Consider the following 68790-nt stretch of genomic DNA (forward strand, 5'->3'; position numbering starts at 1 on the left):
CTAAACATCCATCCCACCCCCACCCCATCCCTGCATATACAGTAATAATAATGACAATAATAACAATAATAAAGAAATAAAAAGGAAAAGGAAAATTTTAAAACATTTTAAAAAGAACTCTGCACCCCTCCGGATCCCCCTGGGCCGCAGCAGCAGTGACAGCAATCGTCCCTGTCAGGCCCCGCCCCAGGCCAGATGGTGAGTGGCAGGAAGGAGCAGGGCCCTCAGACACCCACGCAGGAGAGTCCTCCTGGGCAGCAGAGCACAGCAGTCCTTATGGGGCTTCAGGCCCCGCCCCAGGCCAGATGGTGAGTGGCAGGAAGGAGCAGGGCCCTCAGACACCCACACAGGAGAATCCTCCTGGGCAGCAGAGCACAGCAGTCCTTATGGGGCTTCAGGCCCCGCCCCAGGCCAGATGGTGAGTGGCAGGAAGGAGCAGGGCCCTCAGACACCCACGCAGGAGAGTCCTCCTGGGCAGCAGAGCACAGCAGTCCTTATGGGGCTTCAGGCCCCGCCCCAGGCCAGATGGTGAGTGGCAGGAAGGAGCAGGGCCCTCAGACACCCACACAGGAGAATCCTCCTGGGCAGCAGAGCACAGCAGTCCTTATGGGGCTTCAGGCCCCGCCCCAGGCCAGATGGTGAGTGGCAGGAAGGAGCAGGGCCCTCAGACACCCACACAGGAGAATCCTCCTGGGCAGCAGAGCACAGCAGTCCTTATGGGGCTTCAGGCCCCGCCCCAGGCCAGATGGTGAGTGGCAGGAAGGAGCAGGGCCCTCAGACACCCACGCAGGAGAGTCCTCCTGGGCAGCAGAGCACAGCAGTCCTTATGGGGCTTCAGGCCCCGCCCCAGGCCAGATGGTGAGTGGCAGGAAGGAGCAGGGCCCTCAGACACCCACACAGGAGAATCCTCCTGGGCAGCAGAGCACAGCAGTCCTTATGGGGCTTCAGGCCCCGCCCCAGGCCAGATGGTGAGTGGCAGGAAGGAGCAGGGCCCTCAGACACCCACGCAGGAGAGTCCTCCTGGGCAGCAGAGCACAGCAGTCCTTATGGGGCTTCAGGCCCCGCCCCAGGCCAGATGGTGAGTGGCAGGAAGGAGCAGGGCCCTCAGACACCCACACAGGAGAATCCTCCTGGGCAGCAGAGCACAGCAGTCCTTATGGGGCTTCAGGCCCCGCCCCAGGCCAGATGGTGAGTGGCAGGAAGGAGCAGGGCCCTCAGACACCCACGCAGGAGAGTCAGCGTGCAACAGTAGTCACACTCGGAACGGCTTTGACTTGCTGGCTAAACCAGGTGAGGGTAGCCAAAGGGTTTCAAACCCTCCATGAGTTAGGAACTTCTGAATGCAAAGATGGCGGATTGAGCGGATAAGATCAATAGTGGGTCCAATGGTCAAGAAGGCGGCTTCTGCATGTGCTGTAGAACCGATGGGGCCGTCAGCCTGGGAAGGTAGCCCATCTAGGACAGGGATCAGCACCATTTTTCAGCCGTGGGCCGGTCCACTGTTCCTCAGACCATGTGGTGGGCCGGACTATATTTTGGAAAAAATAATGAACAAATTCCTGTGATGCACAAATTGAGATAGGTCCTCACCCAGGCGATCTCAAATGGACACAATTCGAAGCCCAGTTTATGCTAGGCTGGAAAGGGTAGGAGTGAAGAGGGATCTTCTGCTCGGGGCCTGGTTATGGTTTTCCCCATAGGCATTTGGCTGGCCACTGTGGGAACAGGATGCTGTAGTAGGTGGGCCATTGGCCTGATCCAGCAGAGCTCTTATGTTCTTAGGAAAGCACCAGCTTTTAAGTGTACAGTGTACCTCGGGTTACATACGCTTCAGGTTACAGACTCTGCTAACCCAGAAATAGTGCTTCAGGTTAAGAACTTTGCTTCAAGATGAGAACAGAAATTGGGCTCTGGCGACGTGGCAGCAGCAGGAGGCCCCATTAGCTAAAGTGGTGCTTCAGGTTAAGAACAGTTTCAGGTTAAGAACGGACCTCCGGAACGAATTAAGTACTTAACCCAAGGTACCACTGTACTGTAGTTCTCTCCTAAGGGATGCGGGTGGCGCTGTGGGTTAAACCACAGAGCCTAGGACATGCCGATCAGAAGGTCGGCGGTTCGAATCCCCGCGACGGGGTGAGCTCCCATTGCTCCGTCCCTGCTCCTGCCATCCTAGCAGTTCAAAAGCACTCAAAGTGCAAGGAGATAAATAGGTACCGCTCCGGTTGTGCGCTACTCTGGTTCACCAGAAGCGGCTTAGTCATGCTGGCCACGTGATCCAGAAGCTGTACGCTGGCTCCTTCAGCCAATAAACGAGATGAGCGCTGCAACCCCAGAGTCGGCCACGACTGGACCCTTTACCTTTAGTTCTCTCATAAGTCAACAACCACACCATGTCTCAGGGACTATCTGAGGGGAGAAGAGGCACCAGAGGTCACGGGTTCAAATCCCTGGCAAACCCTGATGAGGGTAGAAGGGGCAGCTTCATCTTAGAAAACTGGAGGTTGGTATGGATGGCAAGAAGATCAAACCTATCCATTCTGAAGGAAATCAGCCCTGAGTGCCCACTGGAAGGACAGATCCTGAAGCTGAGGCTCCAATCCTTTGGCCACCTCATGAGAAGAGAAGACTCCCTGGAAAAGACCCTGATGTTGGGAAAGATGGAGGGCACAAGGAGAAGGGGACGACAGAGGACGAGATGGTTGGACAGTGTTCTGGAAGCTACCAGCATGAGTTTGACCAAACTGCGGGAGGCAGTGGAAGACAGGAGTGCCTAGCGGGCTCTGGTCCAGGGGGTCACGAAGAGTCGGACACGACTAAACGACTAAACAACAACAAATGTTGCAAATCTTGCACTGGACTCCGCCTGACTTTGGCAGCGGTCTGCATAACAAAATGATCTTTAATGAAATTGCCTCAAGGGCCACCAGGTGGCAGCAGACACAAAGGAACGTAAATTTGAGGTGGGAAAGGCTGAGTTTTAAACTTCATGCAAGTTGTGATGGATGGAGAGATATTCATGCCATTTTTGTACTGAGATTCCTGCATTGCAAGAGGTTGAAACAAATGACTCTTGGGGTTCTATGATTCTATTATTCCCCTCGCATCATCCTTCTGCCAACACTTTGTGTGGAATTCTTCTTCCAATCTGTACCTGCTGCAACACACGATCATTTAAAAAGAAAGTACTTTAAAAATAAAAATCCTGTTTCTGCAATAGGGTGCAAATCCATGCAGACTTAATCAATCCATTAAAATTCATTTGATCAACCAAGTAAGATTTATTTAACAGGATGATTGCCCTAACGTGGGCTGATTTGTCTACACTTTGATTCTTGATCATCTGCACTGCTGACGTGTTTAAATTAGCAGAACTTTAAAAGAACCTGTTCAGTTTTACATTTTGACAAATGCAGAAGGCAAAACACTCTTGAGCAGGCTGGTTTAAATGACATTCCTTTGACACCTTAATCACGCTCCTTCGATAGCTCAGCTGGTAGAGCGGAGGACTGTAGAATACTTCAGAAAAAGTCATCCTTAGGTCGCTGGTTCGATTCCGGCTCGAAGGACAATCTGTTTTGCCAAAAGGCCGAAGGTCGGCATTTCCAGTGAGGGTTGAAAGAGATAGCTGCTGCCAGACAGTGTGGACCGGTATATAAGGTTGTATTTTTTCTAATCACTTCGGGACAAGATTCTAGTCCACGGTGATCGACACTTTTCCTCGAATTCTGTGCCTAGTTTTTCAGTAAGATCGCTGTGGCTTCTCCAATGTGCGCTAGCAAGAAAAATCCGGCATTTTCGGGTCCATGTGCTCAAAGCAGATGAGCAGAGAGTCAAAAAAACTAAAAGCAGAAGTGGGATGTATAACTTAAAAAAGTAGTAGCCAATGGGGTGTCCCATGTCAACAGACCGACCAATAGCGTTCGCTGCTTCCGTAGGAGTTTGCACCCAATAGCGTGGCCTCCTTACAATTTCAACGAGCCAATCGCAGAGCTTAGTTCCAGTTCTGTGCTTAAGCATTTTCCCCGAAGTTCTATTCCTACCCCTGTGCTGTTTTTACGTAAAGAAACTCCAGGTGCAGCCTAATAACAGACCATCTCCACTATTGTGGTTACCCTTCTTGCCCGATCCTTTGCGTTCTGCAGACTCGGAAAGCTTGCCATGCTTTTGTGACCTTTTAGATGGTCCCAATAACGGTATTATTACCCGATCGTGGGTTTTGGAGTTGCAGTACAGTACTTTTTTTTTTTTTTTAAAGGAAGACAAACAGCGCGATCCTGTGCATGCCTACTCTCGAGTAACACCCATTAGTTCAACGAGCATCTTCCCAAGTAAATATAGGATTGCAGTCAAAGCTCACACGTGCAACCCAAGCCCACGATCAGAAAGCAGGGAAACAGATTTAAACTTCCATTTGCTGTCTGTCTGTCTGTCTGTCTGTCTGTCTGTCTGTCTAGTATTGCCCGAGAAACGCGTGAGATCTGACCCAGTGGAGCCTAACAGTTAAAGGTATTTCTGTATACCAGGTTCTTTGGTCGTAATACCTTTATAAGAAAATGCATTCCAGTGGCGGGGCCTTTTTGCGGGGGGGGGGGAGACTTTTGATGCCCTCAGCCTCCAGTGCACTCTGATCACCTGTGAATTAAATTGAGAATGCATCTGAAATTTGGTGGGGCATTTATAATAGAAAAGAAAAAGAAAAAAACAGAATGTCCTTCGAGCCGGAATCGAACCAGCGACCTAAGGATGACGGCTTTTTATATTCTACAGTCCTCCGCTCTACCAGCTGAGCTATCGAAGGAGCGCACTCGTGGCTTTTAGTCATAGCAAATAAGCGCCTCCGCGATCGGTTTCGTTTCTTTGCTTTTCCGCCTTCCAAATTCCACATTTGTTGACTCAACAGAAAAGATGACGTTGAAGGCACGTTGCTAACGCTAAAGCAACGCATTCCAGCCACTGACCAATTTAGCATGGAGGGGGGAGGCAATCATATATATATATATATATATATATATATATATATATGCTTAGAAAGTGGTGGCAATTTTGATATGTTTTAATATTTTAACTTTTGTAATGCTTTAAAGCATCGGTGGAAAATTTTCTGGATTTTTATGGTTTTATCTTTTTGCAAACATATATATATATTGCTTTTTGCAGACAGATGGGAATTAAACCACACTCGTCGTCGTGCAGCTGGTCGATGCTATCCGTGTTGACTTGGAAGCTCCTCAGTGTTCAGAAGGGATTACTCGCAGATTAATGCGCGCAGGGTGGCGGTCCTGCTAATCGGACCGGGCGACGCGGCTGCAGGGCGGGAAGGACAGGCGCGGAAAGAGGCACAGGAACGTGTACAAATGGGCGCGCGTGTGCATATAGGTAGGCGCGCGTAACGTGTGAACCTGCTTTTGTGTGCGTGTGTGTACTCGTGCATATTTGCAGCTCAGCTTTCCAAGCAAAACAGCTGCCCTACCCTGGTTCTGCCACACGGTGGCGGTAGGTCAGCGGCGAAGCTGGATCACGATATGCGGGTCCGATTCTGCCAGCGGTCCCAACTCTGACGCTTGGAATCTTGATACTTTCCTCTGCCGGCCCACTTATATTTCTATTTCTATTTTGTTTTATTCCCACCAGCGAGATTTTCGTGGAGCCAGACTGGAGATCCCAGAGCTAGAGTGTGACAGTGCCTAAACTTTGGAACTCCCTATTGAGATCAAGCAGGCACCTTCGCTATACTTTTGGCACCTGATTCAAAACATTCCTGGGGAGACAAGTCTATGCAGATGCTTAGAAAGTGGTGGCAATTTAAATATGTTTTAATATTTTAACTTTTGTAATGCTTCACAGCATAGGTGGAAAAAATTCTGGATTTTTACGGTTTTATCTTTTTGCAAACAGCTACGAGGGCTTTTTTAAACAGTCAAGCGGTGCATAACTTTTTATGAAATAAAATAAATAAAACAGGCTGTCAAGCTGATTTTGTCTTTTGTTATTGAGATTCTGGTTGCCTGCCCTAGGTGACTGGCAGGCTGTTTGGACAGGCCTGCTTGCAAGCAGGCAGGAGTTGCAACTGGGGAAGGATGGGGACGGGAAAGAGGGGGGAAAGAGCAGCCCCCTCTCCTGAACTGTCACTGAAATGCACAGAGAAAGGAAACAAAACAATTTGCTGGAAGATCCAGCAGGAGCCATTCCAGGAAGTTTTGCTGTTGTTGGCAAAGCATTCATAACCTGCATCTGTTCCCTTTGCATTTTGTTGTGGGGTATGCGTGTGAGAGAATGACTGCTTTCAACTTGAAATGTTCTTGATCCCCTTTGCTGTTCCTTCCTGGTACAGAACAAGGATCTCTTTCCCTTAAATCACATTCGGTTCTCTCTTTTATAACAGCAGCAGGGCTCACCTTCAGGCCTAAGCTCGTTTTCCTCTCCCCTCCCCTTTCCAAAAACCCATTTGTCGTATCCTGCAGGTATTTCATGGACAGCTGCCACATCTTCTTAGGATACTGCAGGTATTCTAGAGAAACACATGAAGAAAAGCTGGCCAAGTCAGATGCTGTCCCAGGTTTCATGACTCTACTGCTGGTACTGCCTATGAAAACACAGTAATTCCCATTTGAAATAAAGGAACACCTTGGAAGGCAAAGAGATCTGTGATCCAGGGCGGATCAGTTCCTTAATTACAAATGGCAACCCTATCAACTTTTGAATGGGTGGGAGAAAGTCTACTTGTACACAGAATCTGGGAGGCTTTGAGAGGAGAAACTGATTTCATGAGATGAAAAATGGAGGTTACACCGCCTAACAAATGCAGATGTTTGCAGAGTTCTAAGCACCAAAGTTTCTGCTTAAACATACACTTTCAAATGAAGGGAATCTTCTTGTTTTAGTTTTGATTAAACGACAGACTTGCATGTATTGGCATATTTTGCATAAGTTCCTGATTGCAAAGAATGGAAGGTTTTGTATTGCTTTTTGGAAGAGAAGAGGTATATATAAAATATACCCATAAAGTTATTCAAGCACTTATTCCCATGATGCCTCAACTGGTCTGCTCTGCCAAGGCCTCTTGAGAGTTCATCATGAACTGCCCAGATATCTGGGCTTGTCCAGCGATATTTCCATTTTGGTCTGAAGTTGCTGTCCATACTACCTCTTATTATCAGTGAAATCCTTGATTTTTGCAAATGTTCACATACTTTTACATTATATGCTTGTAATATGGGAGCAATCAGCATGACACAAAATGGAAATTACAAGCCTTTGCAGGTGCTAAGAGATTTAGAAGGGTAAATATTCACCTTAATACCCTTGTTACATTCAAACTTATTTTCTATAAACACCAACTTTGTTTGAATACCTATTCAGACATTCCAACGCTACAGTTCTATGATTTGGAGAGTATATGTCAATACATTAAGTGTAAATATGAATAGATCTAGTAGATGGCAATTCTTCTTTTGTTTCATTGTCCCCTTGTGCATGTTTGTCTTTTCTTAAATAGATTTCCAGTGAAAAAAGTATATGAGAAAGGAGCTACCCCCATAGCTCACCTCAACATGTAGCCACATGAGTGAGAAAGCTGCAGGTTTTATTCATGTTACATCACATTTCAAATGTCAGTGCCAATTATACAGATGCCTCTTCCACCCGAGGCGTATTTACTCAACGGGAGGATGGAGAATAGGTTAGCCAATGGCTCTTGTTAGCTACGTTAACTAGGTATGTAAGCTCCATATTCAAAGTATAATGGAGCTGTCAGGTTAAGATGTATGCTGCCTCTGGACCCATTATGCTGCCAATGAACAAGAGGGCAGGTGTAATAAATCACTATTGCATCCCGCTTCTGAACTGTCCAGGAGCAACTAGCCAGCCACTTTGGGACAGAGCAATGAACTAGATGAATCTTTGGTCTGCTCATTCTCTGCCTGCTCCCCGCCAGACCTTTGTTACAGACTCTCGTGAAACGCTGAAGAATTGACACCGAGCGATTCTGTAAGATCAAAGGCACAAAAGACAGGAGCTGTTTGAAAAGGACCGGCTTTTATTTTGCTGTGGAAAATAAGTTTTTGCATCTTCAAACATTTCACCAATTGAAATTTGGACATTAAAAACAGCGTCTCTCTAGCAAACACCTTAAAGAGTTCAACCACCCCAAAATTTCACAAGCTTTTCCTTTCAGTTGGAATTTCAAAACGGACTGTTCCAGGAGCGGAAAGGGAGCTTGGGAGAGAAGGAGGGAACTGAAGATGCTGGCAGATTCTCCCCGACTGACCCAAAACGTTCTTCCGGGGCCAATGCCATCTCAGCTGATCTCAAGTCCCTTCACCTGAAGCACTCTCTGGGAATGGAAAGGGAGGTAGTAGCACTGTGAGCTAGGACATTCACACAAAACACGGACCACATGCCACAAGAAAGAGTTCAGGCCATAGATGGCTTGGATGGACAGAACTTGATCCAAAACAATGGGTTGGGTGGGAAGGACAGAGAAAGTCCTCAATGTCAGGCCCTTGCGTTGGCATTAAAGGTAGAGTCAATTCCCTAAAAAGAGTGTCCCATCCACTGGCTGACTCTTCAGAATTCTACAGGTGGGTGATAATACCAACTCCTGCCTGGACAGGAGGAAGAAGGGTAGATCCCATTCTAATCCAGGGGCCTTAGCTTGTGCCCCTAAAGACAGAAAGGGGAAGCATAGGGACAGAATATGCTCCTCCTTCCCCCAACCCCACTAACTGCCTTTCACTGGTCAAAGAGGTCATCTTTCAAGGTGCTTCCTTCCCTGCACTGGAGATCAGTTTGTGTCTAGGAATGTGAACCCCAAACTAAAGAGAGTCCTGGAGCTACTCCTCATTTTCATCTTGATGTCTCCCTGCCACCCCCAATTCAAGCAAATTTCAAAGAAGGGTGTAGGACCTACTGAGAGTGCAACTCACCATCACTGCATGCTCTCTTTCACCCTCCTATGGTCTTGTCAGTGAGTTTCCACAGGTACCCATTCAAGGGGAGAAGAGAAGGCCTTTGCCTTCAATGGAGAATCTCCCATTCATAAGTGAACACCCTTTCAAACGGAATATTTCCCCCAAAACCTCACCAATATGTATCCCCTCACAGAGGTTCCTCCTCTGAGAGAAACCCAAGATGGATCACCCTTTGAAAAAATAAAATAATAATCTCATGATCAGGGTTTTCAACGGAAGAGACGTCTTTCTCTCACGATCCCAGTAGCAATACTGCTTTTTCAAGGAAGTACTAACAAAACATAATTAAATAGATGCAACAAGATCATTCACATGCGGTTCCCCCGAGGCATCATCTCCTGTTCTTCCATCTGCACCAGCTAGGAAAACAAGAGATGCGGAAGGAAGGCGTCCCACACCCATTTTGCTGAACTTGGCCGCAGGAGAGAAATTCCTTACTGAAGTGGAATTCCAAAACAGAGACAAGGGGCCGTATTCAACTAAATTGTGGAACCAGTGAAAGCCAGCAGAAGGATCCCAGCTAGCGCAATAGGACTTTCTCCCCTCTCCTCCCCACGCCCTTTCCATATCTGCTCCAGAGGGTTAGGAGAACCCACAACAGCACACAAGGATGGAGGAGGACAGGGGAGATCATTCTGTTGGACCAGAAGAAATAGTTGCACTGGCAGAACGATCTCTTTAGTGCTATGCTGAATACAACCCCGTATTTCTTTCTTCATTCACCATGGAGAGTTTGAATAGGTTTTTTTTATATAAAAAAAGACAAAAAGTAATACAGCATCCAAAGAAACAAACAAAATACTACCCTTTGGTGTGGTCTGAATTTTGGCCATATGAGGTCCGAAGCTCCTTCTCCATGCTTACTTTATCTAGTGGCTCTGGAGCAGCTCAGCAGCGCCTTCTAGAGGCAAGAATGGGGTAAGAAGCTTCTGCACCGCTGAATAAGGCTGGGCTCCTCCCATGGTGCGTTCTGCTGACTCTGCCCCGTTGCTCCCGCAGACCTGGTGGTGGATCAGTGCTAATGTGACAAAATGCTACTGTGGGATAAGCCACCTCTGTGGTGGGGCCGAATTTAGGGACCGCCCCTCCCCCCAAAACCCAAGGCGAATTAAGGCAGCCATTGGGGACAAGTTTCCTCACTCAACCTGGGATGAGAATGTGGCACCACACCATAATTAAACCAACCTCCCTTTAGATGTCATGTAGCTATTATATAATGGTGGCCACAAAACATAACTGAGAGCAAATAGGTGCTCAAGACGGTACCATTTCTGACTAAGTGGGGGTTCGAATGCTCCTTCACACACGTCACGGAAAAAAGCTAGCCCAAGACCTTCTCCTGGACATGCTAGCCTTGCACATATAAGGGGAGTTTCATGTGGGTGAGTTTTCAAATTTAATCCCCCACCTGCCACCTGAAATGGTCCAGCCCGTCTGGATTTCAGTCGCCATAGCTTACAGTAAGGACCAGCTGACAAGAACCTCCTTTGGCAACCAACCACATCTCCCCCCATGCCTATTACCCAGGTAAAAACAACTGGAGATTTAGACACTCGCCTCACCTGAGCAATCCTCACATCACCTTTATCAGTGCATGCACCTTACCTCCCATCGAACACAGTTCAAGAATGAGTTATTCAGGAGACCCAAGTAAAAATGGCCAATATGGTCAATAAAAGTGGTCCTTCTAAGGGACTCACTGAACGTCCAAAGGAGTTTCCTGTTTGCAATGCTAGCATTCAACTATGTCCAAATGAGAAAGGAACAGGCAGTCAAGAGGGGAGAAAAGGCCCTCATTTCCTCCCTATTGCTCAGGCCTGCACAAACTGCGACCCATCAGGCAGAATGCAACACACCAGCTATGCAAAGCGACCTACCAGCAATTTTTTTGCTTGCCTGCATACGTGGAACAGGGAAGTTATCAAGCCATGTTGTGTGCCTGCGGAGCCACACCTGGCTTGATGGGCCACAAGCTGCGCAGGCCTCCGTGAGCTCAACAAAGCTGGGAAAACCTCGATGGGTTGCTGCTTTGGTTTAGCACGGGCTTTGACCTCAAAAAAACACCGACTTGGAGAAGCCACCAAGGATCTAATGAGTGAACAGACCACCATGTCAAAAAAAAAAAAAAAAGGAGAATAGGCACTGGAGGGTAGAACGGAGAGAGCACTCGGAACGCTCCACCTCACCCCCTCTTTGGGGCATCGGAATAACCCCTGCAACCCCGCCCCTCCTACCCCATAATTTTAAGTGCACAAAACCACCCTCATCCCTGGAATGCACTCGAATGCCACACAGGAAAAGAAAAATACAGAGTTTTGCCCCCGCCCCCCACTCCCAACTCCAAGCACCCCTTTGACAACAGGGTCCAACATGCTTAAGGGTCGTCAGCTGCTAACTCCAGCTAGGATCGTAGCCTGTCCAGTCGGAAGGAGGTGCTAAGTAAACGCGGCGGCCTCTGAAGAGGAAACTGACGATGCCCTGGTAGCCGGCACGGGGCACTCCGGACTTGAGGTCGTCCATGACCCCCAAGGCCTTGGCGAAGGCCTTGAAGGAGTCGCGAGTGGTGTACTGCACTCGGACAGTGCCCAGCTCCCGGCGCTGGTTACCCTGCAGCTCCTCGACCCGTAGCTCAGGGGCCCCGTAGACCTGGGCTAGGAATGAGCGCTGGTACTCATCCTTCTTGAGGTAAGAGAGGTCCATCTGGGTGAAAGGCACGAAGCGGTCGTTGAGCTTGATGAACTTCAGGTACTGGTCAAAGAACTGACCGTGGCTCACGCCCTTGCGGCCGAAAGTCATGGTGCGCGACACTTCGGGCCTGATGCATGAACGGCCCTGCCGTTGCTCAGGGTGTCGCATCCAATCATCCCAGAAGGCCTTGGGCCACTTGGGCTCCAGCTCGTCCCACAGGTCGGACAGCAGAAGCCAGCCCAGCCCGGGGAAAAAATCCGTACGGTAGAGGAGCTCCGGGTGGTTGGCGTCCACCATCTGCTCCTTGCCGTTGTCGTTCCAGGCGGAGAGACACCAGAGGGTGGGGTCGGCTAGCAGGAGCGGGAAAGCGGCCTGGAAGTATTCAAAGAAGTCTGGAGCGACTTCCAGGTCGTCTTCCACCACAATGGCCGCCTGGTACTTGAAGTTCCGGAAAACCTGGCTCAGGGCCCAGCGATAGTGCCGGGCGATCTTGTAGTAGCCTTGGAACTTGCGGTGGTCGGTGGGCACAGGGATGTCGCTCAGGTTGGGCTGCTTGATGTGCATGATGGCGTCTCCATAGGAGGCGATGACCCTGGCGGTCTCCTCGTGTCCGCAGTCCTGGCTCACGATGATGGGGAAGCGCTCCTTGGAGGGGCGGTAATGCAGCAGCTTGTCGAGGCAGCGGCGGACCGTGCTGCGGTCACAGGCAATCACCAGCACTGGCAAGACGGCGTCTGGAGAGATTTGGCTGCGACGGGGCAAGGGGGCAGCTGTCAAAGGCGGGGCGGAGGACGCAACCGAGAGGTGGAGCCTTTTGGCTTCAGCAGCCTTCCTCCTGTTCCAGAGAGCGCTGTAGCGGTAGATTTGATGCAGGAGGTCCTTCTGGCGCTCCAGTTCCACCTCTGCGTCCTGGGCCAGTCGGATGACCTCTTCGGTGAGGCGGCTGTGGTCAGAGGAGGACTGAGGCCGAGTCCACAGGAAGAAGAGGATCAGGGCATTCCAGGCCACAAAAAGCACCACGCCCCAGAGAACCAGGTTGCTTTTCTTCAGCATCCTTCACAGGCGCAGGCCCCCACCCTGTCTTCTCGTGCTCGCTTTCCCCTCTGATGGGCGTCACAATACCACCATGGACCTGCACAACAAGTAGGGGGGAAATAAAAGGGTGTTAGGGGAGGCCACAACATGCTCCATCAGTTTTTCTCCTCCTTCCTTGCCCTCAGTGATGTGGGTTTTCCAAACACTAAAATCCTATGCAAATTAGGATAATTTGCTTGGAGGCAAGTTCCGATACCTTAGAGAATGTACTAATTTATCACGTTTGTTTTGCTTGCATTTAGTAAACAAAAGTTGTTGTTATTTTTTAAAAAAACAACACCCCATGTTAATTTTTCCCCACACACCACAAAAGTTTGACCTGATATATTTGAGGGGATGAAAATCAAAGCCTTCCTTTATCATCATCATCGTCGTCATCATCATTTATTAAATTAATGTGGTTTAAATGTTGCATGATGGGGGGGGGGGAGAGAGAATTACTGGGAGAGACTTACAGTTAATAGCATGCACTTTCCTTACACTGTTCAAATTTAAGCAAAAAAACCAAGGTGCTGAAAACTGTTGACACACTAATCCAATTTAGCAATCCAAAGGCTTGTGCATGATATGCTGACTATCTCATTGCCAGAGATAATTACTTGAAAAACAACAATTACAACTATGAAAACTGCCAAGCTTGCATAATATTGCATTTGCAGTTGGCATCTATTCATTATTTTTTACCCCACATCACTGCTTGCCCCCTACCAACCCAGACTATTAAAAAGATGATACATGCAATGTTTAACACAGATCTCTGAATGGAAGGTGAAATTCTGCAGTAGGTAGGAGAGATTTAATGGGCCTGTGCTCTCAGTGCTTTCCAGATATTTCAACAAGAGAAACATCAGAGGTATATTCAGTCTCGATTCATCATCTACCTTCAGCATCACTTTTACTCTTAAGTCCACTCCACCTTGCTCCCTTGCTCCATGTAGGCCCCACCATTCATATTAGCAGTATTAGATGAGGGCAATGGAAACAAAACAGTTATGCTAAACGAAAGCAACAGGCATGCATGCCTGAATGTTTGGGTTACTTGAAATACAGAACTGTTGCAAGGAAATAAACACAATGTCAGAGTCATTGTGGCAAGAAAACATGGTCATGTCAAATCAAAGGCCTACACAATCTAGCTTGCTTGGACTGGCACTAATTGCCCCATAAATATCTATTTGATAAAGTCCAAGAGGCCTCCTATGACCAATCACTGAGAACCATCGTTTTGCAGAGAAAAGGAGTCAGCTGAGGGCATGGTCCTGCCCAGCACAGACTGCTCACTGTAGACAAAGCAGCTGTACCAGCAAGTCCAGAAAACGTTACAAGCCCACATACATTTTTTAAAAAAACTATGTCAGTCATTTTTTAGATTAAGAAAGACTCTTGTTAAGTTCCCTGTCTGGGCATTTGGAGATGATTCTTATGCCACAGGCAATCAGCTAAATGGGCATTTGCATGCCTGCAATTACAGTAGCTGGTCCACAGTACAGCATTCTTGAAAATAAGAAAACTTTAAAACAGGGCAAAGTCATACCCTCTAACATTTCTCCAATGAAAATAGGGACATCCTAAGGAAAAGCGGGACGTTCCGGGATCAAATCAGAGACTGGGACGGCTTCTCTAAATCAGGGACGTCCTTGGAAAATAGAGACACTTAGAGGATCTGAGCAAAGTATCTGAATTTATAGCAGGAAAACCACAAAGAATACAAATGCTCCATGTAGCAGCTTTGGGACAATCATTGCTTCTTGCTAGTCTTGTCCCCAGTTGGGTAGAAGAATCTCTGCAGGAGACTGGAAGCGATCCCAACACCTGCCCTATAAACACCTTCCAGTTCCATTATTTTCTGAATTAAAGTGTGTTTAACAGACCAGGGTGGGGTGGAAAAATCGCTGCCTATTTTCAAAGCAGGAGTATTGGCTAACGGCAGCAGCTGCCACCCAGGGTTTCTTGGTTTTGTGCCCTACACAAACTCTTTTCCCGTTCTGTGTACCACCCAGAAGAGACCTGGAAACTTAAGGCACATTTCTAGTCATGCCTATGCAAAAGTAAGTCCTGCTGAACTCAGTGGGACTTATTCCCAGGTAAATGGAGTTAGGACAGCCTTAGCATCTAATGCAGGGGTGGGGAACTGAATCTGGCCAGCTTATCTCCCCCACCTGTGGTGGGCCAAGTTTGACAGGTGGGTAGTGTTGCCCACCTGTCAATCACCAGGCATCACAATGACACCAGATGACCACTTTTTTGCCTGCAAAACATTAATCAGCCAATTCTTCATAGGAAATGTGCCCCACACTCTGCCCCACAGGCTGAATTAGGCCCAACAGGCCAGTTTGGTCAAGTCACACCCTCCTGCCCTAAGGCAAAGCTGTCCAACAGGCTTGAACAATGAATTAAGGCCTTTCCATCTCCCCTCATTCCTTGCTGAAGGCTGACATTTATTTTTAAAGCCCTTGCATGCTGTGTTTCAGGGCAAGGCTATCCACAGGCTGCGTACAAAAGAGGAGTCAAGCTATACATTTTTTCAGCGTCCACATAAAACAATTCAATGACAAAATCAAAAATGCATATTGCCATTCACTGCTTGGGTTGGGCAGAAGAGAAACACACTTCTTTATACTCCCAGCCAGCCTTTCATCTCCACCAACCAGTAGAAGCGAACATAAACACTTCTTTTGACAATAGTTTTTTGGCAGAGGGAGATTAAAAGCTTGGGGGGGGGGGATTTCCTTTCCCACCACTAGGCAACATCCCAAATGCTGGGGAAGAGCACATCAGTTGTACCCCTGCTTAGACTGAACGATTCACTTTGCTGAGCAATTGGGCTGCACAACACGTGCCAACTGGCCTGCTGTGTGTGTTTGGGGCCGTGGCCTTGAAATCTCGTGCCCCTTCTCCATTCAGGCCCCATGTTCCTTTGCTCAGCACAGTCCATTTTCACCACACTTTTCCCTCCAGAAAACCTCAAGGACTTGAGTTCAGAACAAAGAAAGTAACATGAGCTTGTTGCGCACAAGACAATTTTGTAGCACTTCCATTTGCATAATTTATTTGGAAAGCAGAATCTGATCTTTTGGGAGAACAAAGCATGGACAGCTCTCCTTTCAGGGCAAAGAAAGAGCACAATTAACTTCTTGAGGAAACCACAAAACTGAATGGAGACTACCCAAGCACGGCACGGACTGGCACAAAGCCCAACCCAGTGCTGCAGAGCCATGACTCGAGTATCCAGCAGCAGTTTGCTACAGACCAGGGTGAATCAAAGCCAGGTCTGTCTTTCTTTGGCTGCAGGTATTGCCACCGCAGTAAGGAAGGAAAGAGGAAATATTTGAGACGGCTTTCTAACAGTGAGTAGCAGCCTTTATTAAAAATGTAAGCTCTTGAGAGAAAACTAGAACATGCAAATTTATTTTATTAATCAACCAGTTAAGAAGTGGCTGATTATCAATCAGGATTCATTTTGTGGTAGGCGGTCCTATTATGATGCACACATTTGCTTCTTTGGGTCTTGGATAGCGAGACAAACAAACAGGGAGCCCCGAAATCACACACACCCTGTCCATTGGAATTCAGCTTAGACTCCCTGCTAGGCTGCAATTGCAAAAGCCTTAAGGAGGCTGCAATCTGAACTCTGATCCAAGTGAAACACTTTCCACTGGACCCAAGTCCTAAGCAGATGACCAACTTACGTACACACCTAAGGGTGCACAGTTCTATATGGAGGGGCTTGAGTGCTGCTAGACTCAGGACAGCCAAAATGGTGACCTCCAGATGTTGTTGAACTACAACTCCCATTGCCCTTGAGCATTGGCTTTGCCAACTGGGGCTGGTGGGGATTAAAATCCAAGAACATTTGAAGGGACCCTTGTTGTCTACCTTGGTACTTCACTATTCCACAATGAACCAGTGCTGCCATACCCAGCAATGAACCTAGTCATCAAAACTAGCACACTCAGAATGAGAAAGAAAGCAAGGCCCTGCCTAACCAAGACCCCTCCTGTAGTAAAGTTATATCCACAAGTTCCTCTGCGAGCAACCAAGGTTCAGATCAGCCTCTCTCAATGACAGTAGGAATTTTGGATACAGCCAGTAGAAAGATGGGGATATAAATGAATAAATTATTCTAATAATACAACGCATTTCATGAGTGGGTGTGTGCAGAGGTAATGTGAAAAACGAACTAAAGCTTATGAAAGAAGTGTTTTGAGATCAGCTGCAGCAGTAAGAGTTTCAGAGTAGTAAGTAAAGCTAGTTTGTTCTACGTGTCAAGTCTCCAGTGGCATCAACTTCAAGTGTTCGTAGCAGTAACTTATCAAGGGCTTAAAAGCATCCCTGCTTATAATTTGCTTGTCGTGTGATAGAGGAACAGCAGCCATAAACCTAGTTATGGGAAAACGGAAAATACTGGCAAAAACCACACAGCATAACAAAGTTGATAGCATATATTACTTATGAAGCTGTAGGTTTCATGAATGTGAGGTTGCAGATAGTGACTTTGTGAGAGGCATGCAAGTATGGTTCAACAGGCTTTCATCTAAACCTTCACACTTCATGCTATGGGTCTGTGGTGTGAGTGACCTGCAAATCCCCCCTGATTTAACCCCCCACAACTCTGCAGCTGACCCCCATAACCACTTGTCCCCTTAAACACTAATCCTCAATCCTCTAATCTTCTTGACTCCCTTTGGCCCCTGCTGCTTAGCAGCTGCATGGGCAACCTTCTTAATCCCCACTCAGTAAGAGAACCAGACATATAAATTTAACATTGCAGGGTTGGATATGGACTTTGCAGCCAGGCTTGTGCAAAACCTGGCTATTCTGAGGCCCTGGAATCCCACTTAATAGCCAGACTACTCTGAGGGAACCTCAGCTTCTCACAGGAGATGACAATCAATATTGACTGGCTTGCCCATATATAATTTGACTCCTGAAACAAATAAAAATGCCCTGTGGCGGCCTGCAGCTTGTGTGGTATACAGAAAAAAAGGAGAGGCAATTGGTTGGCGTCCCAGAGATCAAGGAAGGCATGCATAAGTTACATTTAGGTGCTTGTCTGATGTCCCTGCTCAGCAGAGCTCTCAAGATGTTTCCTTCAACATCTGTTTAAGTCAGTCAGATTCCTAAAAAGCCACTTCCGGCCTGCCCAGGAGGTGGGGTTGCGGGCTTCATGCCCACCCCACGTGAGCGGGGGCTGCTTTCAGCCCCCACGAGAGCAGGGGAATCCCGGCCGCGTCGTCCACCCAGCCAGCCAATCGGGTGGCTGGGGGGGGGGCGTGGCCCTGCCCTATTTAGGGCCGGCACAGCCGGGGCTCGCCCTCCATTGGTAAGAAGGGGTTAAGAGGATGTGTGTGTGTGTGGGAGGAACGCCATCACCTCCCCCCAGTGAACGAAGGGTGGTCCGATAAAGGACTCCGGGGGGCGTGGCCCTGTCTGAAGCCTATGGAGGTGTGGGCCAAAGGCACGCCCCCGAGCGGTGACCGGGGGAGCTCCTAGTTGATGTGCCTCAGCAGGAGACTCCCCCTCTATGGTGTTAACCCTTCCCGTGTCTCCAGCAAATGGGCTGGAGCTGGATAGTCGATAGGATCGATGCCTAAGCCAATGCCTCTCATTCCTGAATTCAATAAAGTTGTGGCCTAATTCGCCCATTTAACCTTAAATTATGGTGTCTTGTGTCTTTATTTATCCTTGGTGGGGGGCGGGAACTCGCCATGCAATGACCACCTCTTGTCCAGGAAGGGTTAGAAAGACCACAGTCAGGATAGCAAGCACCCAGGAGGTACAATAAAGAATTAAAGCTGCCAGAGGACCTGGGATGATGATATTAAGGGAAGGTTCCACAGTTTTCATGGGTAAGATTTTTTTTTAAAAGCAGATCCAGTATTTGAAGGAGACAAGCAAGGCAGAAGCACCAGTGGATCTACACCCAGCAACACAGATCTCTCACTCCTCTTTCTCCCCTCCAATAGTCACTGCCTTCTTCCAAATGTTTGGCAGCAGAAAGGAAAAGCACAGAAGCTGTGGCCCTTGGGACCCAGACACAGCATGTTAACTATCCAAGAAGACTGCAGAGGAATACAGAGGGTTTTACTGGATCAGATCCAAGATACATGAAGCAGGCTAGTCCACCCACAGATTGAAGCAGCTTTCTTGTCTGTGTTCTGGAGAAAACTGGATGGCCTGAACAAGTGGTTTGCCTATTGATGACACCACATCCCCAAATGGCTTCAGCTAGTGGCACCAAATACAACAGAAGACAATACTGATCCCTGTGGAATCTCACAGGAGTAACAATCCCCTAGCCCTGCCTTCTCAATTCTACGCTCCACATAAGAGCAAAACTGCCACAATATGGTGTCTCCAATCACCAACCCACAAAGGGAATCTGGAAAGATATTTCTCTATGAAACATGGTCACACTCCTCCATACTTCTCTTGAGGGAAGTCATCAGCCAAAGCAACCATGGTCGTTTCCTTTATTGCAACAGTGGGTGCTAAAATCAGATTGCTAAGGATGGAGGGGGGGGGGGAATAGCTTCACCTAAGAGAACCTGGAGTGACAGATGCTGAAAACAACCAGTAAGTACTTAAGGTCATCAGGGTCCTTCAAAGGTTTAAGGAGGGGCAATGATTGCGCAACCGCTGGTGCCCCATACTCTCCTATAACGTTGCCCCTTTCCTCAATTGAAATCAATTGAAATTCACTCAAATAGCAGCAACTCACTAAAGCTAAGGTGATTTCATGAACAGACTCCAAAGTACAGTGGTGCCTCGCAAGACGAAAAGAATCCGTTCCGCGAGTCTCTTCGTCTTGCGGTTTCTTCGTCTTGCGAAGCAAGCCCATTAGCGCCTTAGCGGATTAGCGCTCTTAGCGGCTTAGCGGATCAGCTGATAAGCGGCTTAGCGGATCAGCTGTTAAGCGGCTTAGCGGATCAACTGATAAGTGGCTTAGCGGCTTAGAAAAAGGGGGGGAAAGGAAAAAAACCCCGCAGGAACTCGCAAGACATTTTCGTCTTGCGAAGCAAGCCCATAGGAAATTTGTTATGCGAAGCACCTCCAAAACGGAAAACCCTTTCGTCTAGCGGGTTTTCCATCTTGTGAGGCATTCGTCTTGCGGGGCACCACTGTAAGTGGCAGCGGAATGGAGGCAAGTGATTCAAGTGCAAACATGCTTGGCAAAATTGGTGATAGTGGCCTGCAAATGTCTCCATGCAAAGATTGCAACAGCAGTCGAACCACTTGGTGTAGCTCCATAGGGCAACATGACAAATAGGCTTCTTTGTTACCAACTCTGCCTACTCTTTCTAAACCACATTCAGGCTTATCCACACTTACCTTTCTTCTGCTCTTTCCAGGCAAAGTCACACTTTAAAGCTCTGTGTCCAAGCCGCCCTCCCCCGCTTTTTTTGCTTCAGCGCTTTCACAATGAAAATCCACACTTTAAAACTTTATTGAAGTAAACAGCAATCCACAGAAAACCCGAACTGATACTAGCTTCGATTTGAGTGCTAAAGTATGGCTTTTTATGGGGAAAGCTCCGGGGCAAAAAATAAAAAAATGCTTGTACAGTGGTACCTCGGGTTACATACGCTTCAGGTTACAGACTCCACTAACCCAGAAATAGTGCTTCAGGTTAAGAACTTTGCTTCAGGATGAGAACAGAAATCATGCTCCGGCGGCGCGGCGGCAGCAGGAGGCCCCATTAGCTAAAGTGGTGCTTCAGGTTAAGAACAGTTTCAGGTTAAGTACGGACCTCCGGAACGAATTAAGTACTTAACCCGAGGTACCACTGTACATGGAGCTTTTAAGTGCGGACTTGTGCCTGGAAAGAACGGGGCAAAAGATAGGTGTGAATAAGCCTTCAGTCAGATTTTCCTTGAATAGTCTACCACTTGCACTCTTGCTGCCATCCCAACTGCTTAATCTTCTACAGCTCCTCAAAAACGAAGGAGCAGCCTTTGTTTTAGTCACTGGACTAAAGGAGCAATAGTCAGCCACCCATGTTGATACCTTACCCTAGGAACAGACCAGCAATTTGACAGAAGAGCTTGCGAGGTCTGCAGGAAAAACCCAGAGAGTAGCATGGAAAGCCAACAGATTCAACTGCTCCTAGGGGCAGACCATTTCAACAGGTCCCCTGCGGAAAACAACTACCGGTAAATCCTGTGATACTGACCTTCACGGTTTATGGCTAAGACACCAGAAACAGCTCTCATAGCCTATGCAAAACCCAAAATGAATCTATGACTGGTAGAATGTGTAGAGCTCAAAATACACTGGCCTCCTGGTTATTTTGGACTGCACTAGAAAATAAGAATGAATCGCTTTGAGGTGGTTAAACAATAAATTTGAGATTACATCTGCACAGTCAATCAGGGAGTCAGGCACTATGATGGGTGGAATGACGACCAAGCCCCCAGGCTGTCCCCTGCCATACAAGATAAATGTACTAAATCAAACCCTCTGCAGGACAAGGTGTCTGGTGATAGTGGTAGAATCTTTATAGGTTCCTCCTCTGCTTCCACCACCACTACACTGACACTAGACCAAATACCTGGCTGGAGAAAGTAGGACAGTCGCAGGGTCAGCTGCCTCATCCCACCAGCTCTGTGATCCAAGCCAGAGTGGCTTCATTATCCAGGATCAAATGCTGAATTACCGCTGTTCCTTTTAAGACTGTTCTGGCATTTAACAGGAACAGGCAAAGAGAAGCTGACTTGGCAATTAGAGTCCCCAGTAAAGGAAGCAGAGAGTAAAAAGAGAAGTTTGCTATTTGCTCAACATCTCCTTATCTCACCTGGCAAGCCCAGCCAGCACTGCCATATCTCTGTCACAACACGCACATGATAAATGGTGACGCCCTATGCTATGCCTGACGCAGAAAAACAAAACTAAAGTGGGACAGTCATTGAAGGAAATCTACTGTATTTTTCGCTCCATAAGACGCACCTAGTTTTTGGAGGAGGAAAACAAGAAAAAAAATATTCTGAATCCCAGAAGCCAGAACAGCAAGAGGGATCGCTGCGCAGTGAAAGCAGCAATCCCTCTTTCTGTTCTGGCTTCTGGGATAGCTGCGCAGCCTGCATTCGCTCCATAAGACGCACACACATTTCCCCTTACTTTTTAGGAGGGAAAAAGTGAGTCTTATAGAGCAAAAAATACGGTAGTTACTTCCCACCACTGGCCACCCAGTTGCAACGATTGATCCCACAGGAACACATTGCTAAAAAGGAACAAGCAGAACACATAAGACACCCCTGCACCCCCCCAGCAACAATACCCTGACTAGGGCACTAGGCTGTAATCACTCCCAGCCTTGCACCAGTCACATACATGATACTTGCATTTCTTCAAGACAGCCATGAGGATTATAATCTCCAGTGCCTGGATTCTATTCCAGAGTGCATGTTCTGAAAGTCTGCTCAGGTATTAACTGCATAGTATAAACAGCTCTGGATACAACTTTAGAGGGCCTCATGAATCTGGCCGAAAACAGTTGTGTGCTTGGATGCCAGACTAGGCAAGCGTCATGCAGAAGGTTTGCTTTTAACTGTTTCAGAGGAACTGTGTTTGCCTTGCTAAAAAACTAAGGGCAGTTTAGAACAGGAAGTTGTGTTTTTTCCATATGCCTTGCAAAAATAAAAGATTAGTCAGGAATTTAGAAGCGGGTTGGGGAAGGATATGGCAATACAAAAGAACTTTCAGCAGTAGCATCGCTCTTCAAACATTACAACATCAGTGTCAACAGAATCTGAAGAGAAATTCCCCTAAATGTTTTCAGTGACGTGGGCACTGGCAGAATTAACTTGTTGGCCTGAGAATGAAGAGGGCCTGACGCTCTCGCAAGAGCAGCCACCTTAAGAATGAGCCAGAAGTAGAAGCAGCCACACATTTCTGATTCAGCAAAGCAGAGAGATGAGAGAACAATTCCATCTTTGCACTCCGCAAAACCGAAGACGGCATATATTCTGCATTCCACCCATGGATGCCAGAAACAACAAGAGAAAGCAGAGGGTTGCCTAAATCAGCAGTGAGCAAGTCAGGAAAGAGCCTTGAGGAAGGCAGAGTTGTCAAGATGGCATTCCCAAGCACCACCAGACATGCTCATCTTCCTCCTACATCCCTCTGTAACAGAACACAGAAAGCTGCCTTATACCAGGTCAGACCATTGGTCTGCCTAGCTTAATACTAATTACTCTACACCAACTGGCAGCAGCTCTCCAGGGTTGTAGAGAGGGGTCCTTCTGAGCCAAACCTGGAGATGCCAGGGACTGAACATGCAATCTTCTGCTTGCAGAGAATGTGTTCTTGCCATAGCACCACACTCCTTCCTTATCTGCAAGGCATATGAGAACCAAGTCAGCTTTAAAGCAGATTATCCCAGCAGCACACTGATCTCAAAAGCCAAGTTCACTAAGCCACTGATATAAATGAGGAGAAAGTCCAACTGTATCTGTCAAGGTCTTAACGGAGAAGAAGCACTCATATTCCTGCAAAGCCAGACAACCGTGTACACCCAACAAAGAAGTGCAAGGCCTGTAGGACGCAGACAAATACCTTGCATCCAGAATAGAAATTATGCAAATTGTCAAGTTAAGTTGCATGATTTATTCCAACCCTGTTACTTCTTCTTCTTCTTTTTTTAGAATGTTGATTGTACTAGCAAGGGCAGCATGGTGGAAAGCAAAGAAAGGGAGCTGTGGAATGAGGCACAAATACAAGATGGGTGACACCTGGGTTGAGAGCAATACATGTGAAAAGGATCTAGGAGTCTTGGTTGACCACAAACTTGACATGAGCCAACAGTGTGACGCGGCAGCTAAAAAAGCCAATGCAATTCTGGGCTGCATCAATAGGAGTATTGCATCTAGATCAAGGGAAGTAATAGTGCCACTGTATTCTGCTCTGGTCAGACCTCACCTGGAGTACTGTGTCCAGTTCTGGGCACCACAGTTCAAGAAGGACACTGACAAACTGGAACGTGTCCAGAGGAGGGCAACCAAAATGGTCAAAGGCCTGGAAACGATGCCTTATGAGGAACAGCTAAGGGAGCTGGGCATGTTTAGCCTGGAGAAGAGATTAAGGGGTGATATGATAGCCATGTTCAAATATATAAAAGGATGTCACATAGAGGAGGGAGAAAGGTTGTTTTCTGCTGCTCCAGAGAAGCGGACACAGAGCAATGGATCCAAACTACAAGAAAGAAGATTCCACCTAAACATTAGGAAGAACTTCCTGACAGTAAGAGCTGTTCGACAGCGGAATTTGCTGCCAAGGAGTGTGGTGGAGTCTCCTTCTTTGGAGGTCTTTAAGCAGAGGCTTGACAACCATATGTCAGGAGTGCTCTGATGGTGTTTCCTGCTTGGCAGGGGGTTGGACTCGATGGCCCTTGTGGTCTCTTCCAACTCTATGATTCTATGATTCTATGAGAACTATGGACATTTCTGGTATGGGCTTTTATCTGCCTGGAGTCTCATTTTTATTTCCCAATGGTCACTGAGACATATCATGTGCAAACAAACCAGAGGGTGATGATGGGAAGAGAAGGCTTCACCATCCATGGGATGCAGTTGTGGGTTTAACCTTTAATAACTAGCAATACTTAGAACTTATCTCAAGACTTACTAGTCAGTGTTCCAGCGCTTATTCTACAACTTACAGCAAGCTGTGCTGTTTATAACGCAATCTGCTAGATGAGTGAAATTTGAAAGAGTGTCTGCATTGTTACCTGCCGTCTCCTGCATGTACTGGCACTAACTGGTGTTAAGTTTCAGTATCTTTCCTGGCACCAAATTTCTCCTTGTCAATCTTCTCCAAATTCTGAACACTGTATTTGAGTTTTTGCATAACAAAAAAATGGATCAAAATAAATATTCTACAGGTTTGCATTTTTCATGGGGTAAAACCGAAAGAGCTTTGCTATGAACACCAGGGCAGTAGCCATAGGAACAACAGCTCAGCAGATGTTTTGCATTGAAGAAGCTCCAGGTGCCATCCTCAGTAGCTCCAACTGAAAGGCAGCACTAGGAAAGATCTGAGACACTGGAGAGCTGATGCTAGTTTGAGTAGACAGCCCTGGCCAAATAGATCTTTGGATGGACTCAATGTAAGTCAGTTTCATATGTTCAAGAGAAAGGGAAACTAGGACACATGAAAAGGAATGGAACCAAAGATAGAGGACAAGGGGCATCTCCTAAGCAGTAGACGTCCTACTCAAGGGGGCCACTTCAACTCAAAGTCATTTTATATTTCTTTAGAACAGTGGCTTTTGAACTGCAGGAAAGATTGAATGGGAAGTAGGTGGAAAACCTGGAAGAGGACAAAAATGTCCAGGGAAGAATATGACTGAGAAAACTGTACCCTTCCTCTGCCTACCAGCCAAAAGGATCCTCTCTGAGTAATTCTGGACTGAGGGATAGGTGTCTTATTCTACTCCTTTTCTAATCATAGAATCTTACGAGTTAGAAGGGACCCAAGGGTCATCTAGTCCAACCCCCTGCAATGTATGTCACGTTGAGTGTCATGTGTCCTTCACAGATCTTTGTACTGTGCTGAAGGGCTGCTGTGCACTCTACTGTAGAGCAGAGGGTTAGAACTGGGTAAGCTGAGGCAAGGGGCAGAATGTAGGGTAAGTTGAGCAGGAAGGTTCAAGAAGTTTGCAAAGCCACCTCAAATGCAAGAATATAAAGCAAGTTCTTAAACTGTTGTCCTGCACTACAACACTGGAAACCACAGAAGCATTAAAGCATCCCCTTGTGCCAGATTCAGAACAAGCACTGAGAAAGGGCCAAATTACAGAAGGCAGGAATTAGAAGGCAGAGAAGGGACAGGGAAAGAGCAACAAAGGGAAAGGGGATAATGTCTAAGCAGGGGAATTCTACCCAGGTGACAAAACATCCTCTAAAACGGATGGAGAACCTCAGATGTGTAGGACAGATCCCACCTTTTTCCATTTCAATTCTAGGCTCTAATCGAAGTTGTCCATTAAGATCATTTAGGGAACATAGGTGGAGAATAAATTTAGAATTCTTCTAGGGAGGCAAAAAAAGGGGAGGAGGGATAATACACCCCTCCACAACCAATAAAAATGTTAAGAGCCCTGACTGTATCAGGCTAAAAGTCCATCCACTCCAGCAACCTGCTCTCACTGTAGTCAACTAAATGTTTATGGGATGCCTCCAACAGTGCCCTCCCCACTTGCAGTTTCCAGCAACTAGCATTCAGGGGACTATTGCTCCCAAAGTGGTGGAATAACATAGCCATTGTGCATAGTAGCCACCAAATTTGTCTATACTTTGAGCAGGAGTTTTGATTCCCCCCCTATAGGTTTGTTTAATAAGTAAGGGATGAGAAAGCAACAGTTATTCTATGCAAACATATGCAAGCTTACAGGTAAAGCCCTCTTGCTATTTGACTTCAGATTCACATCCTATATACCTTAGGATCAGGGCAGCTTACACCATACAGTCAAATACCATCAGCCCCATAACTTGAGCAGAATTGGCCTGCTCCCTTCCCCTTCAGAATCCTCAAACAGGATGCATTTTAAAGAGGTGCAGCAGCAGCACAATCCCAATCACCGTTAGTCTCCTTCTGCCAACTTCTACTACTTTCGTTTGTGTGTGTGTGTGTGTGTATGATGGTGGTGAATGACCCCTTGCCTAATGCAAAATCGTTGCTCCAATTCAACTTCCCCCTTTCTTGTCTTATCTTCCAAACACTCCTTCCTTTCCCAATTACTTGACGAACTCCACTGACCTCAGATTCTGCTTTCCAAACAAGACATCCTCTATAAAATTAGCATGAGGACTCCTCATGCCCTAAAAAACCACCGCAGAGCAACTCATTCTTTCCCCACTACTAAAATGAAGTGGGATGAAGTTTGGATTGTGAAAGATGTGCTTTTTCAAAATGTAACGTGTGCCGGGTCTATAAAACCTTTTAAAGGACCTTCAGCATGAACACAAATATACACACAGAATACACACACCTACAGAAGCTGCAAAAGTGATCCAATGTCCCCAAGGGATCTGGATTTAATTTGTCACTAGGGGTCCAGAGTCCCTCAGTGGCTAGGTGTGCCCATCAACCTCTGTTCGTGCATCTACTACAACCATACCTAGACAGTGATAGCCTTGGCTACAGTGGTCCATACACTGGTAACCTCACAATTAGAGTACCGCAATGCATTGTATGTGGGGCTACACTTGCACCTGATTTGAAAGCTCCTGATAGTACAAAATACAGCTCTTCTATTTCTTTGTTTGCTTTTTCTATGGCACCTCATAAAATAAATTATCTGGGCATCTTTATACATATTGCACTTGCACTGAAACATCTGCACTGGCTGCTAATAAGCTACCCAGTAAGTCCGTATTTTGTTATAAACACTTAAAGCACTAAACAACTTGGGACCAAGACATCTTGCGGACTGCTTCCCTTGGTTCAGACCAGACCAAGCCAGGAGTGTTAACCCCTAAGTTAAGTCTTTGAAGTGAGAGAGCTGACTGACAACATTTATTAACATTGTAGGCCATGATTGCTGTGCTTGCAAACATGGCAGGAAACCCATCCCCCAAGAGAATGATGGAATGAGATGCCTCCATGTAATAACTGTGAAGAACCTGGTCTGTATTAACCATAGTTTGGCCAGCTTGATGCTTACTGATCTCAATTTTAAAATGGATGAAACTCAATTTCTCCCAGTTAAGTGTGTTCAGGAATTCAGCCCTAGTTTGTAAAATGCTTCAACCAACTCGTTCATCTCACAAAGCACACCATCATCTTCCAGTTCCCTGGAAAGAGACGCAAATAATTTTAGGTACACCTTTGAGGCAACTACAAAGCCTCTAGCTGGGCTGGGGTGATAACTCTGGGATCTCATGACCAAATCCAAACGCAATACAGTCATACCTCGGGTTACAGATGCATCAGGTTGTGTGTTTTCGGGTTGCGCACTGCGCCAAACCCAGAATTACCGGAACAGGTTACTTCTGGGTTTCGGTACTCACGCATGCACAGAAGCGCCAAATCGCAACCCACACGTGTGCAGATGCAGTGCTGCGGGTTGCGAACATGCTTCCCGCACGGATCACGTTTGCAACCCGAGCATCCACTGTATCAGCTTCAACAGGCCTCTTCTTTCTTTGGGCTGAATAAGACTTCCTCAGGGCTGCCTCATGTATTCCCTTTATCCCCTAGCAAAAGAAAACATTCCAAGTGCATGAACACATGTCGCATGGATTAGTAATGCCCACGACTGGACTTGCAGGATTCAACACCCTCCCGTTTTGAGTTCCACGTTTCACGAACATTGGAGCATCGGGTCTGTTTTATACCCAACATTCCAACCCCCAAAACAGGCACAGCAGAATCCAAACAGATATTTCCTTTGGGAGCTGCAGGCCACAGTAACTTCTAAGCCCCCCGCTTCCCAGTCATGGCCGGGAAGGGGGAACCCACAACCAAGTGCCCCAGCCTGGTCTACTGTCTTGCATGAATGAAGTAAAGCTGAGTCAATGAATGAGAGTTATTTATGTGTCGACAGTGGCTTCTTCAGCATGGGGACTTCAAATAAGAGGGACCACTTCCAGACCTACAACTTTCCAAATCAAAACACCTTGAGCATTTTTCCCCCACCAGGAGCTGAGGTCCAGACAAGTCCATCCAGCCAAAGCCAGGAACTCCCTCACCCACCCCCGCCAGCAGACTAATAGCTATGCCAAAACTTCCAAAGCATCTGTCAAGCTGTCAGTGGAAAACTCCCAGCCAAACTCGTTTGACTGTCCAATGCTGAGCCCTGGTCTGGATTAGAAAATCAAAGGTGGAAGGTCAACAAATCCCTGTTTTGTCTGGCTCCAGCTCTATCCACATGAGGAAAACCCTGGTCCCAAAGGGGAACCTAGGAACAGATACTGTTGAGTTTCAGTTAAATTCTTCACAGCCCCACATGCACAACTAAATACTGTCAAAGCACCAGATATGAGTCACAATATTTGCATCAGTGGAGAAATTGGTTCCTTCAAAAAAATGCAGGGAGCACTGAAACATTTTTTCTGTATTAGATGTATATGTATGCATACATGCCTCACATTAGAATAACAGGATTTTAGCTCTGGATTGGATCACTGAAATACTGGGTAGCCATTGTGGGTACTGCTCAGGGTTTTATAGTGTCTGTGGTCTTATACATTTGTTCCCCTTATGGCAAAACAGCATTCATATGTTGACACTTCAGCCCTCTAGATATGAAGGACACAAAGTTATAGGGATCTCGCCATAAATAGCCATAACTATGTGCCATTTCTGTATCAGAGTTGGGGATAGATTTTGCAAGCTAATTGGGACCTGCTCCTATTTTTCTGCTGAAATCTGGGAGGTACACAGGGCAAAGTCACTGCAGAATAACAATGATTTTTCAAACATTTGCTAGGTTAACACAGGAAGGGGGAAGAAAAGGGTTCTTGGCAGCGTGAATAGAAATTCTTGTTCTATTGGAGAGCTATGACTAGTTCTATTTCCTCACGCTGCTGGGAAGGAATATGCAACTGGCTGATCCTAGCAATAGATTCATGAAACATGCCTTTGGCTTGACGTAGCACCTCTAAGCAATGGGCTTTGAGGCCTTAAACCTTAGAAGCCTACACAATGCTGTCCCAAAAAATCAATCAGTTCTAACAATTCAATTCTCTCTCTCATTAAAAAATAAACACCTTAAATATGAAGAGGCGGCGTTTCACATTCCAAACTACAGACTAAGGTTTACACACTTCCTATCACTATTGCATTTACGGAGGAGACCATGAGAAGGTCGGGTCTGGGCATGGTGGTGTTCAGATACAACACGAAGAAGTCATGCTTACTAAGGGAAGGGTGGAGATTCTGAAGCAGAAGACTCATGCAAATCACACTCTCTGGGCTTGTGTCTTTTACCTATGCTTATTGCTTATCGGAGTATACAATCAATGGGTAAACTGGAGATAAAAAGCAGATCAGAAAGTAGTATGCAAGGAGCTTTGGATGATCAGGGCCTCCATTTTTACCTTTGCAATTGGCACAAGGTTACTGATATTGGAGTTGTAATGCATTGGGAAGGTGCCTGGTCAAATGGCTTGACTGTCACACTGACCCACAGCCATGCATCAGACAATGCAATGGAACTGTGTGCAAAGACAGGGAACTTTGGGGATTCACAATTTCACAAAGGTCATCTCAGGATTTGAGTAGAAACTACACTACATGCAACAAGCCTGAGGCTACATTGGGAAAACAACCCAAACCTCAACACATTTAGCCCTGTGCAACTTACTCAGATGAGCAAGAGACTAACCCCAAATATATTGAATCATACTCCTTCATGACTCAGGTTTTCCAGCCCTGCCAGAATTGAGCATATTCTTTCCCCCATCCTGCCCCCACCCCAAAAGAGAGAGTTAAAGTACTCTTTCTAGTTGTGTGTATCCACAAGCAAAAGGATAACGTATTTACTAAAACAGGATAGATGTAGGGTTTTGATCTTGCCTGAAAGGTAGCCTCTAGGCAAATTCTAGTTCAGTTCATCATTGTTAGGTGACAGCTTAGATAACACTTTGCCCTGCCCAGAGGAAGTAAATTCTGTTTTTGTACTTTCGTGAAGCTAAATGCAGCACTGAACCTTTCAGGAAGTCAGCGCAGCTGCCAGCCTCATGGTTACTGGTGCTAATGTTCAGAAAGCAAAGTGATGGAAATACTCTTCCCGCCATCTGGGTTTAATGCTCACAGGAACCCGGTCCCACTTTCTACTCTGCCAGGCCCCTAAAAACAGTTGAAGCCACAATAGTTGGTTGTGTAAGCTTCACAAACAGGCATAGGGAAGCTTTGGCCCTCCAGACTGCAATTCCCATCATCCTTGGCCATCAGCCACACTTGCTGGGACTGATGGGAGTTGTAGTTCACTAACATTCAGAGGGCCAAAGATTATCTACACCTGCTCTAAATGGAGCATGAGAAGAAAAGCATTTGAGGTTACAAAGTGTGGGGACAGAAGGTTAATGGGAAGCAGAACTACTTAAAGACTGAAAAGAAAAAAGAAAAAATACACAACAGTCTCAGCTGTTCAGCAAACAGAAACGCCCAGCGACTAATCACGAGGCAGCCTTGCAAGACAGGATATCAGTATAACCGGCTCCATGTTTTAACCTTGGACTTAGAACTAGTTACAGTTAAACACACAGAGTCCCAGAGGCTCAAGCAAGTCTGTTCAGATAGTGGCTCAGCCGCCAAAGGCATCTCAGTGTATTAAATAGCCAGCTCTTAAGACAGCCTGTGCGGTTATTTTGTATATTTCGTCTATAAACCACCATAAGGATCTAGCTGGGCGGTAAGATGAGGGATGCAAACATGATGGGAGAATACATGGTGACAACAGGAGAGAGGCCATGACCATGCAAAATTGTTCCTTCCAAGTGATTCTAAGGGGTGCAGACCATTCTATCACCTAATTCCTTGCTGTAAGTGCTATTAGAGCAGGTAAAGACACAGAAGGCAGGACGAAGAGGCCCACTATCCAAACAGCACTGCTGGAAAAGTACATGTACTCATGAGCCACAACAGACACAAACACTCCCGGATCTAAAACCGGTCAGATAAGGTCTCTCAAAAGTTTTGCTCCCATGTCTAATACCCATCGCAGACCTGTACAGAGACTACTACATAGGAAACACATTCAATGCATGCAGGACTGTTTATACAGTTCTTTTGCACCAAGTTCATCAGATATAAACAACTAAACGTAGAATTACCAGAATCTAGAATTTGATCCTTTTTAAAAGGCCGCGCCACTGTAAAGTGTTCTTAAATCCCCACTCCATAGTGCCTTAGAAGTTCAACTTGTACCCACCGTCACCATTAAGTTGCTGTTGCCACATGGTGCCAGCACTTTCCCCTCTATCTGAAGCTCTGTGGAGTTAACACACAGCGTTTGTCCCGAGCAGATTAGCAAGTCCAGCTCAGGAGACATTCCTTGTGCGCCTCGACAAATAAGTCCACTTCAAGAGCACCCTGCCGCTGCTGCTATGTTCAGCTTTTACCTCCCCTCTCTGTCCCGCTCTCCGATCAACAGCCCAAGTCCAGTGTTATAAACTTGCCTTCTGTCTCTCTGGCAGTTTTTATCGCTTGAAAAAGATCTTTCCGCCGGTATCCAATTTCCAGTGGCAGCAGAGCGGCAGGGCAGAATCTGACAGATTCGCTGGATGCCTGAATTGAGGGAGGGGAAAAACACGGCAAGGCACGCTGCCCTGCTGCAAAGTTTTGAACCCAGAGAGCTAGTTTCACTTCCCCGGGGAAATCAGGAAACGTGGCCCCTCCTTTGTAGGAGGGAAGGGGGCAGGGTTAAGAGGTTGCCACAGGGCAGCCCTCTCTATCAGGAAGTCAGGGCCCCTCTCCTCCTTCAACCTGAAGAGGGAAGGCTTAACCCTCACACACCCAGAACACCCAGAGGGAGGCTGAAGATAAAAGGGTTGGATTCTCAAGTCTGCATCTTACAGCGAGTGCAGTGAAGCTAATGTAATCCTGAAACTGTTGCACTGGCCAATATGGGAAAGGTGAGGGCTGGATTCTGACCTCAGTTACTAGCATTAGCCCAGTCCGGATGATTCCACTGAGTCAAAGCTGGGGTCAGATTCTGACCTAAGTGACAGAAGTGGATGCCAAGCTCCCCCTCATACTGCATTTATGCCAAGGAAACAGATCAATATGACCCTCTCTTGCTAACAGTGGACTTTGGTGGAGTTGAAGAAGAGTATCAGCAAAGAAGCACAGGCGAAAGGTACAATATTCTTGGTAAAATACTAGGAATAGGTCTGGAAGAGAAAACACTTCTCCTGGAGATGATTAGCTAAGCAAAGCAAGCAATGACTGCAATGAGCTAATTTCTGCTGCCACGTTTCCCCAAAGAGGAGCGTTAACCATTAACTGCTCTCTTCCCAGCCAGCTGGTCTCCTGTTTCTGGTGTTGGTGGTGGTGGAGGAAGTGCATGTGTGTGTGTGTGAGAGAGAGAGAATGTGCTGGTTTCGAGGTAAACAGGATACAGAAGAGGGAGGGGATAATTGTGGGGAAATTAGGAAGACCACTTTAGGCGAGCTGTGCGTTAAGGGTGCAATGTACACCACCACTCAGAGTCCCATCGTGGGAAGGGGATTAAGGGAGAAGCAGCATGAGCATGATCTCAGACCACTCAGAGGTCTCAATGGGACAGCAAGGGAAAAAGTGAAGTGTTACCTGTGGCTGGGTGTGTACTTTTGTCTCCCACACCAGCACAATGGAACTGTGAGAGAAGGGAAGAGCCTGCTAGGGAGGAAGGAAAAGAGATACAATGGTAATGTGCCTTGGAGCACTGAGGCAGATAGGGTCATTTTAAAATCATCCTTAACCAAAGAGGCTGCTGGGGGATGGCGGAAGAGAAAGAAGAAAATCTTTACTGCATTGGGAACCAGTTTAATTATGAGGACAGGATTCAGCTTGACACGGAAGGCAAAGACGGTTAAAATGCCTAATCAGACACATTGAGTCCACCAAATTCTCTTGATCTCACTGATTTTATGACGTGACAAATCAGACTTTCGTGTTATATCTGTAACACCAAACAACAAAAACATTTATTGGAAGATTTGGATCAAGTTTGCATCAGAAGATCAAGGCTGCAATTGAACATGGGGAGAGCCAGACGCAAAATTAGGACCAGATCACTCAACTCCATGCCCACCACAGCTGCCTACTCACTAATAGGAAACAGAACTCTGTCCCAGCCTGCGTAATTATGTTAGGGGGGAGGGGAAATGAGCAGAATGGACAAAAAAACAGGAAGCCATCAACAAAACCAAGGCAGACAATTAAGAGCAGCCTTGGTAGATCAGGCCAAAGCCCTACTAGTCCAGCATTATGCTCCTAAAGTAGCCAACCAAATGCTTAAGCGAAGCCCACAATGAGCACAAGAGCACTCCTGCTGATGATCCTCAGTAACTGATACTCAGAAGCATGCCACTTTGGATAGCAGAGGTAATGTATAGTCATCTTGTCACTGATAATCCTCCATATGCAACCTTATAGTAAATTTCTACTTAATAGCTCAGAACCATTGAAGGAACTCTGCATTCCTTAACCAGAGGACTTCTGAATGGCACCAGGTTGAGGAAGGTTCAAAACATGGATTTCTCACCTTGCTTCCACAATGTAATTCCAAGCAGCATACACAGGGTATCCAAGGCAGTCTCCCAGCCAGGCGCTGACCAGACACAAACCTGCTTAGCTTTAGCAAAGCTGCTATATCCCGTGCCTTCTGACTATGGAAGCAACATGCATTTCCACAGCAGAGGGCAGATAGGTCTGGGCAACTATATTCCTATGATCTATTCCCTCCCAAGCTAACGTGCATATAGCCAAGTCAATTACAGAACGAATGCTGAAGGATGGCTGGAAAGGTCATACTGTCGAGATGTGATTCGAGCCTAGAGATGAGAAATAGTCTCATCTCTGTGCAAGGACACAGTTCCTAGTTTCTCAGTAGTCCTGAAACAGGCTAGCAGCAAACCCAAGTTTGGCCCACAGGGCTTCCCATTTGGCCTCCAAGATAGAACCCTCCTTGTTACTTAGGCAGCTCTTCGTTAGGCAACTCGGTCGCTTTGTCCTATGGGAGCTCACATATTGCAAAAAAAATCTTCCTGTGCCAACAGCAACAGAAACATTGGCAGCATTCACATACACCTCAGCTGCTCGCTCCCATTTGCCTGTGTTTTGACTCACACAGGGGACTGTGCAGCTGTGATACATCTTCAGGGGAGAGCTCTGTCCAAGTCTATGTTGTGCACTAAGGAAGAGTAGGAGATTAAAGAACCATTGGCCCATAGATTGTACTAGACTAAGTCAGCAGGCAGGTCTAAAACTGCTGGCCCTTCCACCATTGCTCACTTATACAGCCCCCAGTATGAAGCTAATTGTCAACCAGGCCACTAGTTCAAGTATTTTGCTCAGGCTTAATCAAGACTCCTTTGTTCTAGCCACAGCTCTAGAGCCCAGGCACGGTCAAACTTGGCCCTCCAGATGTTTTGGGACTCCAATTCCCATCATCCCTGACCACTGGTCCTGTCAGCTAGGGGTGATGGGAGTTGTAGTCCCAAAACACCTGGAGGGCTTTAGTGGATAATTGTCTCAAACTGAAAGTCCTCAAAGCAAGAAAAGAGGAGCACTTCAAGTTCATGCCTATGAGCAGAGCAGGCAGATGGAAATCAGAGAGAGCTTCCCACTGAGACCAACCCCCAATCTTGAAGTCTCCAAATCCCAGTGACTGGAGAAACGGCAGCTAGAGGAGCCCAAAGGGAAAAAACTCCAATGCCACATTCTCCACCCTGATGGTGATGAAGCAGCGGCAGACTAAGATAACCTCACCTTTTGCCTCTCAGTTTCACTTGCCAGAATACGAGTCAACAATTTTCATGATAGTTTTCTGGACCAGATGAACACTTAACAGGAGAAAGACATGTGAACTCGCAGAGAGTTAAGAAGGCAGCCAGGAAGCCTTGTTTCACAGGTGTACAAAAAAACATGCCTTCCCTTGAGACTCCAGGATGGAGATATTCTAGTCCAGCTGGTTCCCTCATGATACCTAACTCCCTCCTCTGTGAGCATCAGCTACCAGATCAGAGAGGATTAACCTTTCCCATCTAAAGAGGGGTGTGTGAGGAAGTAGTGAGAGGAAGAGAGAGAACTCAGTGAGTAAATTGATAATGTTTTGCTCGGTGGCTTTGCTTGCTTGTTGAGCGGAATTGAGCAATACAGAACTCTCCCACCAAGAAGGGGCAGCACTAAGCTGGAAAAACGGAAACAGACTCTTGAGGCTTGGCTGCTGACCAAGCCTGTCAGAATTGTGGCCACCAGAGCTAAGGAATGCAAGCCACAGAAAGGGAAATAAAAAGCTCCGGAGCCAGGGAAACCTTGCCACTTGAAGACCTCATAGAAAGTCCCTTTTGCTTTGTTAGCCTTTCATTTGCCCCATCTGCGCAGCTTTAAAACTTCAAAGCTGTGGAGACCAAAAGCCTGTGTCACTTGGAAAGCATGCAAGTGCAATGCTCAAAGAGCCAAATCCCATGGCAGGTTCTGTGCTCTGTGACACAGCACAAAATATGCATGTCCTCAGGCACAATTTGTCCCTTTTCAGGAAGTGCCAGCTTCAGGTGGAAAAGGGGTGGGATGAGGAGGAGACGGCTGAAGGCTTAGAAACAAAGTCTCTTGCTTGTTCTGGCCTGTCTTATCTCAAACAGCTAGTCAGCAGCAGGAAGGATTCCTTAGACTGAGCCTGTTTCAGCATCGACTGTAGGAAGGATTCAAGGTTGGAGACAGGGAGAAAGGCAAAGACAATAGCATCAGGAACTCCTCTGGCTGGACTCCACAGGACTACCACCACCACCACATAAAGGATCCCAGTTACGTTTTATATGTTGCTGCAATTTATTGTGGGTTTCTTAAATGTAGTTTAATCTTATTAGTAAGCTGCCATGGATGGATTTGTATTCTGAAAGGTGGGACAAACAACTGTAATGAATAATAATGGACCACCCAAGACAGATAGAAACCCAGCAACTAGATCATGCAACATATCCAGATGCTAACTTTGCCTGCCTGCCTATCCACTCAGACAACAGTACTGTAGGGCTTAATAATATTCACCACACCATCAGGGGCTCATTCAACTGCTTATACTTCTACCTCCACTGTTGGACATCAGTTGCTGGGAATAACAAATGGGAAGGATAGGGAGAGTGCCTTGCACTCAGGTCTTCCTTGCAAATGTCTCAGCAGCATCTGGTTGACCACTGTAAGAAAAGGAGGCTGGACAAGATGGGCCTTTGGACTGATCCTGCACAGCCCCCCTCCCATCTTCAACATGTGATGAAAGCCATCACCTGCCAACAAAGCCCTTCTATATGGCGCAAATAGATCAGTCACTATGCAGGAGTGTAAATGGATACAAGCCAGACATATAAATCCCATGTACATTTAGAAACCAGCAGGAGAACATTTCAGCCTTCCAGGATGCTCTACCACTGACCTAAACATCAATATTTTTCATGCAAAAAAAACTTCCAAGGGAGAATCCAGCATGAAATTGTTGAATAGTATTTACCATCAGGTTTGACTATATTCATGGGCTTAAATCAGAACCAAGGGTGTGGGGAAGTAGGGGAGCAGGGGAAGTCCCATTATCAGAGTAGAAAAGCTTGTGCTGATGGGATAGTAATGCTCTTAAGCATGTGAAATTTTGATTTCAAACTGAAAACAGTATCATGACTACATGAATAAATGCTGTTTGCTTTTGCTAAAGGAATGGTAAACACATTTACTTGGAAATAAGCACCATTTTGTTGTAGATATGGTCCTAGTGTATGATCTGAAGGCACACACATGAGGCCTTGCTGAAGCTAAGCAGCTCTAGGTCTATTCAGTGCCTGAATGTTTACTCCCTTGGAAAGAGGTGGAATATAATGGAGGAGAAGTGAGATATAAAGTAATATTTAAATCAATAAAGATAAACAACAAATAAACTATTCTGATTGTTACTTCAGGCATTTTGTTAACTACCTTGTCTCTTCTTTTGGAAAGAAAAGGCAAAACAAAAATTGTAAAAATATAGGAATAATGCACACCATGGGCAGAAATCCCTGGAAATTATTCTGAGAGAATCCGATCTGTAGACTTGTTTTTAACACCCATTGTCTTGGTTTGTAGCTTCTCCTTTATCCTTCAGAAGAACTGGTGACAGATACCTTCCCTGGGCATAATGGGCACTGTAAGCAATCTGCCTTGCTTGGGACACAGTGACCCAGCTAACAGCATGATAAAGGGCTACAGGCAGGGCACAAGAGACTGAACACTTGAAACGGATTCCCATCTCTGCATAAAGGGGGAATTCAAAAGGTTTAAGGAAGGAAGTAATCAGATCATAGGTGAATGAGGAGTGGTGTTGCTTTCAGCTCTTTTGCTTTCCACATCACCCCAGGATTTAAAAATATTCGAAGGAAGGCTAGCTGTAAGTACCTCCACCATGAAGCATAGTCCATGTGCCTAAGATGTATGGTTTCCTCCACAGTGGTGCTCCAATGATGGGAGCTCTTTATCCAGAAAAGTTCACCCGACCAATTCTACAAACAGTTTAGAATACTGGTAAAGCTTTCGTCCTCTTGGAACAATGTCAGAATCTGCCTACAGATTTTTTTTAAAAATATTATTACTCATTTGTTTTCCTTGTTGCCTGTTAATTTGGAATACATTTTTTTCCTGATGGGGTTCCATTGTCCTTTATGCTGCATTCCAATGTGAGCAATCTTAGAGATCTTGGCTAAGACACAAGCTTATACACCTGAATTTTTTTTAAAAAGAAAAATGTGAGAACTGTGATACAGTCATAATGGGTTATTAGGCTAAGTAATACTAATACGGAGTGGCAGAAGTGGACAATTGGTGAGCCAAGGTTGGATCACAGTTAATATAAGAAAAAATGTGACATGCTAATAACGTATATAACTGCCTGCTGTCTTTCTCCTCATACTATGTAATGAGCTGAGCTTGATTGAAAAAGTTGAGCTTGAATCTTAGCAAGAAAAAGGCACTGTAGTTGAGTGGTTCCAGTGTCTGGGAAACTGGTCAGCTGTCTGTCCTGGATGGGGCAGATATGCAGTCAGGGGTGCTTCTGGGTCCAGCTTTGTCACTGGAGCCACAGGTAGACTCAGTGGCTGGAAGCGCCTTTTACTAGCTGCACTTGGTACAGAAGCTTTTATTCTTCCTGGACTGGGAAAACTTGACCACAATAGTTCAGACACTGGTGACTTCAAGTCTGGATTGCTGCAATGTACTCGCTCCATTGTGCTTGACCTAGAAACTGCAGTTGGTGTAGAATGCTGCAGGACAGTTGCTAACAGAAGTGAGACCCTGCTCAGATATCTGCACTGGTTGCCGATTTCTTACCGGGCAGAGTTCAAGGTGTTACTATTAGTATACAAAGCCCTTAATGGCTTGGGACTAGTTTACTTGTGGGATCACCTTACCCAATATGTGCCCTCTAAACTACTTTGATCTACAGAACTGGCATGGTTACAGGTGCCACATAATACCTGCTCCACAGTTTTGAGGAATCAAGTCTTTGAGTATAGCAGCACCCATACTTTGAATTTCCCTGCCTCTTGACATTGGGCAGGTGCCCTGACAACATTATTTTTGGCACTTGCTTGTAACAGGTTTTGGCAATCCTATGGACATGACTAAATGACTAAACAACAACAACCCAGACCCATAAATGTTGGTGTGTTTTAATGTTTTCTACAGTTTATTTTAATTATTTTTATAATGGTTTAAAATTGCTTTTCTGATAATTTTGGTATTTTTTGGAAACCACTTTGAGGTTTTATTACAATCAAGTGGTACAGAAAATATTAACGGGACGTGGGTGGCACTGTGATCTAAAGCTCTTGGGCTTGCTGATTGGAAGGTCAGCAGTTTGAATCCTCGTGATGGGGTGAACTCCCGTTACTCTGTCTCAGCTTCTGCCAACCTAGCAGTTCGAAAGCACACCAGTGCAAGTAAATAAATAGATAGGTACCACTGCGGTGGGAAGGTAAACGGCGTTTCTATGCGCTCTGGCTTCTGTCACAGTGTCCCACTGCACCAGAAGTGATTTAGTAATGTTGGCCACGTGACTCAAAGTTGTCTGTGGACAAACGCTGGTTCCCTCGGCCTGCAGCAAGATAAGCACTGCATCCCATAGTCACCATTGACTGGACTTAACCATCCAAGGGTCCTTTACCTTTATTTTTACCTATATAAAATATTGTTGAATAAATATGTCTAGTGTGGCTCTATCTATGCCGAGTTGGCATTCTGCTGCATTTTAAGGATATGCACCCTTAATAAAGGAATCTGACCCCAGTATTAGTCTAGGACATGGATGGACAACTTTGATCGCACCAGCAAAATAACTTCCTGTGCCAGATGTGTGCACCCTATTTGCCTGTTTCAGTTGCAAGCAAATTACTGCAATTTGCACACTGTTTTCTCAAACCTGAAACCTGCCACATTACAGTGGGCAGACACCTCTTCATCAAACAATGTGCTGGTTTTGGAGTGGCTATCCTCATGTACAAAAGCAGAAGTTACTTGAACAATCCTCCCATGGCTTGCCTTCTCATTTCCCAACCTGCTCTTACTATTTGGCTAGCCTTGTAAATAGCTGGCATCGGCTGTCTGGGTTGAGGAAGATTTGCCACCCAATGGGGAAACAGGGAATGAACCCTTTCAGATTGCCAGTATGCCAGTAAAGGACTAATATTCACCTAGCTGGCAAGTAATTCTTGTGGACCACTTTAAGGTGATGTGCAAAACTTGCTAATAACTAAGGTTATTGCTCAGAAATACTATTGTCTGCTGGAAACCTCAGGAAGGTTTAAAAATAGTGTTTGTTTTTTAAAACAACACAGAATGAAATAGGACCCATTATAGGCCCCCAATCTTTTGTCATCTTATTATGGGGTGCTATTCCATTTCGTTTTACACTTGCAAGCTACATTTCTCCCTGTGCTTTATTCTATCTACCTTCAGCAGCTGCCTCTCTTTCTAGGGCACGTTTTAAGATGAATAGAGACATCCACAAAGGTTGAGCATCAAAAGAAGGGAAGAAATGTCATGCCTGACTCCAGGAGAGAGATGGTATGCTTTGCAGCAGACTGCCACTGAGCCAGAAGAAAAATAAAATGGACATGGAAGATCAAACAGCAAATATAGGGCAGGATTGTTAGCATACCTGCATTTAACAGAAAGAATAAAAATGAGAGAGGCGTAGATAAAACGGTTCCAATACTTTGAGCAATTTTAAAAACTGGACCCTAAAGAGATACTTTTGGCACTGTATTGATTTGGGACATCTAGCCTTTAAGCCTCTCCTACCCCTCTGCCAAATCACAAATGAGAATTGCTGCATTTTTCCTCAGCACCCAACTGTCATCACATCCCGATCCAAGCCCCCCAGGACAAAACAAGTAGCAGCCCCCCCCCCCCCGCGGCTCCCTCCCCTTCCTCCCCAGCATGCCTCTTCTGCATCCCCCCTCTCCTCTCAATTTCCATCTAACGTTGCCTCCCCCCCCAAACATCCTTCTCTCCTCTTTTGCGGGGCTCCCTCCAGAAAATGAGGATATATTTGGCCCGTGGAGACTCTCCTTGCCTCCAACTGGGACTTACTAATTTAATTTTTCCCCTCCCTCCTTTACCAGCCTCCTGTCTGGACACCCCTCTTCCTTTCCTTTCCTCTCTTCTCCTCTCCTTTCCCTCCTTCTGCCAGGATTCCTCTTCCATTCTCTCCCTTTCTCTGCTTCCTAGAGCAGACTCCCTCCCTCCAAGGGCTTCTGTAGTGCTTTCAGGCATCTTAGTTTGCAGTGATGGAAAGGGAGATGCAGGCAGGTCTCGCTTTGGGAAAAAAGTGCCAGGGCTGTGGGAGCATCCAAGAGCCCTTACGCTGCCTTCTTAACATCAGGCAGGCTTTGGGAAGGTGGCAGGGTCCACTCAAAACAACAACTCTGTCCCGATTTTTGCTTTTGGAAATATGGCAACCCTAGTTAACTGCTATGTGGAAACTCATTCCCAGCCATTCTGTGAGAAAATGAAAGCCTTTCGGGGCAAAAGGTCATCACAACAACAGGGTTATAAAGTCATATGCTCAAAGTCATAAGCCATGACAAAGTGCATGAAATTTCTCTGGTAATAAACTTGGTTATCTCAAATGCAAAGCTAACTTGTCAACAAGCCACCTTTGAACTGATTTCAATATTTATTAATTAAATTTGTATACTGCTTTTCATCTGAAGATCTTAGGGTGCTTCATAACATAAAAATGCAAGATGCACATCCAAATAAGTGACCCGAATCAAATTTTTATACTTCTTCTAAAAAAGCCTGTTTTAAAGATAAGTGATAGTTGATGCTTGGCACTCCCACATCTAAAAAATGTAAGCTGGGAAAAGTTTGATCCACCTCCCCCACTTCCACAACAGACCCATGCTCATTGAGTCCCCACCTACCTTTTTCTCAGAAGCAGGCACAAAAAGCTCCTTATATTTTTAAACGCAAGTATAGCGCATAAGACAATTCCCATGATGACATGTGTGAAGATGTTATATCCACTTTGTGAAAGACTCAAGACTCCTAGAAGTCACCTAATTAAAAAGAATAAGTAAGTCTGCTATTTGCTGCCAAAGAAAAATTCAAATATAACTAGTATAGGTTGATGTATCATTAGGATCTCTGTGCTGCACCATGGATAAATGAAGCATGGCACAAAGATCAGGAGAGAGATGTCAGAAGACCAAGTTCATGTTTTTCAGAAATCTTAATCTCCATGCTTTGGATGGTGAAACTTGGATTTCCGGCATAAATTTTAAAAATTCAGCTAAATAAACAGCCTTATAAACTGTGTAACATAGTGGAAGCAGATTGGGAGGGGTGCAGGGGGAATAGGCAGGAGACTTCATATAATAAAATATGGGTCTTTACATCAAAAGGGGTAATGCATTTTAGGTTTAATAAAAAATAAAATAAAAACACAAAGTGACGTAAGTCAGATTCTTTTTCAGATGTGCCAACATTTCTACACAACAGCAGCCACTGAGGGTTCCTAAATACCTGACAATATGTCAGAGATTAAACAAAAAAGGACCACTGTGTTGCGAACAGAACAATCAGACAACCCAAAAGCAACACGGTAGGCTAATAATGTAATTATAATACTTTTATATCACTACTGAATTATGTCTAAATTGACAATCAGATACAATATAATACAATACAAACATACAATATATACATGGTGACACCAACATTTGTATCCTGTGTACCCTTTTGGACGTTTTACTTGGTAATGTATCTCTTATTGTGTAATAACCATTTACAGAATGTTCAGGTATATCTCATTTATTGTATTTGAATGTAACTGATTCCATTTGGTATTATTATCAATCAGCTGAGGAAGAACATTGATTGAAACAGTCGGTCATCCTGGAAGGACTGTCCTGTTGCTGTGTTTGGAGCACCAACGTTCTTCAGCTTACTCTCTACAAATACTGCATATTTGCCTCAAGCTTTAGTGATTCTTCGTGACGTTACACAGCCTAAAAATCCCTTATTTTGGGACATTTTCTTAACTCACGTTAGCTGGTGTCACCATGTATATATTGTACGTTATCTTATTGCCAACTAAGACATAATTCAATAGTGATACAAAAGTATTGTAATTATATTATTAGCCTACTGTGTTCCTTTTGGATTGTCAGTCAATATGTCAGAGACTTACATTCACACATGATGCCTCCCCCATGATTCTTAAAAGCCCCATCTTTGACTGACATCCTCTTGATTTCCAGGCTTATCCACTGAAGCCTTGAAACCTAGAGAAAGTTCTTCACAATGATAGACTAATTCAACAGATTCCAGCCTTATTTGGTTAGAATTGTAATGCTGACCAAGTGACAGACCAAATGCCAACCAACAGCCTATCTGATAATAGTATCCAATTGTGGCTAAGCATTCCATAGGAAAAATAATGCCAATGTGAAACTGGCATTCTTGCAACAGCACCATCCATTTGCAATGGCAGGAGTAAGGTCTCCATGCTGCCCAGCCATGCATCCCACCCTTCCTATACAACCTGCCACCATCTGCCCTGTAACTCTCCCTCCAGTTCTACTGCCACAATTAAAATTACACAACCCAGCTTCTCCTGCTGACATATCTGAACAGAAATAAGAAGAGAGAGGTTAGGAGCAAAACAAAAAGAAACACACAAGCAGTCGCAGAGGGGACGAGTCTAGCGCTGCCAACTAGAGAGAATTTTACGGGCTTGGCCAATTGCCATCACGAGAGAACGCAAAGCCAGAAAGTTCCAGCTGAGCAGTTTGTGCTATTATTGTGCCCATGTGCGCCGTTATAGCAAGCGCTGAGACATCACATGGGGGCAGTAACTGCATTTGTAGTGGGGTACACATGTGAAAGCACTGAAAGCTTTGTGCTGCTACTGCAATGAACATTGTATTGCTCCGTTCAGCTCTGCCTCTCAATACGAGCCTATCAGGGAAGTGGCAGGAACCATTTTGTAGAGTGCACCTGGAGAGACCACATGAGTATGTACATAGTGGTTGTCTAGATGGGTAAAGGTAAGTCAGCAAGTGCAGTAGAGGGGCCAATCCCCTCCCTCTCAGCTGAACCACCATCTCACACAGTTGTGAGGCTGCAGTCCCTGGAGGCAGGAGAGAGGAAGTCACCAAATTACACAATCCCCCCCCCCCCAAGGGAAACATTATCCTCACAAAGGAAAGGACATCTGAACATGCTTGGGAGCACACTTGCCCTTGAGCCCTTATCTGAAAGAATTTCAGGTGGGGATGAACATTGAGACGGGGAAGTTGGCCATTCTCAGAGGTGCTCACTTAAGCGGAACACAGCACAGGCCACAAGTGCCCTGAAGTCAAGATTATTACCAAGGTAACTGAATTTGGGGTGGTGAGGAAGGTGCTCAATTTCCATTCCATATTTTCTCCAGGAGTTCAGAACTACCGTACCTACAGCGTTCACCACACCTTTTTTTTTGCTTGCCACCCTTTGAGGGAGGTTAGATTGAGAGATAGTACTGGGAAACATTGGGCTAGTCACTTTTTGGGGGAGCTGCTTTTTGAAGCTGGGCCTCCCTGTTCTACGAACGAAACTCTAGCTGTTACATCACACTAACCTGGCTCGCTGACTTGTAAAGGTTGTAAGTCAGGGGTGCCCAAATGTTTTTCAAGGGGGGCCAGATTTGATGAAGTGAACATGTATGAGGGCCCCCCAAAGTTGTTGAGAGCTTTTTTTAGGATTTTACCCCAGGACATATACTGCCACAGGGGCCAGATTAACTTGGCCGGCGCGATCCGGATTAGGCTGCCAAAGCGGACTTTGGACGTGTCTGCTGTAAGTAGAATAGAAATCTTCTGGCTTCTAGAAGGCAGACATTTCTGCAATTAGCAGTTCTGCTACTCTTCCTAAAAACAAGCTCTTAAAATATGTTATCAGTATTACACAGACTCTTTTCTACTACCAGCCAAATGGTAACCAGAATTCTCAACAGAGCCAGCCAAGGTTTCTAGATCTGCAGATCAGAGCAATCTGTCAGAAAACACGTGTCTGCCCTTTGCAATGTTTCTTGGGTTCTGCCAAGCAACAGAGACTTAATTGAATGGCTTTCAATATTTAACACTAATGAAAAGAGTTCTTCCCCAGAACACAGAAGCCATCGCTGAGTTCTGAACACTCATTCAAGTCAGTCTCAGCTGAACTCTGAATCAGATCACCTCACAGAATGTAAGATGGCCAGCAGCTTAAATGGCTTTTTAAAATGCCCAAACCAATTTACAGAGGATAGGCCTATCAATCACTGTTAGCCATGAAAGCTAAAATGAAAGTACCACAGATGGAGGCCGTACAGATCTGAATACCAGTTGCTGGAGGGTAAATCATAGAGAGAGCCATCACATTCATGACTTGTTAGTGGCCGATTCCTGTTAGAAACATCTGGCTGATTCCTGTTAGAAAGTGAATGCAGGGAATTCTTATAGATCTAATGAGAAATTGAGGTGTTTCTACCTGCAATCTTGTTAGAATCTACAGGCCAGGCCCCATTGTGACTTCTTCCTGAGGTTGTGAGGACACTACAGAATAGGGATGGAGAATCCCAGTGTTATTGGGCTACAACTCCTGGCCTGGGGCTGATGGGAGTTGGAGCCCAAAAACATATGGAAAGCTACAGGCTTCCCATTCTAGCGCAGAACATATTGCAGGTACCTGTGTCTTGTAGTAAGTATGTGTTATACTGGGCAGAGAAGTAAACAGAAATAATGTAATTTACACAATAATCTTGCAGGAAAACAATTCATTGGTTTAAGAATGGAGACAAGCAGCTCACAGGTGAAGTGAAATGTTAAGAGTTCTCCAGCTGTGAGAGGGGCCACCCTCATGAAGCACAAATAGTTTCTATAGGGGAGGCAAGCTTCACATCCACCCCCGTTTGTCTCACATTTCATCCAGGATGTCCCTTCCCACTGACCTGGCTAGCTAAGACTATTTCTCCACTGGCTTTTATGTTCCCAGGAACCAAAATTACACAGTAAACACATACAACTACTTCCAAGTGAGGGAGTAAGAGATGCAGCCAAGGCATTGCTTGTTGAAGTGTCCTGGCTATACTTGAGTAGAGTTTATCTTGATTTAGAGTGGCACACTAATTAAATTTGGGATCGCCCACAATCAAGGCAATAACAACACAACTCTCAGGTGTTGCAGAAGAGAAGAGAGAAACCACATGACACATTTCAGTCTAAATAGCCCTCTGGTCAGACAGGATAAACTATTATGCTGTGCATGTTGAGTAGCCAAACAGACAGCTACTTTGTTTGTGTGTTACACTAAACCATTGTTCAGTGATACGTGAACAGGTCAGAATGAGTGAAATCTCACATGTTCCCCCTTTCCTCCTATAACAGTTGGGAAAAGGAATTCATTAGTGTTTACTTTGACAGAGGTCTGTTGTTTAATACCAATCAAAGATTGGAATTTAAAACAAACTCTGGTCAAATAAACAAGCCAACTTCAAACCACAGATTATTATTACAGTGGTGCCCCGCAAGACGAACGCCTCGCAAGATGGAAAACCCGCTAGACGAAAGGGTTTTCAGTTTTGGAGGCGCTTCGCAAAATGAATTTCCCTATGGGCTTGCTTCGCAAGACGAAAATGTCTTGCGAGTTCCTGCAGGTTTTTTCCCCCTCCCCCCCCCTTTCCCTAAGCCATTAAGCCGCTTATCAGCTGATCCGCTGATAAGCCGCTTAACAGCTGATTGCTAAAAGCCGCTAAACCGCTAATAGCGCTAATCCGCTAAGCTGTCAATGGGCTTGCTTCGCAAGACGAAAAAAAACGCTATACAAAGAGCCTCACGGAACAGATTAATTTCGTCTTGCGAGGCACCACTGTACATGCAACAAGGCAGCAGGATTCTGTGAAACCAAAAGTAAATGCAAGCAAAGTCTTCCTCCTTACCACGTGGGAGTGAAGAACAGGTGTAAGTCCAAGGCTTTGCTTGGGTTCATTCCAAGTAAGGGGATAACATGGACCCCCCAGAAAAGACCCTGGAGCTGCTACCCAAAGCCATCCACCATCAGAATAACATCTTCAGTTTAGCTTCTGTGGTCACCTGGATCTCAGTCTCTCTCTTCCCCCATTAATTTGCATAAAGTCATAAGAGGCTGAACATATTTCGAAGAGACTGAGTTAATTAGGGCCTCAAAGTTCTTGTACAGTCATGATCTCAGAAAACCAGAGATGGGTGGAATTCAGTATTCACAGGGAATACGGTACGTGATGTTGAAACTAAACAGGGAGTCGCTGAAACATCTTGCCCATAATACAAGCCTAGCCAGCCATTATTAAATTACTTTAGTATCACTGACCTTACGAGCCAACATTTAACTTTAAATTAGGACATGCTGCATAGAATACTGAATATACAGTGTAAAACACTGTGGTGGATTCAACTTGACCCCATTTAAGGCCAATCTTGCAGTGTTAAAAGCATAGGGGCTGCTTATTGGAGACTTACGGTAGGATTCAACTAATGAGTCATCAGATGAAGCCCTGTCAGAAGTCTTGTCAGAGGAGGGGAGACATTAGTTTTCCCGGGGGGGGGGGGGGGGGGGGGGAGATACGAACTCTGGAACAGTGCGGAGGGGGGAGAGGGGGGATCATATCATCTGGCAAGTCCATGAAAGAACAATCACTTTAGAGCAAGGTTGAATTTCTCCCTAAAGTCCTAATGACTCTGCCTGTTGTGCAGATACGAGGTAGCAGCTCTACCTCTCTTTTAAATCAGAACCAGTGAAGGCGGTGAAGGTCCTGTGTGAGTGTCTGGAGGCGGTTGGAGGATGGATGGCGGCTAACAGATTGAGGTTGAATCCTGACAAGACAGAAGTACTGTTTTGGGGGGACAGGAGGCGGGCAGGTGTGGAGGACTCCCTGGTCCTGAATGGGGTAACTGTGCCCCTGAAGGACCAGGTGCGCAGCCTGGGAGTCATTTTGGACTCACAGCTGTCCATGGAGGCACAGGTCAAATCTGTGTCCAGGGCAGCTGTTTACCAGCTCCATCTGGTACGTAGGCTGAGACCCTATCTGCCTGTGGACTGTCTCGCCAGAGTGGTGCATGCTCTGGTTATCTCCCGCTTGGACTACTGCAATGCACTCTACGTGGGGCTACCTTTGAAGGTGACTCGGAAACTACAACTAATCCAGAATGCGGCAGCTAGACTGGTGACTGGGGGCGGCCACCGAGACCATATAACACCGGTCTTGAAAGACCTAGATTGGCTCCCAGTATGTTTCTGAGCACAATTCAAAGTGTTGGTGCTGACCTTTAAAGCCCTAAACGGCCTCGGTCCAGTATACCTGAAGGAGCGTCTCCACCCCCATCGTTCTGCCCGGACGCTGAGGTCCAGCGCCGAGGGCCTTCTGGTGGTTCCCTCATTGTGAGAAGTAAAGCTACAGGGAACCAGGCAGAGGGCCTTCTCGGTAGTGGCGGCCGCCCTGTGGAACGCCCTTCCAGCAGATGTCAAAGCGATAAACAACTACCTGACATTCAGAAGACATCTTAAGGCAGCCCTGTTCAGGGAAGTTTTTAACGTGTGATATTTTACTGTATTTTTGGTTTCTATGGAAGCCGCCCAGAGTGGCTGGGGAAGCCCAGCCAGATGGGCGGGGTATAAATAATAAATTATTATTATTATTATTATTATTATTATTATTATAGCAGGCAGTACAACCATTTTGCTCCATATCCTTGCTGCTCTATGGGATCAGTGAAACAGAAGCATTTCCATGTGCACCCTCCCCTTCTGCACTTTCTGCATATTTGTTTCATCTTTCACCTGGGACATCCTGAAATCTCCTCCCCTCTAACTTAGCATGGTATCAGAGCTAAGCACCATCTGTATTGTGGAAGCCCATCTACAACTCTTGGGAGTAAATTACAATCATGTTTGGACTTGCTGTATTCAGATATATGGAAATGTGCACATTGATTTAATAAGCCCACTAGGTGATGAGGGCTTTCACAAGTTTGAATTTTTAAAGCAAGGATCAAAGTAATCAAACAGGTTTTTAAAAAAGGAGAGCAGAGGCTTGTGGGACTTGTCAAAGCAAGAGGGTCAAGTGCCAAAAATAGTGCTCAGAAAGCAATATTTAGTATACTGAGTAGTGAGCAAATAGACACTATAAACAGAACTTTACAAAAATACCCCATGCCAGCCCCTGCTTTGCCCATGTCAGATTAATAGCCTGGTATGTGATTTGCTATGTAAGAAAGCAATTTGGGCTTTTGCTCCAGTGTGATATCATGCGTTGTGATTATGCACCACCACAGCAGCTCCTGATACCACAACTTGATCAGGGTGCAACTGATCAAGTCAGACTTGGCAAGAGACAGTGGCATCACGTAGGCAGGGCAGTGGCCACACTGAGCACTATCCTATCCACGCCAGTTGAACCACCCTTCCCACAGTGCAAAATTATGCTAGTATGAACTCAATAACATGTGTGGCAGGACTCAGAGACTAAACAGACAGGACAGACAACCCTGGGCCCTAAAATCACGTGTCAGTTTCAGCAAGTACCCTTCACAGAAACCATTAAATTGAACTTCCAGTTTCCTATCTACTGCTTCAACAGGGTAAGGAACAGCTCCTATCTGTGGGCTGTTAGGCTGCTGAATGAAAAGATAACAACAGGGCAAATGACTTTCGGGTTTGGTGGGTGTGCGTCAGTAAACGAGGGGAATTAAGACTAAGAGAGCTGATCGGGGGGTGCTCGTGTAATCTCACTGTATACAAGTTGTACAAGTGACAATAAAGTATTTCAATTCCACTGTCGCCAAGGCTGCAATCCTGCAAACGCTTACTGGGAGTACAAGTGAGTGCATTAGGACTGAGTTCTAGATAAACATACACAGGTTTGCAATTCATGGGACTGACCTGTGAACTAGACGCCTCTGGCCCAGATCTTACTTCTGACATTAGGTTGCCTTCAGTAAGCTACTATCTCTCACAGATTCACATACCACATAGCTAGAGAGGGCACAGCTGTGTTACTGAGTTCCCAATTGGAAACTCTGTAATGTACCCAGTCAGCTTAAGGTACAACCTCAACACCCTTCCAAGGCTCCTGATAGTTCCTTGGCAGCCACGTCTTTACCTGCTCCACACCTGGCATTACATATAGTATCAGGTGGGTGTGGTTTGCGGGGGGGGGGGGGGAGGTCTCAGACAAAATTGGAACCTGTGCCAGGCCAATTTATTATTATGTATTAAATTTTATCTCTTCCTATCCCATCCCATGATTCCAGAGCAGCAGACACCCAAGTAGCAAAATTTCATAATAAAAACACATTCAAAACATCTAAAAGTACAGTGGTACCTCGGGATGCGAACAGGATCCGTTCCGGAGCCCCGATCGCATCCCGAACAGAACGTAAGACGCGACAGCGTGTCTGCGCATGCCACGTTTTGCCGCTTTCGTGCATGCGCGTGGTGTCATTTTGACTGTCTGCGCATGCGCGAGCGGCGAAACCCGGAAGTAACACGCTCCGTTACTTCCGGGTCGCCGCGGAGCGCAACCCGAAAGTGCTCAACCTGAAGCTTATTTATCCTGAGGTATGACTGTACTACGAATAACCCAGAAACTTGCAGAACAATCACATACCCTCATGCTTAACAAATTCAAGGAGTTAAGGAACTGTATCTTTGAGCCATCCAATGGCAGGGTGAACAGAAATGCTTTTAAGATCTTCCTGAAAGTTAATAATGAGGGAGACAGGTTGTACATCAGCAGGAAGGTTATTCCACAAATGGGGAACCACCCAAGCTCTGTCACAGGTCAACACCAACCAGGAAGTCAACACTGCGGTATTGCTAACAGGGCCCTTTCATAGGGCCCAAGATGGTTGGTGTTAAGGGAGGCACATATTTAGGTACTGTACCTCAGTCCCAAGCTTTGTTTAAGGCTCTGTATACTCTTACTAACACCTTGACTGGGACCGGTATCTCACGCTACTTCCTCCAGGTATACCTGTAGCTAGCTGGTCACCACCCTCTCAATCACCTTGCCCAGGAAGGAATTATTAGAGACTGGGTAGCAATTTTCTAAAACCTCTGAACCCATGAAGGCCTCTTCAAAAGGGGCCACACTACCACCTCTTTCAAGGCAGTGGGCATAACTACCTCCAATAGCAAGGCATTAACCACAATGGACCATCCAGTCATTACTTCCCACAAGACTTTACCAGCCAAGATTGACAGGGATCAAGAGGGTGCGTAGCCAGCCCCCTGCCAGGGGTTCCCTACCCCTGAACAACAACGCTCAATAAGACTGAAATATTAACTTATAAAGGCCTTGTGATCTGAAGCATTCTGACAAGCATTCTATCCATATACTGTGATTATTACAACCATTATAATACTGTGATTACAAAAATAATGATAGGATACATAGAAACTGAAATATAGATCTGGCTAAAGAAATAAGTACAATCACTCCATTAAGTCAATCTAGAAATATCTCAGATCCAAACTAAATGAAGCCTCTAGATCAAATAAATGCAAATTACACCCAACACAATCATATATTATGATAAAGAGAAACAAAGAAACGTATGATCAATGTGCCCAGCATATTTTAGCATATGTGTTCTCCACCGAAGAGATTTCTTCAGAAATACATACCACATTTCTGGACATCTGTTCCTGCAATGATTATTTTTGTCCTTTCACAGGTCTCAGGCACTACATGCACAACTGGTCCCTGTCTCTGAATGACTGCAGTTAACTGATACAGGAAAGCACCCAGATCTACTACAGGGTATATTCAAAAGGCCCTCACACCCTTCCTGTTGCAACAAGATTCAATTACTGTGAATCTTGTGAAGGGTTATGTGTGCCTAGCTAATTGGCAGTTCTGCGCCAAGTATAAATTGCGAAAGCCAAACAGATGCACACAAGTCTACTTAACTCACCTACTTTATTAGGAAAGAAATGGGTCACTACAGACATTAGGGGCAAGAGGTACATGAAATCCTACCTACTCACAGATTAAAGGTAAAAAACATGGGGCTTGATTCATTCACTTCATACTTGCACTTTCATAACTGAACACATAGTGAATGACATCCAAACACTTGCAAGCTAAACAGAATATGGTTACAGTGCAAAACAAGTGTAAGCTTTGAGTGAATTGCACCTAACTACTCACCTGGAAGGTGTCATATTGCCATAGATATAGGGTGGCCAGCCTAATGTTCTTCTCTCCTGGGGGAGGGGGGTCTCTTGGCACCCCCCTCCCCCTTCAAAGACTCCACCTTGAAGAAACAGTAGAGTGAGATAAGCCAGAAAACGTCTTCTTTCTTCAATTTCTTACACAGACCCCACTATGCTTAAAGGTAGGGGTGAAATGTTCCTGCAGCCTTAGCCACCACTAAAACAAATGGCAGCATGGTCTTCTGGTGCCAGGATAATCCCCTTCAAGTCTTTTTTAAGGCTCGTGTGGAATCTTCCATTTCACAGAGGGGAAGTTCAGTCTTCACAATTGATCATAAACTCCGCTACAGAAAACCCATGGAGCGCAGCACTCGCATTGTCCTCAGTGTCTAGCTGTTCTTCTCAGTTGTCCTTAAGCCTGGTTCCACATCTCTTCGTACTGTAGATTTTTTTTAGACACAATCTCAAAAAAGACACAAGTTCTTGCTGGATTTAAACAATGCCAGTAGGATTCCCTGGCCGGAGGCACAACACTGCGTCGCCAATTGTTCTGGCCTCAGTCACCATGCCCCTGTGTAGCATATAAAACTGGATTAAAAACCTTCAGCCTTTCAAGCTCATTCCTACATAAGCCTTGATCACTACCACTTATAATAACAATTATTTATTTGTACCCTGTCCATCTGACTGGGTTGCCCCAGCCACTCTGGGTGGCTTCCAACACTTCTAAAAACATAATAAACTCAGACTGAGACCAGAACTTTCCCATGGATAACTCTGTTGCTTCACGCAAACACCACCCGGGAGGGCAGTCATCTAATCATTTCTCTAAAATGCAACCTCTTGCCTGACGCTGAAGGACAGATGGGACCGCTTGTCACACACCTTCCCTCGAATAGATTGCAGGGGTCACATAATTAATTAGTGTTTTGATTTGTTGGAAGCTGCCCAAAGTGGCTGGGGGAGCCCAGTCAGATGGGTGGCTTATAAATAAACTCTTATTAATATAGTATTATAAACAGGGCCATAATAATTTTCTTCATTAGGTACATTTCTAGCCCACCCTTTATCACAACGGATCCCAGGTCAAAATAAACACACACAGACATATATATATCTTGTGTGTGTGTGTATGTGTGTGTGTGTGTATATGTATATATATATATATATATATATATATATATATATATACAGTGGTACCTCGGGTTAAGTACTTAATTCGTTCCGGAGGTCCATTCTTAACCTGAAGCACCACTTTAGCTAATGGGGCCTCCCACTGCCGCCGCATCGCTGGAGCACGATTTCTGTTTTCATCCTGAAGCAAAGTTCTTAACCCGAGGTACTATTTCTGGGTTAGCGGAGTCTGTAACCTGAAGCGTATGTAACCCAAGGCACCACTGTCTGTGTGTGTATATATGCACACACAAACACCAGTGCAGCTTTTAAGATTTGGGGCAGCTACTACCTGTGAGAGAAAACAATACTGGGCTACCCAGTACAGTGGTACCTCGGGTTACATGCGCTTCAGGTTACATACGTTTCAGGTTACAGACTCCGCTAACCCAGAAATAGTGCTTCAGATTAAGAACTTTGCTTCAGGATGAGAACAGATATCGTTCTCCGGTGGCGTGGCAGCAGCAGGAGGCCCCATTAGCTAAAGTGGTGCTTCAGGTTAAGAACAGTTTCAGGTTAAGTACAGACCTCCGGAACGAATTAAGTACTTAACCCGAGGTACCCCTGTACCTGGCAGCCTCTTATGCTCACCTATATACGGTATTGTGAGGACAGTGCTGCTTATATGCTCTCTAACTGACCAGGGGATGGGAAGTCTGATAGGGAAGAGGTGTCCCCTTTAAAAAGTCAAGTGACAGGGCCTTTCGCGGCTCCTTCTCTGCGCCCACCTCCCGGCCGACTGCCAGCAGCCCCTTCGCTTCCCTCAGGCTCGCTCCCTAAGCACAGGCGCTACTAAATACGCGGATAAATAGGGCGCGGGGCGGAGAAGGGCTGCCCTGCTCCCTCCCTCGTGTCCTTCGCTTCCCCCTCCCCTCCGTCCCTTCCCCCTCCATGCCCCTCTCTCCCCCGCCCGCCTCACTCTGGGGGGCCCCGCGCTGCCCCCCAACTCCTCCGCCCCCCGCCTCCCCGCGCACTGACCGAGGGCAACGGCCGCAAACGGCAGCCAGCAGCAGAATTCCAGCCACTTCCGCCAGGCAGCGCCGGAAGCGAACCCATGGCAACCAGCCGTCCCGCCCCCCCTCACCCCACCCGCTTTCTGATTGAGGCCACGCCTCCCTTCCCTCATGCGAGGGCGGAGACTGGAGGGCGGTTTCTTAAGGCGAGCCCGTCCTCGCCGGAGGCCACGCCCTCTTCCCCTCCCTCCGCGCTCCGAACCAACACACGACTCGCAAGGCCCTTCGATCCGGCGCCGGCCCCGCCCCGCTCGCCCTTGACCCGCCGCGTCAAAAGCGTCACCTCTTCCGTAAGGAGGACGGGGGAAGCGCGGCGGGTGACGTCGCTCTCGCCTCAGAAAGATGTATATTCACGCGCGCGCGCGCTTGAAGGGACGTAAAACGACGTAGGTAGGACTCGTCGCCCCTCCCCTTTTGCTTTCCTCCAATCCGCCGCCCGGCAGCCCGCACCAGACACGCCCACATTTGGGAACCGCCCCCTCCAACTTCCTACTTGGTTTCAAGGCTGGTTTTTTCCCCCTCCAGTCGCGTCTCCGTCCGTGTGCCTCTTGCGCCCCCTGGCGGTTCAGAATAATCATTTGAAAACTAGAGCTTCCGTACATAGAACGTCAATTTTCCCTAGAAGAACTCTGTGTTTTTATATCCAGTTGTGGCCGCATGGTGTATATGCCCATGCATACTAAACATTTACTGGCACGCATCACGAGCCTCCAAATTGTACCGATGGCACTGGCTCCCACTGTCCCTGGCATCTGTGTCCCTTCTCTCTCTTCCCTGCCTATCCATAAGGAACTCTGGAACTCGAGAGACAGCATGTCTCAGAGAGGACCACAATTTCTCTCAAACTGCAGACCCTCCAAGTATCCCTATTTTCCAGGTTCAGGTAGGTAGCTGTGTTGGTCTGATGCGGTCGAAATAAATAACAAAATTATATTTTTATTTATTTTCCAGGCAGGGACAGTCCTGGATTTATAGAAGCCATCCCAAGTTTCTGATTTGAACCCAGAATGTCCCACTTTACCTTAAAGGTAAAGGGTCCAGTCTCTGCCCAGACTCTGGGGTTGCGGCGCTCATCTCGCTTTATTGGCCGAGGGAGCCGGCGTACAGCTTCTGGGTCATGTGGCCAGCATGACTAAGCCGCTTCTGGCAAACCAGAGCAGCGCACGGAAACGCCGTTTACCTTCCCCCCTATTTATCTACTTGCACTTTGACGTGCTTTCGAACTGCTAGGTTGGACCGATCAACAGGAGCTCACCCCGTCGTGGATTCGAACCGCCAACCTTCTGATCTGCAAGTCCTAGGCTCTGTGGTTTAACCCACAAGGCGCCACCCGCGTCCCATCCCTTTTCCTTAGGACATCTCTATTTTCATCAGAGAAATATTGGAGGGTATGGTAGGATGTCCCTGTTTTCATCAGAGAAATGTTGGAGGGTATGGAGTTATCCGACCTGGAGTCATCTGAAGACAGATAGGGAAGTGTTTTTTTTTTTAAAAAAAGTAATGTTTTATCATGTTTTTTATATATGTTGGAAGCTGCCCAGATTGGCTGCGGTGTTCGACTTGTGTCTGCAAAGGTAGCAAGGCTCTGTACAGTGTGTTGAACATTGACACCTTCTTTAATAAAGTGCTAGAACTGGCCATTCTGGCGCTTTTGACATCCTTCTTTGGTTTCCCTGTATCAAACCACTCCCACAAGCCCTGGAGCATGGGTAGGCAAACTAAGGTCCGGGGGCCGGATCTGGCCCAATTGCCTTCTAAATCCAGCCCACAGACGGTCCGGGAATCAGCGTGTTTTTACATAAGTAGAATGTGTCCTTTTATTTAAAATGCACCTCTGGGTTATTTGTGGGGCCTGCCTGATGTTTTTGCATGCGTAGAATGTGTGCTTTTATTTAAAATGCATCTCTGGGTTATTTGTGGGGCATAGGAATTCGTTCACCCCCCCACCATATAATCTGGCCTCCCACAAGGTCTGAGGGACAGTGTACCACCCCCTTGCTGAATAAGTTTGCTGACCCCTGCCCTAGAGTCACCACCATCATGTAGACCTGGGACCCTAGAACACAGTTAAATGCATAGGATTGCACTTTCAGTCTCTGACAAGTACAATCAAAAGATACAACTCTTAACACTGCATGGCATCACATTAACAGTAATCTCACATCAACATGCTTATGTGTTTATTTATTGTTAGCTTCCTTTTCAAAATGCAACATTTCCCCCCCGGTGGCTTATGATATTTGATAAAATCACTGGAAAGCATGTACAATATTAAAATAAGAAATGCAGCAATAAAGAGCAGGAGGCAAGGAATATCAAATTATTTCAAGCTCATTCCAGCACAAACACTCAAAACGGGGCTGCTAGAGATGGAAGGATCTGTCTAATTCGGTCCTCCCAGTTTCTCATTTTTTGAATCTTAAATTCAGTTCTCCAAATCTTTGCAGCAAATTTGCGATTTATATTTTTGCAAACAGTTCCCCCTAATATAACACATTTTGTATGCTTTTAAAAAAAATACAAAAATATTCATTTTTTTATGCACGCTTTCCCCATACAATCTGCATTTTTGTCAACTTTGGTTGGTTGGAAAAGTGCGTCACAGAATTCAGGTAACTGTGAATTTCAAAGGATGGCCTTGTTTTGGTTCTTACTTTGTTCCTCAGAACCGCCCCCCCCCATTAACTAATTTTTAAATGTCCCCCAGGGACAAAATTGAGATGTGGCCATAACTAGAAAAGTGGGACAGCTCAGGAATAAGAAGAGAAGCAGGGCGAAACCAAATTAGGGCTTGGCATGTTTCATGGACATGGCCAGGATTTATGCTAGGGGGCAGCCTTTATGTTAGGGGGCAGGCTTTATGTTGAAGGGAGCAGAACCCTAGTTAGTTAAGTATTTTTATTGATTTATTTGACTGGGGGGGGGGAGGCAGCTGCCCCACTCCCCCTTTGACTATGCCCATAGCATGTTTGTTGCACAGGGATTGTTCCTGCTGTCCATTGGTCCTATTTGTAAATGCAGGCATGCCTCCGAGATATTGCGGGGTTCCGTCGCATAAAGCAAGTCGCATAATTCCCCCCACCAGTGCATATAAAAGTTATGTTTACACTATACTGTAGTCTGTTAAGTGTGCAATAGCACTATGGGTCTTTTTTAAAAAACAACAACACACCAATGTATAAAAGGTAAAGGTAAAGGTATCCCTGCCCGTACGGGCCAGTCTTGACAGACTCTGGGGTTGTGCGCCCATCTCACTCAAGAGGCCGGGGGCCAGCGCTGTCCGGAGACACTTCCGGGTCACGTGGCCAGCGTGACATCGCTGCTCTGGCCAGAGCCAGAGCCAGAGCCGCACACGGAAACGCCGTTTACCTTCCCGCTGGTAAGCGGTCCCTATTTATCTACTTGCACCCGGAGGTGCTTTCGAACTGCTAGGTTGGCAGGCACTGGGACCGAGCAGCGGGAGCGCACCCCGCCGCAGGGATTCGAACCGCCGACCTTTCGATCGGCAAGCCCTAGGCGCTGAGGCTTTAACCCACAGCGCCACCTGCGTCCCTCCAATGTATATACTTTAATTAAAAAATACATTATTGATAAAAAATGGTAACCATCATCTGAGACTTCAGCAAGTCAGGATCATTTTGCTGATGGAGGTCTTGGCTCAATGTTGACTCCTCCAGTCCTTCATTTTGTGTGTGTTTTTTAAAAGCAATATCCGCGAAGCACAATAAAGTGCTTCCAACATGGAGCTGGAAGGGACCATGAGGTCCCAACCCCTCGCAATGCAGGAATCTTCCGTCCCACGTGGAGCTTCAACCTGCAACCCTGAGACTGAAAGAGTCTCATGCTCTACCAGCTGAGCTATGGAGGCTGCTCATTAAAATGAGGTATGCCTGCAATGCAGGCATCCCCAAACTCGGCCCTCCAGCTGTTTTGGGACTACAACTCCCATCATCCCTAGCTAACAGGACCAGTGGTCAGGGATGATGGGAATTGTAGTCCCAAAACAGCTGGAGGGCCGAGTTAGTAGATGCTTGCTGTAATGTGTTGAGAAGGGGCCTGATGCAGGGAAATCTGCAGCTGAACTTACAATATTCTGTTTGTAAAAAAAAAAAAAAGCAAAGGACCCCTGGACGGTTAAGTCCAGTCAAAGGCGACTATGGGGTTGCGGTGCTCATCTCGCTTTCAGGCTGAGGAAGCCGGCGTTTGTCCACACACAGCTTTCCGGGTCGTGTGGTCAGTAGGACTAAATCACTTCTGGTGCAATGAAACAACATGACGGAAACCAGAGCCCATGGAAAACACCATTTACCTTCCCGCCACAGCAATACCTATTTTTCTACTTGCATTGGTGTCCTTTTGAACTGCTAGGTAGGCAGGAGCTGGGACCGAGCAACGGGAGCAATGGGGATTCAAACCTCCAACCTTCTGATTGGCATGCCCAAGAGGCTCAGTGATTTAGACTGCAGCGCCACCCGCATCCCTGTTTGTAGCAATAGTCCTTCTTCGCAATGGCGAACTTAAAGTTGCCATCTAGTAGTCCCTAGTAGTAGGGACACGGGTGGTGCTGTGGGTTAAACCACAGAGCCTAGGACTCGCCGATCAGAAGGTCGGCAGTTCGAATCCTTGTGACGGGGTGAGCTCCCGTTGCTCGGTCCCTGCTCCTGCCAACCTAGCAGTTCGAAAGCATTTCAAAGTGCAAGTAGATAAATAGGTACCGCTCTGGCGGGAAGGTAAACGGTGTTTCCGTACGTTGCTCTGGTTTGCCAGAAGCGGCTTAGTCATGCTGGCCACATGACCCGGAAGCTGTACACCGGCTCCCTCGGCCAATAAAGCGAGATGAGCGCCGCAACCCCAGAGTCGGCCATGACTGGACCTAATGGTCAGGGGTCCCTTTAGTAGTCATTGGCTCTGGCGTCACCTACTGTTGGGCTCCCTGCCCACCACTCTACCAGTTTCAATGGACATCAGCCAACAAACGGACATATGTCTAGCTGGGCGGGCGGCGGGCAGATTAGTGGCAGCGGCAGGGGATGGGGAAAGGAGTTGTTGCCTTCCTAGAGGCATCTAGTTAGCCATTAGACTGTTGCTTGACCAGTGGGACCTTTTGTGTGGTTGCACAGAGCCCCACAAGGGATACAGCCACAGCGCATTTGCCCTCTCTCAAAAAGGCAAACAAAAATTGGCACCGGTTTCTCTACTCGGATATGGGAGAGAGCCTCTAACAAGACAGGTGTTTTTAATTGGACGGATGATTGCTAGCAGAAGCGTTTGCAATGGAAAAGTCAGGCTGGCTTCTTCCCAGTGAACCCGTAGAGCGATACCAGAGTTTGCAGTGGCCCATGAAACCAAAAGCTTAATCTCAGCTATTATTCTTAGTTAACTGTGTACATGGATTAACTGTGTGCATTTCTGGGGATATTGTTTTTAAAGCCGTTTGACAAACTTCCTTTGGATCAATGGGCGGGAACAGCTTTTGTCTGTGGGGCTTTTTAGTTTAGAGAAAAGACAACAAAGGAGGGGTTGATGGGGAGAGATGGGTTTATAAATCTATTTGTGGTTGTTGGGCAGAGGAGAGGTGCAGGAGAGAGAGTGCCTTCCTTCCTTCCTTCCTTCCTTCCTTCCTTCCTTCCTTCCTTCCTTCAAAATCCTAGGCAGCCAACTGGCACAAAAAGATGGTGTTTCTTATGTGTAATGGTCACATCGCCACCGTACATTTAAAGCACGTTTGAAGGGCCTGGCTTCTCCCAAAGAATTATGGGAACTGTAGTTTGTCAAGGCTGTTGGGAATTGCTGTTCCTGAGAGGGGTAAACAATGGTTCCTAGGATTCTTGTGTGGGGAAGCCATGTGCTTGAAATGTGGGTGATGTGGCTGGACTTCCGAAAGCCAACAGCGTCTGCCAACAGTGATTAGCCCTTGTAGCTAAAGCCACTTCCGCCCTGCAGAGGAGGTGGGATTGCGGGCGTCACGGCCCCACCACGCGCGCGGTGGCTGGAGCCCAGCCCCCACGTGATTGGAGGGATTCCTGGCCATGTCACCCCCTGGCCAGCCAATCGGCTGGCTCTGGGGGTGTGGCCTGCCCTATTTAACACAGACGCGGCCGGGGATCTCCCTCTTTCCCCACCTATCAGCTGTTCCTGTTTCCCACCCTCCCGCCCTTTAAGGTTTTCGCCTTTGACCTTGCTATGGACCTTGGTTGGTCGCCAATGTGGGGCCTGGTAGGAATTTTTCTACTTGGCAAATTGGCACCAGCCACTTGTTTTTCGCCTACCTTGTAGCAAATCGTCACAACTTCCTTGGTATTGGTGGTTAGACTTTGGTATTGGTATTGTTTTGTAGATGGAAGAGGGGAGGAAGCGCCATCCCCTGCCCCGCATATTGAAGGGTAGTCCGATAAAGGATTCTGGGGGACGTGGCCCTGCCCAAAGCCTATGGAGGTGAGGGCCTAAGGCACGCCCTCGATCGGTGACCCCGGGGGCGTTCCTAGTTGATTTGCATCAGCAGGACTCCCCCTACTGGTGGTTTACCCTTCCCGGACTTCAAGCGGACGAGCTGAAACCGGATATAGTCAGTTAGGACCAATGCCTAAGCCAATACCGCTCATTTATTTCCACTGGGGGAGACGGGAACTCGCCACGCAAATGGAACCTCCAAGTCCAGCGACGACTCAGCTTCTTCATTAGGGATGGTCAATCTGTGGCCTTTGAGATGTTTTTGGGCTCCGACTCCCATCAGCCCCAGCCAGCATAGCCTATTGTCATGGGTGACAGGAGTTGTAGTATAACAACATCTGGCCGACCCCAGCTCTAACCTGCATGCTAGGAACAAAGAGCATCACTCTTTGGGGATGCCCAGAATCTTCCGGGTCTTGGTTCGATCCAACAGGGCAGGTCTTTATGTTCTTTTAAAGCAGAGGCTCGTTGTTGGATGATTGCGGTATGAAGGAAGGGAGGGACCGCCCTGCACCGTTATAGCAGAGGGGTGAGAGGGCCCTGTAGCTCTTCAGATGTTGCTGGGCAACTCTCATCATCTCAGACCATTGGTCATGCTGGCTGGGGCGGATGGCAGATGGAGGCCAGCAACGTTGGAGGGGGCTGGACTAGATGACCCTGGGGGCCTCTTCCGATTCTGTACAGTGGTACCTCGGGTTAAGTATCTAATTCGTTCCGGAGGTCTGTTCTTAACCTGAAACTGTTCTTAACCTGAAACACCACTTTAGCTAATGGGGCCTCCCGCTGCTGCCAAGCTGCCACATGAGGTACCACTGTAATTCTGTAATTCTAAAAATATCTGCAATCCCTTTGGAGGAACCTTCTGGGGTTACCACATGCCAGCTTGTGGGCAGGGTCAAATGCAAAAGTGGCGGGGGGGGGGTGGATGTTATTTTTGTCCTTTGTACAGTAGGCGACTTCCTTCACGGTCAAACACCCCTCTCTGTTTTCCATCAGGCAAGCAGGAAGCACGAGCAGGGTTCAAGGACTCATTTCAACCAGGCAAAAGCTAATAATAATAATAATAATAATAATAATAATAATAATAATAATAATACTTTTATTTATATCCCGCCCTCCGCGGCCAAAGTCAGGCTCAGGGCGGCTAACATCAAATATATAACATTAGTATAAAATCAAACAATAATTAAATTACCTCCTAAAAAAGGTCACAATCAAATTAAACTCTAATTAGATGGCTTTCCGCAGGGTTAGGGTTGGTAAGTGCTCATCGGCCCAACTGTTTACGCTGATCTTATATGGGCCTGTGAGAATTCTGGGAGGCCTCTTTCATATTAGCTCTTATACAAAAAGAAAAGGGGAGTCAGGCTGAGTCCTGACCAAAGGCCTGGCGGAACAACTCCATCTTGCAGGCCCTGTGGAAAGATGTCACATCCCACAGGGCCCTGATCTCTTGTGGCAGAGCGTTCCACCAGGCCGGGGCCAAGGCCAAAAAGGCCCTGGCCCTGGTCGAGGCCAGCCTAATCTCTCTGAGGCCTGGGATCTCCAAGGTGTTACTATTTGTAGACCGTAAGGTCCTCCGTGGGGCGTACCAGTGAGGCATCTAATCATAAGCCTGCATTTTTATTAAAGCTTATATGTTTAATCAGGGCTTGTATTTTAAAATGAGCTTAAAGATTTTCAAATGTTCATGCCAGGCAGAAGAGCAGCTGCCTAAGAACCTTGGCAATGTTTTTACTCCTAGACAAGGGGGCCCCCTGATTTATAGCAGAAAACAATTCTCAAAGTCGTAAAAAGGGAATTACAGGCTGAGAGCCAAGGTTACACTGACCCTACAAATTAAGGGTGGATAAATAGTAAAATGAGCCATATCTTCTTCCTAAGGTTAAAAAGGTCAAGAGCAGTGAAAAAGCAACTGGTCTGGCTGGCAGAAAGAGAACATTTTTGGGAAGTCTTTTCTAAAGCTGTTTCTTTCTTAAACTAAGATCCTTTTAAGATTTCTTTTCCTTTTAAAAGGTTATTTATGTATTAAATATATTAGCTTAAATATAATTATGCTAAGGATTTAAGAAATGCTAGATTCTTATTTCATATAGTTGGAAGAGATCACAGGGGCCATCAGCCACCAGCCTCCTGCCAGACAGGAGACGCCATCGAGCACTCCTGATATATGGTTGTCAGGCCTTTTGTTTAGAAACCTTCAAATGAAGGAGATCTCTCAATGTTGATGTGAACTCAAAATCCTTGACATATGTTTAAGATAAAAATTCAAGATTAACCATCTGTTTTGGAAGGCAATAGGGCAAGGAGGGCAAGAGGTGAGCTGGTAATTAAGATTCCTTGTTGAGACACATGTAAGATATATTACTACTTATTTGTCATTTATAGATAGAAGAATATATAGCTTTTTGATTCCCATAAAAGGGCAAGAGGAAATGGGTGTATCTTTTGTGATTGGTTCTAGCAAACAGCCAATAGGAATTTCAACCAGGCTGATTGGACAGAGGCAGCCACAGGAGGAGCAAGGGGGCTGGATTAAGGAAATATAAGTGCTGGCCAGAATGACAAGAGGCCAGGCCAGAGCTTGGTAACCATATACCACTGTGCCTCATATTTATTTGCCTGACAAATAAATTATTATTTTAATTTCTCTATTGCTGTGTTGAATATTTCATTCCAGCTAAGCGTTAACCACAAGCAGGGTGCTACACCAGGAGAGGTGGTTCCGTAGGTACGAGGGTCCTAGGCCGTATAGGGCTTTAAAGGAAGCGGGAGACGGGTGTGGCTCAGGAGGGCGTGCCCTGGGGAGAGTCCCAAGGGCCAGACAGAGAACCAGAGGGGGCCAAATCTAAGGTTCCCCATTCCTGCTTTAACAGGATCCTGAAGCACAGGAATTGAACAGGCCATGCTTCCCCCACCCCACCCCTTATTCTCATGCCAGGAGAAGCTTCAACCTCTTGATTTCTCCAGATTAAAGTAGGCTACCACAACGTGGCAGAAACCTGAACATGGAGGTGGCAGGGGATGTTCTTCTGGAAAGCACCCAAATGTGGTTCTTCAGTTGTGTGTACATATAAGGGAGTCTCTCCTGTTTCGGAGTGCCTGCTTCAGTTTTGGAACCTGTTGAGTGTCAAGAGAGAGCAGCCAAACTACCCGTGACTAAGCTTTCCCTGGCAGGCTTCCTAAAGCATCATGGGTTTAAGGGTTCTTCTGGCGAACAAGGAAAGTACCTGGAGGAAGGAGCAGCTTCCCCAGGAGCCTCTCCTTTCCATACGCTCCATAGGTTTGCATCCAATGAAGGAAGTGTTTTCTCTCCCGCTTGGACTACTGCAACGCGCTCTACGTGGGGCTACCTTTGAAGGTGACCCGGAAACTGCAACTAATCCAGAACGCGGCAGCTAGACTGGTGACTGGGAGTGGCCGCCAAGACCACATAACACCGGTCCTGAGAGACCTGCATTGGCTCCCAGTACGTTTCCGAGCACAATTCAAAGTGTTGGTGCTGACCTTTAAAGCCCTAAACGGCCTCGGCCCAGTATACCTGAAGGAGTGTCTCCACCCCCATCGTTCAGCCTGGACACTGAGGTCCAGCTCCAAGGGCCTTCTGGCAGTTCCTTCACTGCGAGAAGTGAGGTTACAGGGAACCAGGCAGAGGGCCTTCTCGGTAGTGGCACCCGCCCTGTGGAACACGCTCCCTTCAGATGTCAAGGAAATAAAAAACTACAGTGGTATCTTGGGTTACATACGCTTCAGGTTACAGACTCTGCTAACCCAGAAATAGTACCTCGGGTTAAGAACTTTGCTTCAGGATGAGAACAGAAATTGTGCAGTGGCGGCATGGCAGCCGCGGGAGACCCCATTAGTTAAAGTGGTGCTTCGGGTTAAGAACAGTTTCAGGTTAAGAATGGACCTCCAGAATGAATTAAGTACGTAACCAGAGGTACCACTGTATCTGACTTTTAGAAGACATCTGAAGGCAGCTCTGTTCAGGGAAGCTTTTAATGTTTGAAGTTTTATTCTGTTTTTATTGTTCTGTTGAAAGCCGCCCAGAGTGGTTGGGGAAACCCTGCCAGATGGCCCGGGTAGAAAATAATAATAATAATAATAATAATAATAATAATAATAATAATAATTCCTACAGAAGCTCCTGCCACAATAAATATGTTAGGCTGGTCTTTAGATTGTCACAGAGATCTTGGCTTGCTTTTGCGATGGCAGAATTAGTGTGGTGTTGAAGGAAAAAAATCTGTATTTTCAGCCATTCTCCATCAATTAATGAGATGAGAACTTGTGTCTGAAAATGATTAGAAGGGAGAGAAGAATTTGGTGAAGTCTTTATGGGCGGGAGACAGGTTCTCACTTCTCACCCTATGCTTACCTTCCTTTTGAGATGACCAAGGGGTGTCTGCCAATGTTCTTTCTCCTATTCTGCAAATCATCTCATTAGCGTTCTGTGTTCGGCAGCCTTCCCAGGTGTTTATGTTTTAGTTGAAAGGCCAGGGTGGAGGGGCTTTTTAAGATTAGGAAGTGCAGGCAGCCAGGGTGGCTGCAAGTGCTGGAGAAACAGAAGGGGAAAAAAACACACACCACCCCCAGGCACCCACCTCCCAACAACAAGGTACCCTGAAAATCCCGCACCCACCAAAATGCGAATGGAATTTGCATGTGCCGTGAGAATGAGTTAGAACCTCTTTCACAGAGGAATAAAACTTCAGAGGAAATTGGAGGACAGATTGCAGTACATTACCATTGTAGAATATAGTGGGCATTCTTTGGGCAAATATCTTCAGAGATCCCCCCGCCCAGTGTAAGGTGAGGCTGTGGCTATGGGGTTCCATTTCACCCTTCCTCTTCTCCCTTGCATTATAGCCCATCTGCATGGGACTTAATTTTTTTCCCTGGGAAGGACAAGGTCTTTCGTCAAATCTCTCTGCTCCTCCTCTGACGCAGCTGGCTTGTAGCCAAAGACTTCCATGGCTTCCTTGCAGATGCTTTGAACGTCTTGCACCTCCTGGAAGCTGAGGTGCTTCCTCCAAGCTTGGGAAGCCACCTTGGCATTTTTCTGTATCTCCAAGGGGTCCACGCTGGAGATGCCAGGCTTCTGGTCACTGTTGGCGGTGGGCCAGTGAGTTATGTTGTAGACCCAAGACTCGAGCCTATGGGAGGAGGTCAAGCCGGTGAACTGGTACCACTTGGCCAGGTGCTCCAGAGGGTCCCTCACCAGGTCTTCATACCGCGTCAGGAGGTATCGCCCCCTCAAGGCCGGAGGCATGCGGTGCAAGGCCGTGAGGTACATTTCGGCCTGGGCGTGGCACACCCTGTGCATGACTCCCAGGGTGCTGGGAGTGCCGTTGACCCCGTTGCCGATGACCAGGTCATCGGGGTGAAGAGACACGGCCTGGCGGGATGCGTACACGGCGCGAGGGTCCCTGACCAAGTGGATCACCCGGAGATGGAGGGATGGATCTGTCAGGAGCGGGTAAAGTGCTTCCATCTGGAAGAAGCGGACAGCTTTCACCACCACGTGGCTGTAGGTGGCACAGGCCTCAGAAATCTTCTCAAAGGGCGTTTGGCCACAGCGGGACTCGCACTCCTTCACCCCGATGATGTCAGAGCGTCGGAAGGCCTCGCAGGCCGGAGGGGAGCAGAGCGCCCTGCTCATGGGCCACATGAAGAGCTGGTAGACCATGCTGGGTTCCTCGATGTAGGCGAGGAGGGCCCCCATGTCGCAGAGGAAAACAGAGCGCAGCAAGTCCCTCAGGGGCCCCTGGAGGAGTTCGGGGCTGCCCCAGGGCATGCGATGCCACACATGCTTGGCTGGCTCCATCATGTAGAAGACCGAGGGGTTCTGGCTGAAGAGCTGCCCTGCGAAGGTCGAGCCGGAGCGCCAGCTGGAAAGGATCAGCACATGGGTCTGGGTGGGAGCCGAGACACCTTCCTGGGGCGCGGGCCTTCTCCAGGATGAGAACAAGAGGAGCAGCAGCAGGGCCAAGACAATGAGAAACTGGGCGGTGTTGATTCTGATGAGCATTTTTGCTGGTGGACCTTCAGGTGAGAGGCGGAACAAGAGTTAGAGGCATATGAGGGGAGGGGGGGGGCTTGCAACAAAATGTTGCAGTGTGGAGTGCTTTGCATTTGGGGGATCCAGGCAATCAATTTCACTCACCCCTCCCCGATTTTCCTCTTTTCCCTCCTCTGTCAGCCAACCAGCATTCCATGCACACTGAGCATGCTCAGTTTCCATTGGACTGTTTTGGGGTTCCCCTTCTGTTGAGGTCAACAAAAGAGGTTTAAAGACTGTCTCAAGGCATATATAAAAAAATGTAGTATAAACACCAACAACTGGGAAACACTGGCCTGCAAGCACTCCAATTGGAGAACAGCCTTTACCAAAGGTGTCATGGGCTTTGAAGACACTCGAACTCAAGTCGAAAGGGAGAAATGTGCTGAGAGGAAGGCACGCTTGGCAAATCCACACCATGATCAACTCCTGCCCAGAAACCAATGTCCCCACTGTGGAAGGACGTGTGGATCCAGAATTGGCCTCCACAGTCACTTTTGGAGTCATTGTTAAAACCATGTTTATGGAAGACAATAATAATAATAATAATAATAATAATAATAATAATAATAATAATAATTTATTATCTGTACCCCGCCCATCTGGCTGGGTTTCCCCAGCCACTCTGGGCGGCTTCCAACAGAGATGAAAAATACAGCAGCAGCAGCAGCAGCAAGTGGTTTCTCTCTCCATTTTGAGCTGGGAGTGTTTACTAATCGACACATTTATAGCCAGTGACAGATAAAGTGGTACCTCGGCTTACAGACGCTTCAGCTTACAGACGCTTCAGGTTACAGACTCAGCTAACCCAGAAATAGTACCTCGGGTTAGGAACATTGCTTCAGGATGAGAACAGAAATTGCATAGCGGCGGTGGGAGGCCCCATTAGCTAAAGTGGTACCTCAGGTTAAGAACAGTTTCAAGTTAAGAACGGATCTCCAGAACGAATTAAGTTCTTAACCCGAGATACCACTGTACATTGAAATGATTTCTGTGGCCACATCTCACTTTTGTCCCTAGGGGACATTTAAAAATAACATTATCAGTGCAGACCAGCATAGGACAATGAGATGGTTTTCTCTTTACCTTTTGGATATCTACATGTCTCTTTCTGTGTTCCCTCCTTCCAACAGTGTCAGCAGTAAACCACACTGAGCATGTTGGAGTTGACTCTTTATTATCAAAAACAGGATCTGCATGATCTCGTCTCTCTCCTACTTAGACTTTTGAGTCCCCCCCCCCCACCTAAAATAGTGCAGCAATGACTAAAGGTCTGTCTCTACTTTTCCTGGGATAGATAAGGGAGCCAGTTTTACCTTCTGTTGCAGCTGCCGCTACCTCTCTCAGATGGCTTTTGTTCCTGTTTGAAGAATGAAGCTCCCCTTGAAGAGGACTATTGCGTCTTTCTCTCCCTCTCTGTGTACTCAGCCCTGAAGGAAAATGATAATCTGGGGCCATGCAGGAAAAACAAACAAGGATTCTCCGGGCATCTTCAAAACAATGTCTGGAACAGCTACAAAAACAAAAAAACCCATATCAGTGTCACCCATAAAAGGAAGTATCTTGGTTTCTAATATCTAGAGGGCCATGGGTTATGGGAACAGTTCAATATTGGTCTTTCCTGCCCATCCTCTACATGCTGTCAGTCTAAGGTAAAGGTAAAGGGACCCCTGACCATTTGGTCCAGTCGTGGCTGACTCTGGGGTTGCGGCGCTCATCTCGCTTTATTGGCCGAGGGAGCCAGCGTAAGGCTTCCAGGTCATGTGGCCAGCATGACTAAGCCGCTTCTGGCGAACCAGAGCAGCGCACGGAAACGCCATTTACCTTCCCGCCAGAGTGGTACCTATTTATCTACTTGCACTGGCGTGCTTTCGAACTGCTAGGTTGGCAGGAGCAGGGACCGAGCAACGGGAGCTCACCCCATTGCGGGGATTCGAACTGCCGACCTTCTGATCGGCACATC

General features: G+C 46.6%; 1 protein-coding gene and 1 pseudogene across 9 annotated transcripts; both read right to left on the bottom strand.

The window, feature by feature from the left end:
* Nucleotides 1–8015: 8015 nt before the first annotated feature.
* MGAT1 (alpha-1,3-mannosyl-glycoprotein 2-beta-N-acetylglucosaminyltransferase) lies at nt 8016–54370 on the bottom strand. Of its 8 annotated transcripts, XM_079963679.1 has the most exons (5): nt 54282–54370; nt 52126–52701; nt 41840–41974; nt 27663–27946; nt 8016–12789 (listed from the first exon to the last, which is right to left on the bottom strand). In XM_079963679.1, the coding sequence occupies exon 5, from the start codon at nt 12708–12710 to the stop codon at nt 11361–11363; it is 1350 nt and encodes a 449-aa protein (XP_079819805.1). In that variant the 5' UTR covers nt 12711–12789; nt 27663–27946; nt 41840–41974; nt 52126–52701; nt 54282–54370; the 3' UTR covers nt 8016–11360. The 8 variants fall into 8 exon arrangements, with proteins under 8 accessions (XP_079819805.1, XP_079819804.1, XP_079819807.1 ...); XM_079963678.1 differs by lacking the exon at nt 27663–27946; XM_079963681.1 differs by lacking the exons at nt 27663–27946; nt 41840–41974.
* Nucleotides 54371–64920: 10550 nt separating this feature from the next.
* Nucleotides 64921–68180, bottom strand: LOC307208834 (carbohydrate sulfotransferase 6 pseudogene; annotated as a pseudogene). Its single transcript, XR_013843976.1, has 2 exons — nt 68144–68180; nt 64921–66811 (listed from the first exon to the last, which is right to left on the bottom strand). The product of XR_013843976.1 is annotated as a carbohydrate sulfotransferase 6 pseudogene (transcript).
* Nucleotides 68181–68790: the final 610 nt, after the last annotated feature.

The sequence above is a fragment of the Podarcis cretensis genome, assembly GCF_951804945.1.
Source record: "Podarcis cretensis genome assembly, chromosome: 2".
In the NCBI taxonomy this organism is placed as follows: domain Eukaryota; kingdom Metazoa; phylum Chordata; class Lepidosauria; order Squamata; family Lacertidae; genus Podarcis; species Podarcis cretensis.

What these genes read in the sequence shown, in the direction of transcription:
- MGAT1 (XM_079963681.1), bottom strand. Translation starts at nt 12,710, where the DNA reads ATGCTGAAGAAAAGCAACCTGGTTCTCTGGGGCGTGGTGCTTTTTGTG.